At 43.1% G+C, this 72,089-nt stretch overlaps 2 protein-coding genes across 2 annotated transcripts in view; both read left to right on the top strand.

Annotated features, from left to right (window-relative positions):
• GEM (GTP binding protein overexpressed in skeletal muscle) overlaps positions 1–3,090 on the top strand; it is a 7,023-nt gene extending 3,933 nt beyond the window's left edge. The window contains exons 3-4 of the mRNA XM_010577107.1: positions 57–261; positions 1,879–3,090. Of these exons, the coding sequence (XP_010575409.1) occupies positions 57–261; positions 1,879–2,156 (483 nt within the window). The 3' untranslated portion in view covers positions 2,157–3,090. The remainder of the gene's footprint in view (positions 1–56; positions 262–1,878) is intronic.
• Positions 3,091–26,077: 22,987 nt separating this feature from the next.
• On the top strand, positions 26,078–54,633 carry CDH17 (cadherin 17, LI cadherin (liver-intestine)). The gene is made up of 18 exons (XM_010577147.1): positions 26,078–26,175; positions 28,709–28,778; positions 31,565–31,663; positions 32,318–32,455; positions 33,895–34,033; positions 35,237–35,395; positions 36,063–36,262; positions 37,987–38,118; positions 38,983–39,133; positions 39,863–40,078; positions 41,362–41,438; positions 42,897–43,088; positions 44,335–44,579; positions 46,440–46,570; positions 47,751–47,987; positions 49,952–50,068; positions 50,175–50,291; positions 54,524–54,633. The coding sequence occupies exons 2-18, from the start codon at positions 28,734–28,736 to the stop codon at positions 54,631–54,633; spliced, it is 2,505 nt and encodes an 834-aa protein (XP_010575449.1). The 5' UTR covers positions 26,078–26,175; positions 28,709–28,733.
• Positions 54,634–72,089: the final 17,456 nt, after the last annotated feature.

Raw genomic sequence — 72,089 nt, forward strand, 5'->3', positions numbered from 1 at the left:
TTTCTAAGTAAAATCTGCTCTGGGCATAACAATGTCTGACTGTTTAATTTGCACAGCGTGAGGGAGAATGGATTCGAGACCACTGCATGCAAGTGGGAGATGCATACTTGATTGTCTACTCCATCACAGACCGAGCAAGCTTTGAGAAGGCCTCCGAACTCAGAATACAGCTCCGCAGGGCACGCCAGAAAGAAGACATCCCTATTATTTTGGTTGGCAATAAAAGTGACCTTGTCAGGTGCCGCGAAGTTTCAGTGGCAGGTAAGGAAAATGATGAGGATAAAAACCATGTAAACATTAGGAGTCATCTGCATTGAATGAAATGCAGAACTCTGGCTGAGGGAGTAGGCTGTAACCAGGACTGGGCAATAAAAGAGCAGTTAAACAACAGAGGATTGGAACAGAGGGCAGAGGACTGGGAGGGGTCTGCCAGGTCCTTAAGCCTCCCTTGGTAATACTGTTACATGTCAGATAATCCCTTTCCTAAATTTAAGTGCCATCATAAAAGCAGCTTGAATTTCTTCCCTGCCAGCTCCTAGTGTAAGACCAGTGCAGTGTGTGATTTCTCTGGTAGCTGGAAACCCTTTGGATTTCCAATACATGTTTATGTATAATGAGTTTAGCCCCCTTTATTCTGCTGCCAAAGATTATCTCTTTTTTATAACCAGCTCTCTGTCCTCCCTGATGAATTAAAATTCCCTCTCACCCTTCGTTTTGCTAGTCTGGGCAGGGACCATGCAGCCTTTCAGGAGAGGTCTCCTTGCTGCCTTGCTTTGGGATGCTGAAACAGCCCTCCCTCTGCTGCACACAAATGAATAACCACTAAGCCCATAAATAGGAATGAAGAGACTGCTGGGAAAGCTGCTGCTGGTTCTCAAGGTCTGCAGTCAGTACAATCTCTTCTTGGAGAGACTTCACTGAAGCTTAGGTGACACAACATAACCCACAGCAATGCATTCATCTTGGCCCATCAGAAACATGGGTTCCTCTGCTCAGCATTTTCTTCTCTCTGCAGCTGTTCCTCTTCTATTTCCCAATTGATCTAGACTTTTTTTCACTGGGGATGTGCACAGTTCCTCTGGCTTCTGTCACAGTTGCCCCAAGTGAGGTGTTTGCACTGAGGTACCTCATCAGGAGACCAGGAATGCCTATTTGCCATCTCATTCCTCTCTGCCCCACTTGAAAAATCTTTTGAAAGATGGCAGGTGCATTCAGGTCACTTTAGTCATCCTGGTGATGAGTTCACACCAAGCCAGAAGACAGAATAAATTGGCTTGTGTGTGAAAGACAGCTGTGAGGTTTAGCTTAGGCTCACGTAATTAAGGATAAGAACTATGACTGCAGCTATACCTCTGAAGCCATAGGCATAGTTCTGCCTTTATTTAAGAGTTTTGTACATGTGCACACTGAAGTTGCTACTGTCCCAAGACCCTGGTTTACACCCATGACCCATGGAGGACGACTCGGCCCTGCCTCTTACGCTGTTCTATGTGCATGGAGGGTGCTGTCATCACCCTTTAATGCAACTTGAGAGAGTCAGCACGTAAGATGACCAGTGGTTTTGAGTCATGGCTGACCTCTCAGCCTTCAGTGTCTTGGCATGAGTCGATCAGCCCCAGCTCCCTTCATAGCTGACAGCGGGGACTGGGCTTTTCCAAGAGGGGATTTACCCTTCCTTGCTGGGCAGGGAGTGTGACACAGAGCGGATGAATCATGGGCTAGCAGGGAGCATCAAGTGATTAAAGGCTTATCCGTACCTATATTAGGCTTGAGGAATTCCCCCGGTGGCACTGGCTCCCTGCACGTGGCAGCCTGCCTCCGCTTTGCCTTCCCCCTGCTCGCGACACCTCGTGACATCTCCACCTTACAATTTTGCAGAGGGACGAGCCTGCGCCGTCGTGTTTGACTGCAAGTTCATCGAGACCTCGGCAGCCGTGCAGCACAACGTGAAAGAGCTGTTTGAAGGCATCGTGCGGCAAGTCCGGCTCCGGAGGGACAGCAAGGAAAAGAATGAGAAGCGGCTGGCGTACCAGAAACGGAGAGAGAGCATCCCAAAGAAAGCCAGGCGGTTTTGGGGCAAAATAGTTGCCAAGAACAACAAGAACATGGCCTTCAAACTCAAGTCCAAGTCTTGCCATGACCTATCAGTACTTTAAGAACGCTGGACTCTGCCAGAGCTTGTGGCATTTTGTGGACATTATCTAACTATGTCGTGGGACAATCAATCAATCTATATTAGATTGGGCTATCAAAGTGACTTAGGTTCACAGTTGTGATTGTGATGATACGTGCTGGCATGAGAACAGCACAGTGCATGGAAATATCTCTCTTTTTTTGTTGGTAGTTTTAGAAGAGAAGTATAGACCAGAATGACCCAAAGTTATTCTGGGAAGTGTTCTGGAATATACCTGTTGTTTCTCCTCTCACCTTTGGATAATAGTGTAAGAACCTCGAACCGCCATGACTTGGGAAGTGAATACTACAATCTTTACTCTTTATCCTTGTTATTATTATTTCTTTTTTAAAACTGTGTAAAGAATTGATGAATTGACTGGGGATTGGTCCTTTGCCAGTTGGCTGGTCAGGCTTGAGCACCCACAGCTGAAAAATCTGCATTTTTGTAGAATAGCCACCAAGACACTTTTTTTTTTTATTTCAAGGATTGGTTTTAATGAGTTTACACATCTCTTACTTTGAAAATATTTAAAGGAAAAATCCTATAATCAAACAAATTTTCCTCTCATTTTCATATTATGGGACTGTTTAAAAATCATAGTAAAATTAAAATTAAAGTGCAAGTTGTATCAAAGTGCATCACGTGCAGGATGCCAAACCTTTATAAATCACCTAAGCTTTTTTAAGAAACCACATGGACTTCTTGTATCCAGCCTTGGCCTTTCTCTATGCCAGAGCTACGCTGTATTTATTGTTGTGCAAAATTACAAGCATTTCTATGTTGAGGGGAAATGTATTTATTACCAAGTTTCTTAAAAGAATAATATTAATTTTATTACTGTTTTCTATCTAATATCTTTTTTCAGATATGCAAGTTTTTACTTACATGCCTTGTAATAAAAGAAATAAAATATATGACTGCTTTTGAGCCTCAGTGGGAAATCCCTAAGAATTTTTTCAAGTTGAGAAAATATTTTGAATGCTGGGCAAGACTGCTATATGGCAAGTATAGTGAGGATTCCTTACATCTCTGGACACAGGCTACTTTTAGCAACCTAGGATCACAAAGCAAGAATTACCCACAGCCCCAAAGCTATGAGTGCATGGTATCCCTCGTGCAAATGTGGTTGTGGTGATAGAGATAAAAATAAATCATTCTTAAAAAAGGTATTTGGCCCTAAGCCTGAAAACACTTTAGAAATGTAGATGAATACGCTTACCCCAATTCTGGAGATGAGAAGAAGTGAAATGCTACATTCAGGGACAGAAAGTAGGTAGCTGGCATGGTGTGCCCTAATCCTTAATTACTGTTGGGCATAATTGTGTTATTTTCCTCCTGACTATGCTGGTTTTTGTAGGCACACCGCAGCATTCAAGGTAGAGGTACAGTCATTACATTTTGCCTGCAGATGGCTCAAAAAAGCCAAGTCTCCAGCCTGGCAGCTCATCTTCCTTGACTATGAAGACAACAAAATGCAACACTAAGGTGAGAATTGGGTTCCCCATCTTGGGCTGCTCAGCTTTCGTGCACCACCAAATGCTCTGGGAAGGACTGAGCTTGCTGAGTGTTTGCCCAAAACTGCCTCTGCTGAGGGGATGACTTGAACGGTTCTCTAGGGGTAAAATATCATGTTGCAGGATGACCCTCCACTTGTGCAGTATTCAGATTTCCCTGGAAGGGAATTCCTGATCTAGAATAAACTGTTGGCAAGAACAGAAAACATTTTGAATAGAGCACAGACAAGATCCCTGTTGCTGGATTTTGAATGAATGCTTTTAAGTTGTCAGCATGCAACTTAATGTCGACCCAGAGCAGTCTAGAGAATGATACTCACTCTGACAACAGTTTTCAGAACTTTTAAACTCTCAGAACCTTTTCCCCATTCAAGAATGGAAACAAAATCTCACAAATTAAACACATTTTAAAGATTATTTTTAAGACCTGAAAGTATAGCTGAACACAACCAGCACATTTCCTTAGTCTGTTCTATATCTGTCAAGCCATGGACCCAACAAATCTAAACCAAGCAGGTTTTGAACAAATGTAAAACATCCATGTTGATCATACAGCCTTTAGGGGTAAAAGCCATCCATGTTCACAGCATCACTGAATGCATAGACAGTATCATAAAAATTTGGAGTTACCAAGTAAGTTTTCATGCCCTCACTCATCTCCTTCTAATCCTTCCCAGGAAAACAAAATTTCCTTCTAAAACATATTTTTTAAAGAAAAAACCCAGTGTGGTAGGCCCATTCCCAGAGCTGTCAGAAGCTGCCACAAAGAGTCATGTGGTGGTCATGCACAGCATACTGTATCACCACGTTTTTCCAGTGGACATGGGGAACAGACATCACTGCAAGTCTGTCTTCTGGGGCTGCTGCTGGACCATGGCTGGTCCCTCTGAATAGCACAGCACTGCCTTTGGACCAAAATAATTTAAAGAGCTGCTTCCATCTTCCATGTCCCAGTCAACCTCCTGCTGGCCCTCTTGGTCCACCCTGCAGGCTCCTGCCTTGCCCTTGAGTTTTCAAGGGAGAGCATGGAGGAAGCTGTGGGGTGAAGAACCGTCATCATCATTATCATCCCCTCCATGGAGCTGTTGCTTCAGTTTGCTCAGACACCGTCAGGGCGTGTTACTGTCCAACCTCTGGATGTGGAGTGAGACAGTTGGTGCTGAGCATTCACACTCTGCACGTTTCAGGGCTTTTCTTGCTTTGGACCTGGTCTAGCCTGGTCCTGTGGACTGATTACCCACCTGGGACTACAATGCTTGAGTTGCACTCCTGAAGGGCACTGTGAATTTCCCCTGAAAGGGACCCCGGTCTCTGCTGTGATTTGCATGGCTCCAGAGAGCTGGGCACAGAGGAAGGGCCAGGGCTTTCTTCTGCAGCTTATGAGATGAATCTGAGTCATGGTTTTAGCTGATCATCACTACATTGTCAAATACAGAAATGCTTACTATATATAACAGCTAGTGTACCTGGAATGACTAATTAATACTAATTTAATCTGGAATGCTGACATTTCAAACCCTTAATATCCACAGTCGCTCGTTCATCTCAGACACGAGCGTCCAAAACTGTGGAATGGATCAATCAGTGATTCTAATCACTGCCCTGGCTATTTATTAAGTCAGGGCTGCAATGACAGATCCTAATGCGATAATTACAATGCCGGTCCCAGAGATCTGGCAGTAGCTCTGGAATACGTGAGTCATAGCAGTGAGCACACCCAGGCCAAAATGGCAAAATCACGGAGTCCAAATAAAAAAAAAAAAACAAAAAAAAAAAAAAAAAAAAAAAAAAAGGTCTAGAGTCTAAGAACACACAAAATGCCAATTATAGTGTAACAGCTGTTATAAAAAGCTCTTTTTAGGAAGAGAGATCAGATCAGCAGGAGGAATTAGGGGGCGTGTTCAGCTTTAATTAATTTAATCATGACAGATTCACTGCAAGAAAAAAGGTTTACTTATGCTTTGGGACAAAAGTACACTAAGGAATTATTCATTATTATGGCACTATGTGGATTTGCAGGGTGCTACACACTTTTGGATTTGGGAGAAGCCTTGATAAAATTTAGTCAAGTAAAAGAAAGACATTTTCAGTAAAATCAATGGATGCACTGTGGATTTAACCCTCACATATACAAGCCTTTCAACATCAACCCCTTGGAAAGCTTTAAAGACCATGGACCACAGTTCTCTCTCTTGGGCTATTTGGAGTTCAGATATAAATGGAAGAAAGGGCTCCTCACAGCAGCAGTCTTGGTGAGGATAATGTGATCTACATGGGGCTGCAGCACGGGAAGGCAGCAGGTTATTTCTGTGCAGTATTGTCTCTATGATCAGCTACAGCTCTTCTTTCTCTCTGGAAAGGCTTTTTAGAGAAAGCTGTGGCACCCAGAGAAGAGATAAGTGCTAGTGAGTACTAATGGTGTTTTACTGGTGAGATCCCTGGACTAATAAATCCTTGAATCTCCAAAAGTGAGCCCTGCAACTCATTCCTTGCCATGCCTCTGAAGACTGTAGAGTTGAACATATTGCATAAATCATTCCTGTGTCTGACACAAGCGCAGGAGTTTAAAGCAGGGGAGAGCTGTGGGGCCAGCCCTCCTCTGACTCTCTTTTCTGGACCCACTAGAGACCGTTGTTCAGGTAGGAAGGCAAATGCTGTGGGCTGTGGTGGTGTTCAGCATACTGCTGGCTTCCAGATGCACAAAATAGTATTTAATGAGAACTGTCCACCTTGCCTGCAGTCCCTGTCAGTTCTGGTTCAGTGGTGTAGCACAGGACTGACACAGCAAGACAAAATGTGGTTTCTTTCGTGCGTGTCCACTCATAGGACCCATGCAACGCTAAGTGTGTGGTAGCACCCAAGGCACACGTGGCATCCTGTGTTAAAATTATGCTAAATGTCACATTGCTGGTCATACTTTTAAATGTGGCAGACTCTGTGGGAGATTTATACAGTGACCTCCAGGTCTCTAAATGTAGCCCTGTCCAGTTAAAAAAGGGAACGCCATGTTATGCTCTTCACTGTGCTCCAGAAAGGCTGTGGAGAAGCCTTGCTCCTGCCATTGCTTCCAGAAGCAACCATGGGCCAGTGACCTGCAAGTATAGGGGCCCAGCATTGGGTAGGGACAGCTGCAGGAAACAGGGTGAATTCCAGCATCTGCCACGACCAGAGAATGTATGTTGTTAGCGTGCAGCCTGAGAACCTCCCCAGCTTGCCCCCTCCTTACCCCAGAAATCTCCTACAGACGTCGTGGTGAGCCCAACCTGCTCTCTCAGTGACAACCTCACACAGGGGCCTGCAATATTTCTGCATTTATCCTCTGTGATCACATAGGTAAGATCATCGAAGTAGTGGCTTTTTGCCTAGAGACAATGAAATTCAGTGTACTAATGTGGTTCAACCCCAGCCAGCAACTAAGCACCACACAGCTGCTTGCTCGTTCCTCCTCGCCCCCCCTGCCCCGGTGGGATGGGGAGGAGAATCGAAAACAAGTAAAACTTGTGGGTTGAGAAAAGAACACTTTAATAATTGAAATAAAAATTAAAATATAATAATAATAGTAATGAAAAGGAAGATAACAAAAAGTGAGTGAAATATAACCCATGAAAAACAAGTGATGCACAATGCAATTGCTCACTACCTGCTCACCAATGCTCAGCCAGTCCCTGAGCAGTGATCTGCTCTTCCCAGCCAACTCCCCCCCCAGTTTATATACTGGGCATGACGTCACATGGTGTGCAATACCCCTTTGGCCAGTTTGGGTCAGCTGCCCTGGCTGTGTCCCCTCCCAGCTCTTGTGCCCCTCCAGCCTTCTTGCTGGCTGGCCATGAGAAGCTGAAAAAGACTTGACTTGGTATAAACACTACTTAGCAACAACTGAAAACATCAGTGTGTTATCAACATTATTCTCATACTAAATTCCAAACACAGCACTATACCAGCTACTAGGAAGAAAATTAACTCTATCCCAGCCAAAACCTGGACAACTAACTACTTGTGATTTTAGCAATTTTGCTGCAACAGGCTCCCTGCTGTCAGACAGCGAGGACAACGCATCCACGTGAGAGCACACAGTCCTGTGTGGCTCGCTTTACAGCATCAGCACTGTCTCATCTCCTGGTTAATAATTTGCTAAGAAAATGATTAGTGTAACACACTTCCTCTAAGTTTTGAAAGGTATGCCTGAGTAATTTTAAAATCCAATTATTTTCTAAGAGGCAGTCGTTTCTAAGCAGATACTCTGTGTGTGTGTACTCAAAAGCCTCCAGGCAGACACAGGTTGCCAAGAGCCGAACTCTGACTGCTCTTTGGGCCAATAGGAGAAAGGGAGGTGGGAATTTTCTATGAGAAAATTCAGACTATCACATGGATACACTGCATGATGTCTGACTTCAACTGCTGCATCCGTACATACTGCACACAGGGACTAGCGTTTCTTCCCCACTTGCACTGCTCTCTTGGAGTCTACAGCGAGCCCCAGGATGCCACATCCCCCACTGGACCTGACACTGCCCACCTGAGGCAGGGGGAGCAGCGGGGGAGTTGGGAGGAGCACTGGGCAGGCACTGGGCAGGCAGCACTCCCACGCAAGGGTGAGGGGCAGCACAGCGATCGCCCCTCTGGAGGAAGGACCTCCAGCTCTGCTGGGTTTTGCACCCATTCTCCTCTGACTCTGCCTGGGTTTCACTGAATTGCTTAACGGTTTAACTTCCACTGAGCTCAGAACGGACCTCAATAACTTTTACATGGCCAGGGTGCTATTTTGGTGTCTACCTGTGGCTTTCACTAGCTTGTGTGTATTTCTCCAATTCACAGCTTTGCTCTGAAGTTGCTCAGGATGTATTTTCTCTCTAAATACTGTTGAATCACTGAGTGATGCCTAGTAGGATGTTCTCAAGCTTTGCCACCATAATGTCATTTTAGTTGCTTTAGTTTTATTTTCAGTGTTCTGTGCTTTAAGATCTTTCTCCTCCCCTTGATGCAACCTTGTGGCAGGAATGGCTGCATTTGCTTCTCCTCATCTTGCTCCATTCAGAAGTAAGCTATGGCGGCTGGGATGCTCCCTTAGCACCCATGGCAGGATTTGTGCCAGCAGTTGTACTTGGGAGCCACCCAGCCCCACCAGGATATGTGTAAAATCCTTTGTCAGATGGGCTTCCACTGGAGAAGCTCCCCTGGCATCTGTGCTGTGTCTGGGATCTTGTGCCCAGCTGATGAAGCCCAGAGAACGGAGCTGCCTAGTGCAGCTGTATTGCCTAAATCAATCAATAAATGTGAAAGCACCTTGACAGGAGCATGCCAGGCTCCTGCCCATGTCCCAGATACCCCTTAGGCTGTTGAGAGAGAATGTGTGGAAAGAGCTTGTGGTAAATAAGCCTGTGGGTTAGAGAGGTGATGGAATAAATATGTCCCCTTCATGTCCCAGATAAATGCTGTACCCATACAGAAACCCATTCTCTGATTTTTTTGGCAAAGCAAATTGATATTCATAGAATCATAGATTCATTTAGGTTGGAAAAGACCTTCAAGGTCATCGAGTCTGACCATCATCCATGCCCACTAAACCATGTTATGGAGTACCCCATCTACGCGCTTTTTGAATACCTCTAGGGATGGTGACTCAACCACTTCCCTGGGCAGCCTGTTCCAATGCCTGACAACCCTCTCAGTAAAGAAATTTTTCCTAATATCTAACCTAAATCTTCCTTGCCGCAACCTGAGGCCATTTGCTCTCGTCCTATCTCCAGCCACCTGACAGAAGAGACCAGCACCCACCTCACTACAACCCCCCTTCAGGTAGTTGTAGAGAGCGATAAGGTCTCCCCTCAGCCTCCTTTTCTCCAGGCTAAACAGCCCCAGTTCCCTCAGCCGCTCCTCATAAGACTTGTGCTCCAGGCCCCCCACCAACTTGGTTGCCCTTCTCCGGACACACTCGAGCACCTCAATGTCTTTCCTGTAGTGAGGGGCCCAAAACTGAACACAGCACTCAAGGTGTGGCCTCACCAGTGCCCAGTACAGGGGAAGATCACTTCCCTGCTCCTGCTGGCCACACTATTTCTGATACAGGCCAGGATGCCGTTGGCCACCTTGGCCACCTGGGCACACTACTGGCTCATATTCAGCCGGCTGTCAACCAGCACCCCCAGGTCTTTACTGGACAGCTTTCTAGCCACTCTTCCCCAAGCCTGTAGCGCTGCATGGGGTTGCCGTGACCCAAGTGCAGGACCCGGCACTTGGCCTTGTTGAACCTCATACAACTGGCCTTGGCCCATCGATCCAACCTGTCCAGATCCCTCTGTAGAACCTCCCTACCCTCAAGCAGATGGACCCTCCCTCCCAACTTGGTGTCATCTGCAAACTTGCTGAGGGTGCACTCGATCCCCTCGTCCAGATCATTGATAAAGATATTAAACAGAACGGGGCCCAATACTGAGCCCTGGGGAACACCACTTGTGACCTGCCGCCAACTGGATTTCACCCCATTCACCACAACCCTCTGGGCTTGTCCATCCAGCCAGTTTTTCACCCAGTGAAGAGTACACTTGTCCAAGCCATGAGACACCAGCTTCTCAAGGAGTATGGCATGAGAGACAGTGTCAAATGACAGTGTCATTCCTCAGTTTATGGACTTCAGACTGCCCTTGGAGAATTATCAAAAAGGAATCTAAGGACCAAGTGAGCAGAAATGCCCTGCTGTTTTGGACAGGCGGTGCTTCCAGCTCTCTGCTCTGTCTGAGAGGGGGAGGCAAAGAAGCAATAGGAGATGCTGTTTAAGGGTATCACCTACGGGATGTTATGAACAGCAGTTTTTCACTCACTTTCTGCACTAACTTTGTGAAACTGAAATTGTCAGTCATTTCTGCCTCAGCCTTCTCCTCTCCACACTGAAAAGTCCCAAACCTTTTAGCGTTTCCCCTAAGGCAGCTGCTCCAACCACTTAACTGTGTTTGTTGCCTTTCTCTGTTGCTTCTCTAATGCTCTCCTACCTGAGAGGCAGATGCTGCAGCACATACTGCTCAAGATGCTAGGTTTTAGAGTGATAAAACATCATTTTCTTTCCTGCTTTCTTACCCTTCTTGATTATGTCCCACGTTTGCTGGCATATTTGGCTGCCATTACACTCTGTTTTCAGGCCACAGTCAATGGTGACTGGTCACCTGCCATCTTTTTACCCACTCACTTGGTTTTATGCGATCCTTCATCACCAAAAATAGTTTTAATGTAAACTATGCTTCATTTAAATGCATCAAATATCTCTTTCACACATTACTCTGAAAATGACCAGTTTGTAATGCACAGCTCTCCTCCTAATTAGGGATTTAAATATGTCTGGCCACAGGATACAAATCCTATATTCTGAGGAATACAAAACTTGTCTTCATAAGGATTATCAGATCGAGGCCTTCCTGCAGATAAAAATCTTATATGGAAACCTGCAAAGAGGTGACAAGTTGGTAAAGGGCACCTCTGTCACACCTGCCAGTGTTTGGGATTGCATCACACAATGAGCAGGAAGAAGGACGCTTGCAGCTAGTCCTTGCAGATGTTTGCTCAAGCAAGGAGTCCAGCTGATGTTACTCACACTTCGAGGATGAGACAGTGTCCTTTTTATTGAATCAAGAAAGGACTAAGTGCCAGAAGAGGATCTGTTGCTTTGCTTGTGAGTAATAAGTTATATCATTCTCCCACATGAAAAGGAAATACGTCATGGTTTCATCTGGTCCATCTGATACTTTCTTTAAGGTGTACTCTTATCTCCAATGGGTAGGGCCTGAAAATTTTCTGCACTTTGGCACACACTGAAACAAGATATTGTATTGAGACTAAATACAGACTTTTCTCTAAACTGCTCAGAGCTGGAAGCATGTTGGATGGAGGAAAATAAAATTTCTGTGCAAGTACAGTTTTCCATTTAGGTTATGCAGGCAATCCCTTCCATAACTTGCAGACCAGATTACCAAAAGCCATTAAAAATGGCTACAGTCCATGAAAAAGCATGTAGATCCACTAACTGACTTCACATTTGCTCTGAAAAAGTAACTTCATGCATAGAATTTGGTTGGAAAGAGGCCTCTCTGAGCTTACAGCAACCCTAGGGTTAAGGATGACATCTTAATTTTATTCCTGATCCCTTCCTTGACTTCAGATCTGATTGTAGCCAGGCTACTCAACAAACAAGTATCTCAGCTTGCCCTCTGCATGCTGAAAGCAGTACTGCCTCCTCTTCTACCACGTGTGGTTGAAAGATATTTTGAATGTCTGTGCAGGACTCAATGCTGCCTGCTGCGTTTTGGGAGGCGCATTCCTTGGGAAGCAGTAGGTGACCTCCAGCCCTGCCAGCCCCCATGCACAGTACAGTGCATGTGCTTCCCAGGGACCTGAGGATGATAAGAAACATGGGATCTTCCACAAGGAGGTTGAAGACTTCTGGGCCTGCCAGTTGGGAGAGGTGCAGGCAAACCTTGCCCATGGTCCAGCCCCACATCCAAAGGCAACTACTTTAATATTTCCTACCTGCAGTATTTCATCAGCATGGTCATCGAACACTTCTATTTAAATAGAAGAGAGAAATGACCAGAGCGCTTTAAAGCCACAAAAGAACTGTTGCTGGTTTTAAATACTTGGCTCTGGAAGGCAGGATTTGCTACGAGTACCATATGTACTGTGCAGAACATCTACATCCCTGCTGGATGGCACCTGCTAAAGTATAAGCTACCAGTGACTGTTTTGGTTTCCAGAGTGAAAACTTGGAGGGGAAAAATGCTTGTTCCTGGTCCTGCTGTGGGAGTCACAAGGTCTTGGTTACAACAGTTGGGAGGGATGTATGGTAGAGGAAACCCTTCTGCAGAACTGTAGCCTCAGACACTGTGCAGGCTCTGTCACTGTGCATTTACTACAATGATTCTGGCTATCCTTGGCAAAGTCTTTGCCAAAGTTTACTGAAATACAAGTAAACCAACAAATTCTTCCCCCTCTAATTAAAAAAGGAGTTTAGCATGATGGCAAGCAATGTATGTATAATATATAGTTATATAGTGTTGAGATTTTGACCTTGAACCACAAGATTAAAAACTGGATGTGTCTTCAGAAGCCACACTATTGTCGGCATGCGATATGTATTTAAAGCAGTTACAGAAATATTAACCACATTTACAGAAATAGAAGACCGTAGTCAGCTATTGAAGCATATGCTAAAGTCTATCATAAATAACAGTCTAGCTAAAGAAAATGAAACTACATTAAGTCTAAATAAGAATAAACGACAGTGTTTCTAATGTGACTCTCCACAGATCTGCAAGGATTTTAGCATAGCACAAGCATCCCTGCACAGCACCTCTGAAACGCCCCTGGAAGACCACGTACCACTATCCCCCTGCTCTGCCTGCTGAGGTCCTGCCACCCCGAGCTGCGTAGTAGCATTAATGCTGCTCACTTCACGTGATTTCTCTCTCCCTTGTGATCTTTGCCGTTTTGCAACAGGACTTTGCATCAAAAGTGATCAGCTAAAAACCTGCAGTCAGAGGTGCTGCCCAGCTGCCTGGCTACCACGTAGCTGGTCTGATGATAGCCCTTTGGCTCCAACAGCTCAGCTGGACCTGACCCCTGCCAGTCCACGGCTGCTTAGCGAACAGGGCATATATACATAACGACTATAGACTCCTTGTCAAACTGGCAAGCGAGCAAGGACCTTGAGGGACATACGAGAAGTATTGCTCCGTCTGGAAAGAAAAATAAAGGAGTGAGCCAGCAATCTGTTGGCTTTGAATTCTCCCAAGCCAATGTAATTAAGGCCCTTGAGAATGTTGCATTTTCCTTTTTTTTCTTTTGTTTTTGCCTTTTCTTGCCTTCCTCTTGTAAGTCTTCCCTTTTGAAGTACATGTAAATATGGGTTAGATGTGGCTTGGAACCATAACACAGCCAGCCAGAAAATTTCCTTTCTGCCTATAAGGATAGTAAGGCAGGCATTAGATAAACTATTATTCGAATCAGTAGCAACGCACAGGGCCAGCACCCAACTCAAAATTGGTGAGACAGCAGCAGCAGCAGCAGATGAAGGGGAGAGCAGGATTGCTCTGTGCCAGGTGCCCCCTTATCTCAGCCGTGCTGGCTCCTGCGGGCGAGAGCCACCACTGTGGCTGGTCCCACACGTTCGTCCTGGAAGCCCTCCTGGGGGCACACGGGATGATTACGGCTCTTGTCCTCAGAACTAAATTATCTTTCTCATAGAATAATGTATCTGTCATGCATCCAGAAACTTTATTCCTCCTCACAAATAGATTTACTCTCCCAACAAAAACCCTGCTGCATGGCTTGCGGCACCAGCCAAGAGAACTTCTCCAGCAATCGACTGAACTCCCGCTTTCAACAATCAGTAGAAACCAATGTAAAAGCAAGTCTTGACTGCAGTCGTAATCTGCATCTTGTGTAGATCTTCACGCGATACTCACTGTTGTCTAAATACAGAAGCAAAAGTCAGCTACAGAAATCCCCAATGGCATGAAAATATATTTCTGGGAGACCTCAGATAACATCTTTGCTAAGTCGTGTTTTTTTTAGATCGGGTAAAAATTATTAACAAAAATTTAAAACAGTACTACAGATACATGGAAAAGTGCTAAAGATACAAAGTAAAGTGTTTGTATTAGCCATATAAGAGATAAAGAACTAATGTTTACAAATAAATTAAGAACACATGCATTTATATGTTATATGAATAAAATCTTTATTATTTATAATAGGTAACAATGGCATGCTATTTAAATAGAACTTATTTAACATTTATGTAACATTGCCTTCTATGTGACCTTCACAGCATTTCTACTATTTCAAATACTTATGCCTACTCAACAAACTGCTTTCCTTTCTGCAAATAAGCTAGAAAATATCTACATAAAAATATACACACATAACTTCCATAGTAGTTAGATATTAAAAGCAAAGAAAAACAAACCTAGAACTATCAAAACTGACATTCATTCTTAAAATGTAGCAGAAAGCCTGCAAATGTGGCATATTTAAAACTGGATTCCATAAGCAGCCAAAAATAAAGGACAAAAAATAAGGAAAATAAATTTGCTTCTGTTGTGCTCACCAAGTTTAATTTAGTAAAAACTTGCAGTGACATGAAGTTACCAACTCTAAGAGTAATTAGCACTTTGTAGGAATTAACTGTAAAAATGCTATTGTAGTCAAACTATATACACACAAGTCCAGTTTTTATTTTTACTTGAAATGCTATACCGTTGTCAAAACCAGTTACTTCTTTCATGCCTGCTTTAAAAAAATAACCAGAATATCAAATGCAATAATAATATGCTTCTGTTCCCTTATTTCTTTTTTAGTTAAGCTGTTACTGGAAGCAAAGGGGCTCTTAATGGGAATTAATAAAATAACCCAATTTGCATTTTTTTAAGAAAACATAATTAAATTCTTAGTAAAAAAAGACATTTAAAATAAAAATATCATTTAAGAGAGAATTAATAAAAGTGTCAATACGTCTAACAAAAGTGGTCTTTCTACCAAAGTAAATCATCAAATCATCAAATCAAAAAGGAGGAAATCATTCCTCCTTTGCTGCCTGCTCCACTGGAAATCACTGACTTTGCAGCAGAGTAGAGGGAAGATGTCCAAATGTCTTGGTCAGTGTGGTGCAAAGTGCTGCAAGGTGCTGCAAATGAAGTTGGGGTACTCACCAGCAACCACCTGTGAGTGCCTGTGTGGTATGCGGGCTGGTGAATGGCTGCCCCCCTAAACCTCTGCTGTAAGAGCAAAAGCGATGGACATATCTCCTGACCAGCTTTTCTCAGTTTCTATATATGAGAAGTAAAAAAAAAGTATTAGACACTTTCGCACAAGTAATGCAGCACAATAACGAAAAGATGCAAATAGATTAAAGCTAAGATAAATTCAGCAAAAACCTATCAAAGGCAGAAATCTAAAGACTGAGCTAAAAATAAAAATGTTTGCAAAATAAATAGGTGTCGTGATTTAACCCCAGCCAGCAACTAAGCACGATGCAGCCACTCATTCACCCCCCCCCCGCCCCCCGCCAGTGGGACAGGGGAAAGAATGGGGGAGAAAGAAGTAAAACTCATGGGTTGAGATAAGAACAGTTTAATAGTACAGAAAAAAAGAAAATAATGATGATAATAAAATTACAATAATTACAATAATAATAATAATAATAATGAAAGAATTGGAATATACAAAACAAGTGGTGCAAACAGGGGGCTAAACATGTAGTTAAACAGGTTTTGGACAGCAAAGAACAAAAAAACCCTCTCCAGTTTTCTTAAAAAAAACAACTAGCTACCCCAAAGAGCAACACCCTGTCCTCATCCCATCTCTCCTCTCCATGATCTTGTCACAGTAGAGTGCACAAACATCAAAGGAACTGGACATGTATTGCTTCTCTTTCTACATTAGCTGCTCATTGTGCTGTTCAACTTCCCAGCAAGTCATTCATAAAAATTTATTAAAACACTACTGTTTCACGAACAAAACTCAAACTCCTTAGACTGCTAACCACCTCTTTATACTTTAGGTTACTTAAAGATAGGAGCCAAATATCTCTGTGGTTCCAAACAGCATACTAATTCATTTGAAAAATACATAGAAAGTTCAGACAAAGTTATATTTTTGTTTTCTGAGCACATTGTGTTGAAACAATCTTATTTTTTATTTGATAGCTTCTACAATTCTATGAATATGTGAGAAGTTTCCTTTTGTTCAAAAAAAGTCTAATGATAACTATAAAGAAACAGTCACACAGCAAAAGGTGAATAAAAAGACATTCATTCATGTTGTTATTCTTATTAAGACCTTTTTAAGCCTATCATGGTATTTTGAGGCCTGAATTAGGGTTTTTGAATTCCTGGAATTGGCAGCAGCACTACTTTTGTGGAAAGGAGATAATTTTTCTTACAGACGTCTTGCAGAATTGGATTAATCCAAGTCTGCAAAATACTTGGAACTCCTATAATGCATTATCTAAATGTAAACGTATCATTAACCAGTAATTGATGTAATTTATTCCATATCCCATGAACTGCTGGGTCCACTCAGCACTTACAGAAGACCCATTAAAACCAAGAAGTTGAGGCAAACTGTTCTTCAGCAAGCTGGTTTTTGTTTTATAGATGTGCTACTAGAGCATGCTGTTTTCCCTCTGCACTGGCAGGAGAATCTGCCCGGCAGCAGTGAGTTTGCTGGGCTCTGGGGCGCTTCTTTGCTCAGCCCTGCTCTGCTGCACCTGGGCTGCGGATACAGTCTGGGAAGTAGCTACGGAAAGGAAAGGCAATCCTGGGAGCAGACTAGAGGTCTGACCTCTGCGGTATTGGACTATCAGTGTATGTACGTACTCCATGTTCACTTCTGTACTTCCAAAGAGTGCAGTGCAACCATGTTAGCTCTTTCCCTGCCTCATTTGTGACTTATATGGAAATGCCTCCCTGAACATACACCTCTGTCTGCTTGACATTAAGAGAAACTTAATGCCCTCCCTCATCTCCCACCTTAAAGTCTCAAACTTGCATCTGTCTCATTACCTTTCAAGTTAAAAGGGCAGTCAGTAGGATAAAGTCACCAGTTCAGAGCTACCTCTGCCTTTTTGCATCTCAAGGTCAGTGCAGCCAAAGGAAGAACCAGTGCTTTTAGCATTGCAGTGCTCTGACCCAAGCCCAGCCGATCGCAGCGCCTCGCTGGAGTCTGGGGTGAAAGGGAACGGCTTTGCGCTTGCTGTTTCTTAGTGAAACCTTTAACCTTGTGTTTGGCCTCCTCAGGAGGAAGTCTGTCCTGTGTTCCTGTTGTCTTTGACCTGAAATTAACCCCTGAATGCACAGCATTTAGTTTCAGCTTTGCTGGTCCTGGATCCCAGTTATTGGTGTTGCGAATGAGATTTTGTTACACGGCTTTAGTTTAGCAGCAATTTAGGATTTATTAATTTTTTTGAGATAGAGCACAAGATTAGGTTGTATAACTGTAACGGTACTTAATTATGAGCCAATTTAACACAGTGATTCAATGGAATGTTACAATCAAATTTGAGACTTAGTTAAAAATTCGAAAATGGGAAGGATAACCCAAAACTTACAGCAGGGTTGCACACAGGTAGAGGTTAAATCAAATCACACAGGCAGATAAAAGAGTTCTGAACCACACAGACAGCCAAAATAGTTCCAAACCAAATCACAGAGACGGGAAAAATAGTTCCGAACAAAACTGCAACTGCACATGAACAGATACAACCCCCCACCAGGTTAACCTATGATTAAAATTTCCCTCTCGTGAGTTTCATGAATTACTCACTTTTATGTGCCAGGATTCATCAACGGACGGTCAGTAAACCTCACGAAATCAGGTCTTTAAGTCCTTGCGAAATTGTCGACAGACAATCTTTCAATCCTCGTGAAATCTACCCTGAGAGGTGTCCCAGCTCAGGGGGAGATACTGGGTCACACAGCCCACTGCAGTCCCCAACAGCTCAAAGGTCTCTGCTTGGATCACTATTTGTAGGGTCTCGAGATGATTGCATTTGGTCATTATTTTACATTCTGGCCACAACGGGTGCTGAGTCATTCTGATACACAGTTCAGGCAGCAGATGGCCCAGGTGTGGCCAAAGAGTGCCTAATGCCTCAAAGTCTCTGCAACTCTAATCAAGATAACAGCACAATGGGAGGTTTTCCCAAAGCATGCATCACTTATCCTGAAATCTCGGAGTGGCCCGGGGGACTGCACCACCACAGTTGGTACCAGCAGCCCAGGCCAGCACCACTGCACCTCTGCTCATGGGCACTGCAATGCTAAAAGCACTGGTTCTTCCTTTGGCTGCACTGACCTTGAGATGCAAAAAGGCAGAGGTAGCTCTGAACTGGTGACTTTATCCTACTGACTGCCCTTTTAACTTGAAAGGTAATGAGACAGATGCAAGTTTGAGACTTTAAGGTGGGAGATGAGGGAGGGCATTAAGTTTCTCTTAATGTCAAGCAGACAGAGGTGTATGTTCAGGGAGGCATTTCCATATAAGTCACAAATGAGGCAGGGAAAGAGCTAACATGGTTGCACTGCACTCTTTGGAAGTACAGAAGTGAACATGGAGTACGTACATACACTGATAGTCCAATACCACAGCTATTTAGTCACAGAAGTAGTCCCTTGAGGTCCTAGCTTGTGTATGGTGTGCCAATGAAAGCTAGTTATTCTCTGCTGGCAGAAGTTAAAATTATGTGGTATTTCTGGCATTTTCTATTCTAAGCACAGGAATTAGTACTTTAAATAATGTTCATTGTAGGTGGCTACAATGCAAAATGGGCACAGTCCTCTCTTGCAGGCCATAGGCCTTATGCTCTAACGGTTTATCCATGTGACTAGGTCTTGATCACCAAAGCAGGTAGTTGAAATAAATGAGATTATTTATGTTTGGCTTGGCCTCTAATGCCTGTAAAATTACCTTCAATAGATAAAGGTCAGTCTCAGCATTGATTCAGGTTTATGATGTGAGTCATGTAATTTGACTCTGAAATGAAAATAGCCAGTTCCCTAGAAGGCTCAAGTCCACTTCTAGCACTTCTCTGGGAGTTCATAATACTTTCAGTGGAAGGCATGCCTGCAACCAGACCTCATGGTCCTGCTGAGATGAGAGGTAATAGAACTGATTTGTGACAATTTTTCCAGCAGGAATTACATTTATGGCCATCTGGCAGTTCCTCTGAAAAGAATGTGTGCTAAAATGAACCCTGAATTTGATATTTAGACATAAAGTACCTTCACCGCTAGTCAAAATCAATGCAAATAGTCAGTCCCTTGCTATTTATTCCTACTTTTGTCCAAGGCTTTAAGGAAGCCAATTCAGTGTTGGAAATGCAGATATTATTTAGGGAAACATACTCTGGGAACTCAACCATAAGTAAGAATTCCTGATGAGCTGAAGTTTGCTGCTCTTCTTGCTGTTACAGTTGCTGGTACAAATATTTGTGAGAGGTACTGTGCTCAAGGGAGCCACCCGGTATCTTATCAGGCTGTAAAAGTTCCACCCTGTGATGTAAAGCAGCGTCAGTCTGAATACTGTCTACGTGGGGAAGAGAAGAGCTAAAACCAAGGGGAAAATAAGACAGGACTGTCTGATCCCTGCTTCGGGAAAGAGTGTGATTCCTTTTAACCTATCCCAGCAGAACAAGCTCATTATAAACTATAAAGATGAAGTAGTTTTGTCTTCACTGGTCAAGCTTTCCATTTCTTAGGTTTATATTAGCATGGCAATAATAAATGCCTCCATTTAGAGGACTCATCAAACTTGAGGGTGTTGGACTGATGCCCTGTTGCTGGTTTTACACAGCCAGGGCAAAGGGGGAGGGGCAGGAAAGACAGAGAGACAGAAACTCATTTTATATTCAAAGCTGGGCAGGTGGGACAGAGAGAGTCAAACAGCATCAGCTTCCAGTTGCCTGTGCTGATTTTTGAAAGAAGTTTTCATTCAAAGGCCAGTTTTCCAGGTTCCCAGCTGAGCAATGGGACTTGGGACTGCCCAGGCACTGCAGATTTGTGTGTATGGTCCACTGAATTTTGGTTTGGATTTACTTTTAAGTCAGTCACCATATACATGTTGCATATATGCATATGCACCATATGCATATTGCGCCATATGCGTATTGAATGTAGTAATAGTAGTTTTTAGTAAGGAGGTTGAGAACCAGATATAAGAAAAAGCTTAAACACTGCTGGGCTTTTTTCTCAGGCAGTTGGGCTAAAATCCAGCTCCGGAATTCCAAGACCTTATTCCTGATCCAGCTAATAGGGACAGGGAAACACCTCAGGAGGGCAAACCCAGGAAGAGAGGGGGCGAAGCAGTGAGCTGCACAGTGCTGTGGACCAGGGAAGGCTAAGCACAGGGCTGGACGTGAGCACCCACCCCGGCTCTGGGGCTTGGATGCCCGCAGGAAAGTATTTGTCCCTGCGCCTGGGACCCAGAGCCCCAGATCTCCCCCAGGGTCCTTGGGGATCCCTGGCCTTGATTCCTGATGAGTGGAGAAGGGAAATGAAGGGCACCTGAGTCCTGCTTCAGTTTGAAGGGGGAATCTTGCATCTGGGCTTTTCTCCCAGGCTTATTTCTGATTTTTATCCAGTGACTGCTGTATGTAACAGTCCAGGCAGCAGAATCTACGATCACAGTGATAAACAAAGCCCTAGAGACTAGTTTGTTTTATCATGTCTATTTCAGTGTCCTACAGGTGGGCATGTATATCCAGATGATAGAGTGTTCAAAGACCGTCTGCTTCATGGGTCCTAAGGCCATCTGCATTTGCATACATGTGTGAATAAACAAAAAATTGTGTCAGCCTGACAGCTTGATGGTTGTTTCATGTCGTAATACTATCATGCTTTCTAAACAGACTATAGGTAAGAAAAGACTTGGGTTTCCTATTTTGTTTTGAGACAGTGTTATGTATTTTGAGCTGTGCAAATTGTGGAGATGTCTTTATATGTACTGAGTAATGAATGAAAGAGGTAAAAAAATTGCTGCTTCTGTATTTATAAGGAAAAAAATATGATTTTGAAATGTGCGGTTCATAACTTCTAATGCGTATGCCACCCTAAAACGTCATGAGAATTAGCTAGAGGACAGCAGCATGCTGAAAGAAAGTGAATTTCCCTGTGCTTCAGTACAGAGCTCAAGTTTTAATCTCCTTTGGAGGTCTTGCAATAAGTAGTGTAAACACAAGTAATCTCTAGAATATGCATTGTTTATTCCAGAAGGGCCATTTGGTTCCATTATGTCATTGCTTGCAAGAAGAAAAAGGGAAACTAAAATCTATCTTCTTGACCTGGGCAAGTTTAATAGCCCAGAAGTTTAACAGCAGTAGCTCAGCGCCTAACAGGGACCAGCACCTGACAACAGCAAACTGGGTAACTTCTCAACAGGCCTCTTCTGTCAGTGATGAAGAAGGCATGGTCTGTCTGTGTGTGGTGGGAGAGGTCAGACATCTGTGTCTGGGGAGATGGGGACCATGGCTGAGAGCACTACCTGTGCGGGGCAACTCCCGCAGTGATGGGGCTGACCAAGGCCTTCAAGGAGATGCTCTGGGGACAATAGTGGGGACCTGCTGCTTCATCAGATCCAGGCGTGCTGCTCATTCAGCTTCCTCCTGCTTTGAGGGTGGCCACACGTACCTATGAATGAAACCAGCTTGGGATATCTCTGCCCAAGTCCTGGTGGGCATTTATTGAACTGTGAGGGAGCATCAGTGTCAATGCAAGCCAAGGATGAGGTACCACGTGGGTGAAGGGCTGCTGGAGGAGGTGGCTAGTCTGAGACACAACGGTGGCTGGGAGAATTGCATCAATATCATGGACATGGAGTCCTCCAAGGACAGCCAAACGAAGATGCTGGAGACATCAAGCAGCAACAGCGGTGAAGGAGCATGCCCCTCAGTGGTGTGGAAATGGCCTATGAGCTTTCTTGAGGAAGGATAGAGCCCATGTCTTCCAGCAGATGGGCAATTCACAATGATGGCTCCAAGGAAGAAAGCAAGCAGAAAGTGTCTCTGCCTTTGAGACAGTGTGGGACAACCTTTTTAGGTACTTCACCTGAGCTCCTGGTGGTCTGTTATCTGCTTCCCCAGACAGGATAAATGATCCAACTGAGAATTATGGTTAGCAGGTCAAAACTGAATATCAAGTTCTGGTAACAGGAAAGATTCAGGTAGGATTTTCATCATCCAAGGCACAGACATACATGGGCCAGTCAGAAAGCCATATCTCCTGGGTAGGAGAACAATGTTGCACAAGTGGTGTGGCTTCGTTCACCCTGGCCATCAAGCATTAGTACCGTGAACTTTTGGATACATCTGCTTACGCTTCTTTGCAGGGAACTTGCTAAAGTCAGTGCCATGCTTTGTTCCTATCCCAACACACACCTACATAGTTCACCCTCTCCCTTATACCCTTTAGCATGGTGCCTCTTGTTTTGGATGATTGGTCACAAAAATATGTTCATCTCATCTTCTTGGTTTGTGCTTTTTGTCTAAGTTCCCTCTCCCCAAAACCACATCTTGCACCTTTGTATAAACATAAATTATCTCAACGTGAACAGGGATATAAACAGTAGAAATGGCAAGGTCATCAAAATAGAGTGAGAGATGTAAAAGGAAGGCCTGATGAATATCTTAAATGCAAGTAATGTGGGGCCCTGCAGCACTTGTTCTCAAGTTCTCAAGATTATGAGAACCACAGAGACTTGGCTGAATAATTTGAGACTGCACTGTTTGTATAAAAGGGTAAAGTGATTCAGAAAGAACTGTCAGGAAAAAAGTGAAATGTTGATGTGGATGTATAGATTTATTTTGAAGTGCAGAGTGCAGGAGATGGGGGTGATGTAAGCTTCTGATAATTATACCATGATGAGAATCCCCAGTCCTTGTGAAGGGAAAGAGGGAAAAGGAAAAAAACTTACAATGGACTTGAAAAAAGCAGATTTCTATAAAATAATGTCATTGATAAGAAGAATTTCATAGGAAAGAAACCAAAGAAAAGCATTAGCAGGAGTGACCAGGTCTCTGTATAAATGGAATGAATGGCATAATATGTCTCAGTGCAGAAGTAGTATTAGGAATGGTAGTAAGAATAAACTATTTTGTTAAATCAGAGTTCTTCAGTTTCCCCAAACTCACAAGAAAGCACAAACACAGTCATAAGTAGGTTATACCACTAAAAGGTGAGTATACAGCATAGGCAAATACAGACAATATCAGAATTATGGCAGTGCAACTACTAGTGCAATGAGGATAACATGAAAATATTTTATAAGTGCATTGGTCAGTGTTGCATTGTTTGGGAGATACTGTTTGTAGAAGCCTGTCCTCAGCAGCATTGGGAAGTCTCACCTGGGAGAATGTGGGGGCATAGCTCATCAGGAAAGGTGGAGAGTGACTGAGCAGGGTCCAAAGGACAACAATGTGAACGAGCATATGTCTGAAAGTACCACAATGGATTACCTGTGGAGACTAGGAGTGGCCATTATTTGCACTTTTTACAATCAGGGAGGTTGCATGTGTAGCTGATTCTGCCTCAGGAGAAGTAAAGGAACTAGATGACTAGAAACTTGAGTTTCTTTTAAGCAGTATTTTTCTATGCTGCTTTTTCCTCCACTGGTGTTAGCTCATTTTGACATATATTGATGATGTTGTGAAATTACCATGCCCTAAGAGATCCATAAAATACATATTTTCTAAACAAACAGAAAGGGAAAGAAGCAGAGGTCAGGCAGGTCCCATTAGTTTTGGAAGTGGAAGAGGTACGTGGAGAGCCATCAGGTGAATCGAAACAAGGAGTAAAAGTAAAAAGACAAAAAGAAAAAATGAAAAAGGAGCAAGGAAGGACTGACAAAGCTGATAAATGGGAAGAGTGAAAAGGATGTGACTAATGATATGAGAAGAGTTGTTTCTGGAAAAACTGACTCATTGAACAATGATTCACACAATAAACACCTGGATGTTTCCCTTCTTTTCACCAGATTTACCCAGAGAACAGCTGGCTCAAGGAACCAGTCTCACTGCTGAGTTTCTTGTTGTGATTTTATCTGTGGCACCATGTTATGACTGTTGTAAAGCCTTAAGAGCTTCTGGACTTTGTAATGTATTTGACATGGGAGATTTTTTTTTTCCTGTGTAGTTACAACCTGTAAGCAGTTGCTCTATGGCTGGGAAACTATTTCATCCAGAGAAAGATACTGGCAGTTAGCAGGCTCACCTCTTCCAGTGACTTTAAAAAATATAAGCATTCAATTAAGCATATTAGGTACCTTAAATTTGTATTTCAAGTACCACACTGCACTTTTGAATAATTGGACTTCCAAGCAGAGACAATAGCATTTGAAAGACAAATGCGTAACTTCTTTAAGTGGCTCTGACTTCTGATATCACGACTTGAGTGATTCTGCACTTGTCATGTATAGGTGAGCTAAAAATGACATTAGGAATTTGTTTATGTGTATTTGTTATTGCAGCATGAATTCTTGTTTTGAAATTTATACTTTATGCTGAAAGTAATCTGCATGTAAGTCACTTAAAGTCAACATATTTCCAAGAAACTTCAATTCCCTCCCCCTTATTATATACTTTGAAATCATGAACAATGGGTTCTAATGCTTTAAGGGAAACTGTTGGTTTTGAGCTGTGCTCTAAAGATAACTCACTGCTAGCAGACAACTTTGAGAAAGTCTGAATCATTCTGAGTGCATGAGCAAATGGAGAACAGTTGTGTTTGAAAGCATGCTGAAAGCACAGTCTAGAGTTTTTTTTCCTGGAGAAACAAACACTGATTTCGAGGGAAAAGTGTGATCTGAAGCACAAACAGAAAGCTCACCTTTCCCAGATCTCTACACCTTCCAGCTGTAATTGATTCTAAATGCTTCTTTCTTTGGATGCATAATTCAGAAAATATTTAATGTGCTGCACAGATAATTTAACAGTGTTCAAGAGCAAGCTAACATAGTGAGGAAATTGAAAGCAGAAGTTAGAACCTGAATGAAAAGTAACATTTCATGAGAGAATAAAATAAGCCTGTTCAAGACTTTGAAATAAGCATGATACTAAAAAGTGAGTTAGCAGAAAGTATAACATTTTAAAGACGATAATTTTTTAAAAACTTCTGTTTTTTCCAAATACATTTTATTTATTATTTATTTTACCATCACCCTTTACAGTCCAGTTGATTTCAGTTCCCCTTACTACAGGTGCTATAATGCAGAGGCTAGCAAGGACTGGTTCCCTTGAAGGGCTGAAAACCTAAACAGACATGAAAGATGACACATGCAGGAAAGGAATGATTACATCCATTATGAGATTAGTATCTGGAAACCGGCAAATAGAGTGATTTGCCCAAAGTTACCAGAAGTAAATTTGTTGCAGAGCTCAGACAGAATTTGAACTTTCTGAGTCGATGACTGACAAATTATTCTTATAACCCAGCTAGGTCCTTCCCATGCACAGGTCTGCTGTGAAAACAAGCCACCTTTATTCCAAATTCTTGTCTTCTGAATGTGAATTATCCCTGCAACTAGGCAAGTAGCAAGCGTGATCTCCACGAGGCCCATGCCTTCTCCTTTCCACCTCCTTTCCTAGAGAAAGGATAACTTTCCTCCTGCGGCTCTAACCCATGCCCTGCATGTTCATTTCTTACAGCCCCACTGAAAAAACTGAATTCAGAAAGAAAATCCCAAAGGACATAAAAATATTGAGGGTGTAAATTATCTCAGAGCTACATTGCTTCCTTACATGGCTGCCGTTTCATACCACACCTAGTCATTAAGAATCAATAATTCTCCATGCTGTTAATGTTTGAGCTGCTGAACCTCCAGGGCGAGTCTGAGGAACTATAATATGAACTGTGTGGAGAAGCACGGACGGACACTGTCAACCTGTGCAAAGACGATTCCCACAGCTGAAAGAAAGAAGGATTTTTAGAACAAAATAAGCTTTTCATGTTACAGGTAAGGGATGATCTAACTGTCATTTCACAGAAAGATTTTAAAAGCTGAAGCAAGGGTTTTGCTGAAGGCTTTTCAGGCAGCGTTAGGAACTCAGCTGTCCTTGTAAAATGGATGACTGCTGTGCTAAGGCTTAGTCTGGTTTGTATTTGATTTGGATCAATTTCCTCTGTTTTCTCTTTACTGAATTTGAACATCTGAAATCAATCATTTAAAGAAAATAAAATACTTTTTTTTTCATGGAACCAGATACTTGTGATTGTTACTGATCTTTAACCTCTGGGAACATTCTTTGTTCTCTGAATGTTTATTATTGAAAGTCGCTGGGATATTTGTATGATGGTTATCCTAGAGATTTCTGCTCGGGCAGGGGAACCATAAAGGATTATTAGGGATATAGCTCTGAGACGAAGCTAAGAAATGAAGGGGAAAATATAGCTCCAGTCCTCAGCCAGATCTCAGGCTGCTTTTAGTTAAGCTGATCCTATTCTAATCCTGAAGTTGTCTGTTATTGAAAACTTTTGTATGAGTTTATATATGCTGAAAGTCTATTCTGAGTGACAGTGGAGTATGTATTTTGGGGCTTTGGTCCTTGGCAGTGTGATGCCTCATGAGATTTGGTAGCAGCTTCCAGCCAAAAATGAATGGTCAAGGGCTGATCAAGCTACTCATCCTGGTCTTGTAACCAGCACCGCAAATGACACGACATTAGGGAATGATGTTTATATTCAAAGAGAAGGGAAAAGGAAAGGCTGTTATCATACAAGCCCGTAACCTACAAAATGGCTGTATTTCCACTGCTGCGTTTCGTAGTTGGATCTGGACAGAGAAACCTGGCCAAGACACAGCGCAGTCGCAGAGCCACACAAAAGAGTGCATTTTCCAGCATTTTCCGTCCCCTATCCTAGGGCTGGATGTGTCCCTTCCTTAAACTTTCTCCTCACCCACCCGGAGGGGTAGCTGCTGGGCACACACTGCAGCCTTACCCTCGGGGAGGGCATGCCTTTGGGTCCTCTGTCCCACCTGCCACCCCAAATTAATAAAGAATTAATTTTTTGAAGTTCCCACCCTGCTATTAAGAATGGCTGAAACTGGCTGACGTATTCAGAAGAGAGCAGGAGAAGGGGAGTGGAGAGGCTGTTAGACAGATGGAGGAACTGAACAAATTTCTGGCGACTATTTAACTGAAATATCAGCAATGGTCTTGGTTCAAAGTGTCTTCCCAGGAGGTTCAAAGTAGCTTCTCTACCCCTCTGTCCTGCCTGTGCCAAGCCCCAGCTCCTCTGGCTGCAGGCAGGGCAGTGCGGGACCTGCTCAGCCAGGCAGCTGCAGGGGGTTCACCTTCAGCCCTCGTTTCCTGACAAATCTGACGAATTTCCTGATCTCTTCTGGTTTCAAAGGAGTGTCATTTTATTTTCTTCCAGTACCCCTGCAGCTAGCTCCAGCCCAAGGAAAGACCCCAGTAATTTCAAAGAGTGTAATTGCACACACAATAAAACCCTGCTCAGAATGGGATTTGCAAGATAAAGTCCTGTGGCACATCCTGAAATGAGTGCTGGAGAGAACAGCAGCGTGGGCAGCAGTTTCTATATTTACAGGTCCCCTTTTTTGGTCAGCCATTGAGGAAAGAAAAAGCAGGGCGGGGGGGGAGGAAGGTATGATGGGAAGTCCAAGCAGGAAGGCATCTGGAGGAAGCTGTGCCTCAACACTGTCTTCTTCTCCTCCTTGGGATCCTCCATGGGACAGAGCTGTGGTGGCTGAAGGATCCCTGTAGGTCTGAGCCCCATAACATGGAGCACCACTGAAGACAGCAGCACTGTACGCCAGCTTCACCTCTCTACAGAACTGGCCTCATCCTTTTTGTTAAAATCTAGAAGTGGTGAGAAAGCAGGATTTCATTTTTGAGGAACCCATCTAATTTCCAGGAGGATGTAACACAAGTAACAGCAGTGCGTGCTCAGCATTTTTTTGAAATTCAAGGCAGGCAGTGCTCCTTGGACTCGGAAATTTCATTTCCGGTCGCCATGTTGTTTTAAGGGGTGCAGACACTTCTGGCTTCCTCTGCCTCTGCAAGCTGCACTGAACACTTGTTTTTTGTAAACAGAAGACAGAGGCTTCAGGATGGTCCCTGCAAGACCTTCATCTTGTGGTTATGGTGTTTCCTGCGAACAGGTTGTTGCCTTCAGTAAAGCAGAAATGAAAATGGGGCTTGGGTGACATAGAGTCATTGCAACAGTGAGGTGGCATGGCTTGAAGTCTTGTGCCAGTTTTGACCTCTGACAGCTGTTTGAGGCTCTCACAACATGTGACACCTCCTGCACCACTGGGGACAGACCTGATGGGCACAACCTTCCCGCCCAGCCCGGGGACACCAGCAGTCTTGCCTCCCATGAGCAGAGCTGTGCCTGGTCCTTCAGAGCTCACCCCTTGGCTGCTGTCTCCCTACAGCTTCGGGAAAGCTGAGCTGTAGCCTTTATTCGCACATAGATTGGGCCAACTCTATGGGGTTAAAGTGACTATCACCTCTTCTTTGCAGAAGCTGAAGCAAAGCATATTCCAGTATGTGTAAGCTGTGTGGACTTCAATTTCTGCTTGTCATCCACTCGGTGAGTTACAGCTTTTGCTTTGTTTATCTGGAAGCAAATGGCAAAGGTTGCCTGCAAGCCTCTGAGCTCTAACCCATGGGGCGTCCCAGTCTGCAGGTCCGTGTGTGTGCTGGCAGCATGTGCCAGCAGAGCGGCTCTGACTCTGGGTGTGGGAGTGCGGCCCCGACACGTGTGTGACCCCATGGCCAAAACTTAAGAAGGCATGTCAATCATTACAAAAAAAACTTTAAAAAGCCTAAAAGACACCAATTTACCTATTTTGCCTCTTGTACTTCCTCCTTAGATATTACTTTTTCCAGTAAGTGGACTTCATGCTAGAAAAGATTTAAAAATACTGCAGCAAATCACCAAACAGTGAAGACATCTGTATCATGTGTTCTGTATTATAATCCACACATGTGCTGACATAGTGAATGCATTCTAAGACATACAATGGCACATAGTTTAAACCATGCATATTAATTATTTATCCTCATTATTCCATCTATATGAATCCCTTTTCGGAGAATTTTCTGGAACTGAAAGGTATTAATTATGCTATTTATGGACCTCAACTATTAAATTCAATAGATTTACTGAAGTTTGTAAATGCTACAGTGGTGCCTTCTACTTTACAATTGAGATTAACAGAAAAGGTAAAAAAAGAGTCAAATTTAAGTCCATTAAAAAAAGACTAAGAATACAGAGAGCCTGAGGGGTGGGACTGACGTGCAGTAGTGAGCACCTCCTTTTAATTTCCCATTTCAAAATCTGCTGCCCGTGGCAGTGCCGACCCCCCATGAAGCCACTCCACAGACCTTATAGCCATCTTCAAAAGGGACGCCAGCCGGATAAGGGCCAAGGAGAAAACCCTATTTCCCCTTCAGGCCCCTGAGTAATGATTCATGCTGTAGACATACGTTTGGAAATATTTATGGTCCACATGAAGTAATTTTAATTGACAGGAAGAGATATCTCTTACTTGCTTCACAGCCTGCACTTTGAACCCGTTGGGTTTCATAGCACCAGCCTTTGTTCCTCCATGGCAAGGAACATGACCAAGCAAATTCCCTCCACAAAATGGCCCTGGGAAAAACCTCCAGGAGCCGGGTTGTTCCCACCTGTGCAACACAGGAACAGCCATAGCAGGTTAGATCCAGGGTCCTGCTATCCTGGCCCTGGCAGAGGCCAGCAGTCAGCATTTAGCAAAAATAGTAAAGGGTACCTGTAAAGTACTCTTTCCTGGTATGCGTACCCATTACATGGCATTTTGATATTTTTCTACTGTCACTAGTGTTCACTAGTATCCCTCCCCCTCCTTCCCCAGTTCTCACAATATTCTAGTTTTCCTGTTCGCAAAAAGAGTCACAAACCCTTGTAGGCAAGGAGGGCAGCATATCTGGCTATTATTAAGCAGAATCTGGCGTTATTCAAACACCACTTGTGACACACACACACAGAGCAGCGCTTTAGGGTAAATTGCACTGAACTTAGCCATGTTTTTGTCATAGGCAGAATTAAGTTTTCCCTTGGTAATATGTCGACTGTGCTTTTCTGTGAGAGGCCAAATAGCTGTCCCAGCAGCAATAGGACCAAATCCAGGGGAAAAGTCATGCAGCAGAGAACATGGACTCCCAGAGTCTGACTCCATGGGGTGATGGACAGGGTGGCAATGGCACTCCAAAACTGTAAAGCAAAATACAGTCATTTTTACTCCAGAAGAAAGGGAGTTTTACCTGTGCAGCCAAATGATGGAGCCCTAATTCTGGCAGGCAGCTCCCCAGCTTTGGCAAGACCTTGGTGACAGGCAAAAAAGAGTAGGCATTCAGGGGAGTTTAGTCTTGCCTTTGGAGAAACAGGTAGATTATCTGACCCGTAGGCTGAATTGCCTTGTGTGCAAGGGCTGCTCTGGGAGGCAGATTTTTGCTTTGCTTTTTTTATTTGAAAGCAAGAACAATGCTGAAACATTAGGGCAGGAGTGTGTCTGGAGGTCTTCGGGCCCTAGGGAGGGGGTGGTTATAAAACTTGTATAAAACTCGTTACAAATTTGCCAGAAAAAACACCATGCAAAGGCATTGCCTGCCATTAGGAAGAAAACAGAGGCCAAGACAGATTTGCATGGCATTTTTGCCATGAGGTAGAAGGCAAAGATCAGCAGGACATGTTTGCTCTGGCTGTGGTTTGCACTCACATGCAACTGATGTGAAGGCACAGGGCTCGAATAGCTTTTGCCCAGATGGCTGTGGTGCTGAAGGTGGTGGGGTAGGGGACCTGGGGAGGTCCACCTTTTTCCCTTGCAAAAAAGGTTTGGATTTACTGAGAAAATTACTAGGGGTGCAGCTCCATTTCCTCCCCATCCCCAGGTGTGGCATTGGGTCTCCCAACACACTTGTGGCCACAGGACTGTGTGGCTCCTGGATGGGATGTGGCTGGTCCTGCTGGGGACACAGAGGTGATCCAGAAATGCTTTTAAGAATGTCCTCCTGCTCTCAGTCTACATTCGGCTCTTCAGTGCCTCTGTTTGCTCTTGAAGGTAGATCAAATCTCATTTAAGTGTGTAGTGGCTAGAAAAGGGCAGGGCCCAAATGTTTGTTTTCAAATTAATTAATAGATAACACTACTTTTAAAAATGGATTTGCACTAAAGAACCTGGAGATGTTCAGTGCAAACCAGCAAGAGTCTCCTCCATTATACTACAGCAAAATAACTTGCAAGAGGCTCAGTGATGGAGAGCTGCTGTTCATGTGTGGTGACAGCAGACATCCCTCAGCTGCTTTCCTCCATTCTTTTCTCTCTCTCTCTCTCAGGCTCTATGCCAGAATTTGGGGGACTTGCATGTAACTGGGCCTCTGAAGGACATGAATTTCTCTGTTCCAGAAGGAGGGGGAGTGCGCATCATTTACCAGGTAATAAGTGTCTCTTGGTATCCACTCCAGTCAAAAACCCCATGGTTTGCACACACTGACCTCACGGGCAGTGTTGTCTTCTGTGCTGGTGGGAAGAACAGTCCCCTGAGAGAATCAAAATTAACTTTGACTTCCTCTATCTGGGAACTGAAGAGTCTACATGCAAAAAGCAGGAGACAACCCCTTCTCTCAAACACATTTTAAGAGGATATCCTAAGACAGAGATTAATAAAATCAACATTCCTAAAGAATGGGTTTCCATGTAACTTGTGTCATCATTTTTCTTCAGCTCTGAGGTTTTCTTCCCAAAGCCATAACCACAGAAGGACAGATCCAGCTCCCAGGCAAATGGAGGATGTGTGTCATTTTTTTCCATTCCCGTGCTCAGACAAAGCCCTGTCCTAAGCAGACGTTTGCTTTGGAAAGAAACCACAGCTGGGATTTCCTGCAGCCTTCAGGAAATAATGTGAAAACTCCTCTGTTGAGGATCAGAAAAGAGCAGATTTGTTTGAGCAGACTCTTGGAATATCATTCCCCCAGCCAAGCGCACTGTTGGCAATAGATTTTAAAAGACACAAAGGCATGAAATTATTTCAATTATGGTGAAAATGCTGAAAAAAGGATGATTTTGCCTCTGATTTTTCCTCATTCTAGTTCACATCTGAGCCACCTGCTGTGAGTTTCAGAGCGACTGGTGAAAAAGACGGAATAATTGACATTGTGCCAAAGACAGGTGTCCTGTACCTCAGTGGGTCTCTGGACTGGGAGACCAAAGCAGTGCACAGGCTGCAGGTAAAAACTCAGTGAAAAACAGGAAGGGAGGGTTATTCATATTCACTTTTTTTTTGGTAAACCTGAAATTAATGGAAAACTGTTGAAATTTCAAATTCTTTCTTTTGTCTATGTATACAGACAGCTTTTTTATTTTTAATATTGAGCTTTGCTGAAGAACGCATGGTTTTATAGTTCTGAAAGACTTTGCACAGGAAAATGCTCCTTAGCACAGGAAGGTTATGTTGAGAAAACAAAAGTTACCCTGATGCCAACACCAATCCTTTAATCCTCCTAATATGAGGAGGACACTTGACTGGAAGTGAAATCTGGCCCCATGAATGTGATTCACTTGTTATCCCTGAAGACTGATAGGATGAATTCCATGGCTGGAAGGGGAAAATAAAATACTGTAATCTATTTAGGAAGATCATAATCTATTTAGCGACAAATGGTGTGAGCAAATGACATTTGGACACAGAGGCACATTTCTAACCTCTGTTAGATAACAGCAGAAAGCTGTTCGGCAGATGTCGGAGGCTATTAGAGGAAAGAGCATTGTGTGCTTGTCCTGCTATTATACTCTTTTCATAAGGATCTCATCATAAACACTGTTGGGAGTTGGACAGTGGGTAGGCGATCTTTTGGTCTCAGTATAGCCTTGTGCTCTTATTCTGTGTCAAAAATGGTATTGTCTTTTTCTGAGACACTAGCAACGGAAAAGGAGATGTCATATTCTCAGGTCTAAAACACCCTTGGACTAGAATTAGACAGGACAGTGTTCTAGCCCCAGAAGTTATTAACCCTAAACATGGGAATCCTTTACAGACAAGAAGGGATGACAGAACTGAAAAATGATACTTGGTTAGGCATAAATAATCATGATTTGATCATGATTTTGTTATGTGCAAACAAAATAAAGTCTGACAGACATGATATGTACTTGGTGCTTTAAAGTCAAAGAAGGCTGAAAATTAATTGTTTGGAACAAAAATGTAATCAGAACTAAGAATTAGGTTTTCTTTACAAACCCTTAGACCAGCCTATTTTTCTGGTTGATATTTACAGTAGCACACTTGAGTCCGCTATATCATGTTGGGTTTTCTCCTTGTTCTTTAGAAAGTATCTATTTCTATTTAAAGAAAAGCATGAAGTCTAAGCTGTGCATGAATACAAGTAGTCTGCTGAGATTGGAAGTGAGAAATTGCCCTCTGAAAAGTGTCACCAGAGGCAGGAGTAGGTTATTTTGTTTTGTTGGCATTATGTACCGTGGTGAATTATTGTCAGTGAGCTACCCTTGTAAATTTGTCCTTGTAGATGGAGCCACCCAGTGATGGCTCTCATCAGATTTGCGTCACAGTAAGAATGACTTGGCATTTGACATCCTGATGTTCATTCATGTCTTTTAATTTATCTACATGAAAATATTTCTTTGCTGTTCCTTCGTTTTCCAAATCAAGGTGGAAAGTCTGGATGAAAAGGGAAACGTAGTGAAAGGTCCATATGCTGTTACAATATACGTGGAGGATATCAATGACAACCCACCACAATTTGACCAGATAAAGTACACTGGAGTAGTGAGGCAGAACTCCCGTCCAGGTAATTGTCTTAATAATTAAATATTATAGTTAATAGGAAACTAGGTAGATTAGTTAAACAGGAAGTGGATGCTATACTTCAACAAGCTGAAAAAAGATAAGTTTTCTTTCCCACAGGATTGTACAAAATAAGGATGCGAGCATGAAAATATAATGAAAGGGCAAAGAGGTGACCACATGTGGTGTACAAGAATGAGTGTAATCAGAAATATTTCATAGCACTTGTTGCTTTGCAAGTATCACTTAACAGGCAAATATTGCTGCCCTCTCCGTTGCACTGAACCGCCCCCACCACCCCCATTCTAGAAGGACTTTAAAGGTTGCCATAGACTATACAGAAAGAGAATGCTAAGAATATGTAAGTCTTTGCACATCGGTGAAATAAAATGCCAGTGTAGATGGGGGGTATGTGTTTACTGTGACTGATGCTTCTCAGAACGTGGGCTGAACCTTAGTATTTAGGAGAGAGTCTTAGATTATGGATTGCAGTGATCCAGTCCAGAAATCAGGAAAGTATCAAAGAGCGGTTCAAGACACACATCTTGGAAATGGAACAAAGGACTCAGCCAGCTGTTATCATTGTGACTATGGACTCAATAAGAAACTTTTGCTAAACAATATGCATATAAAGCTCCATGGGTTCAGAAAACCATTCTGCAATATTTTACTGTATTCTTCAACTGCATCCAAGTCAAAAAGATTTTGAATGTTGCATTGGTGATCAAAAGGCAAAAATTCACTTATGTTACCATGCATTTCCATATTTTTTTTCACTGTATGATTGTTCCTTTAATTATAACAGTGTCACATCTGTAGGGCATTTTTCTCAAGGTGCTTTGGGTTGAACTGATTTGTATAAGGACTGCAAAGTGGCCTTAAAGAGAGATACTAGTGAGCTACATTCTGGGTGCAGGCACTCTTGGGTGCTAGATAGGTCTCTGATTTAGCTCTGTCACCTTCTTCATCAGCTGGTCTTCACATCTATTGTGGTCTTACCAAGCAGAGCTGGTGGAGGGGGGACCTGTGGGATGGTACACAGGCAACATAACCTCCACACACAAGCATGGCTTACCATGAGAGGTGCATTATGAAACAGTGGCAGCTCCTCTTAAGCTGCCTTCTTGGCTTGAGAGCTCTCCTGGAATGGACTATGTATTGAGGTTTCAGTCTCCTCTTACCACTGTTTCTTCTCTAATCCAAACAGGCAAGCCCTTCATGCACATCCACGCCACTGACCGCGATGACCCTACAACTCCCCATGCACAGCTGACGTACAGCATTCTCCATCATTTTCCCAACCCTTATACAGAAATGCTTTTCCAGATCAATAACATAACTGGAGCAATCTCACCAAGTGTGACGGGTATGTAAAAAGATTCTTGTTTGTCAAAAAGCAAGCATGTGTTCCTGGGTGTACATAGGAATGAACCAACAACACAGCTCTGATATTAAATTCTGAATAAATGTAGTGAGTGGGACATACTCCACTGAGGCCCTGGTTTTGGGGAACTTTCTTTGTGTTCCACCAAATTCAAGGGAAGTTAGCAGAAATGAAGATTGGGATCTAAAAGTACATTAAGAGTAGAAGGTAGATCCTCTGTCCCTCAGGACTACGCAGAGTCATATCTTGAGATTAATTGTCTTCCTTGAAATTTAGAAACCCAAAAGCAGTAACATGAAAAATGCAGAGAAAACTCAGCTGGCCATGTGACCCCAACTAAACTGCAATAATTTAAAAACCCCATCTCTTCTGCTGGGCTGAACAAATGCCTAACTGGGTTGAGGGCTGTTCAGTGATGCATCTGCACAACACGAGACCACAGCACAGAGGTCTCGTACGATTACGTCCACATGATGCTATGCTGCATTGTTCAGAGCAGCCAGAGGAAACAGCTTGCTGAGATTTGCCACAGAGGTCCGTCTAAGGAAGGAGCAGATGAAGAAGCATAGGGCATGTAGGAGGCAATGGGCAGATGAACCATCTCCACAGCTTCTGCTTCACTTCACTTGGCTCTTTGCTCTGTCTCTAGGCTCTTATTACTTAGATCCTCAAAAGCAGGACACCTTCACACTCGTTGTCACCGTGAAGGACATGGCAGGGATGTCAACGAATGCTTTCACCAGCAGTGCTGATGTGATCATTACTGTGAAGGAGAGCCTGTGGAAAGCTCCTCCCACCATCCGCATCCAAGAAAACTCAACCCAGATCTACCCTGTCAACATCAGCCAGGTAGGGCCTTTGGCCGTGCTTCCTGCACCTCTCCTTGGTGCCACAGAGTTGTTTTCTCCCAGCTAACTGTGAAGGTGTCTCCACTGCATTCAACACTAGGCTCTTCAGAAGGACTTTGGCACCTCCCAGTTATTTTTTATATGGTATCCTTTGGAAATGATCTTTAGTGCAGGTCTCATTAACTTAATGTTAGTATGAAAGTTAATGGTTTGAAGATGATGGAGACACAGTCAATACAAACATTAGAGTGACTGGACTTTGCCCTTCAGTTTGGAGAGGCTGTTAGCACCACCTGTGTGTGAGAATATCCCATAGATAGAGGAAACATTTGGAGAATTTTGTTACAGCATAGTGACTGGAAGATAAAAGGTGCTTTACAAGGCTATTTGGCACAATATGAAAGATAAAGCTCTTCAGACAGCCCAAGGGAGCTCACAGACAGACATGTGGCAGTTGGGTGCCTCTGCGGAGGTGCCACTCTTCTCTCTGATGGGTTTGAGCACTTCCGGACTTGCTCTAACACCACAGGCCCTCCAGGCTTTGGGCAAACCAAGAGCTGACCTGTTATTTTGAGGTTAGCTTCTTCTATCCTCAGAAGAGCCTGGCAGGGGACTAGCTCCACTGCAACCCTGCTGTGGGCAGTGCCCCGCACTCAGGGACATCTGCTGTGACCAGTTTTGTGTGACACAGCACACCTGCTGTATCAAAAGTACCTAGGAAGGACTGAAATGCCCTCCTTCAGAATCCTGCATTCCCACAGTATTCCTTTTTTCACAGTGCAAATGCAAAATATTTTGCCAATAACTGCAGACTGATAGCGATACATACATCAGTAAATATTAACTAACAAGCCAGCAGCCTTTCAGAAATGTTTGACTTTGAAAAATGCCTTGGCACTGACAGCCCCAATGCTGTCATCCCTCGGACATGGCAGGATTCCTCGGATCCTGTTTGCAAGAGTAACTGACTCAGTGCTGTTCCCACTGGCCTCAGTGACAGCCCGAGGAAGTCCAGAGTGAAAACAGGTGGAAGAAAAAGTAAAATGCAACAGTGCTCCCATTCAGGTGTCACTTGTATATAAATTTCACATGGCAGCCAATGACATGTTGATTCTGCCTAGGGGAAAATGAAATGCAGTTGCTGCTATATAGTATAAAACATAAAGAGTAACACTGACTCCTTCATTAATTTGGCGGTCTGTTAACTGCATTAAATCTGAAGCAGCCCACTAAAGATCCTTCATGACAGGCTTTGATGCATGTAAAGAGCATGCACACACATATGTGCAGATAGGTACTGGGTATTTGTTTTGTTGTTCCACATTTCTGAATTAAATAAACCAAAACAACAGCAGGAATAGACAATGTCAGGAGATGGAATAAATTAGTGTCAAGGCATTCAAATACATATAATGATTTCTTCTCATGTATCACCATTTAGCTCCACATCCCAAAACCCTTCCATAAAAAGATAAGTGTCAGAACCCATCTGGGCAGCTGGAGAAGCTGAGGTAAAATGGCTTCACCACAACACCTCAGAGAGCAGAGGTGGATTATCAGTCTGGTTTTCTGCAGCTTGTCCCAAAAGCCTGCCAAACTGTTAATTTTCTGGTTTATGAAGCTAACAGGAATGCAATCTTTTCTGTTTGTGGTCCAGAAATGATCCCTGTTAAATCTCAGTCTACACTTCTGACTTCCTATCCTGACTTATTTTTGTGTTTTTAGGTGCATTCAAATGAGCCAGATGTAATTTATGACCTTTTTGAAAAAGAAAAGCTGCCCAGGCTCCCATTTTCCATCGATCAGAATGGGGTTATTTATGTGACTGACCCATTGGACAGGGAAGAAAAGGATACTGTAAGTAAACACATAAAACCTCACCAATGGGAGAGACCATAGCAGGAAGCTGATTATTGGTGTGGGAGTAAATATGAGAAAGCTCACTAGAAAGGCCAGATGGGAAAAAAAAGAAAGAAAAGCTTTGTTTCTTGTAATTTCTGTTTGGGAATGACTTGATAGATATGAAAACACTTTCATCTACTACACTGTAAATAGCCTTCAGTTTGGTACCCTACAACATTTCTACATAGGTCTGGCAGTAGCAATCACTGCCCACAGCGTATGTATAATGTACAACATGGACTAACCATCACAAGATTGTAGGTGCATGGGCAAGAGTTAGTGGCATTTGTGGAGGGCAAGAGATTTGGATGTTTCAGATCTACTCCAGATCCCAGGGACCTCAGGGATCTCTCCACAGCAAAAGCAGAGTTTATCTTGCAGTTGTAACTGTCAAATTACCCTGAAGTTCCCCATCTTGGGGTCTTTTAGACAGAAAACCCTCTGTCCCCTTCTGGTCTTGGAGGAAATTTGGGCACAGAATAGGCCAGAGATAAGATATGCTGGAGGAATCCTATCTCTGTATGTGACAGATGAATTTGCAAAGTGACAAAAGTGAGATATTCCTGCTTTTCTTGAATTTTTGCAAGAGCAAGTTCACAGTGTAGTGAAGTATTCAGGACTTTTAAGTTCTTTCAAGAACTCAGACCTTAGACACTAAGGGGTGATGGAAGAGTTTTGAATTAAACAGAGTGAAAATACTCAACAAACATAAGAGAGGATATTTTATTTGCATGGAATGCTCCCATAGTTACACATCTAAATGTAAAATATTGTCACAGTGGACATTCAACACATATACTCTCGATATTCTTATTGCAGTATTCTTTCTTTGCGGTCACAAAAGATAACAAGGGAGAACTGGTGGACAAGCCTCTGCACATTCATGTTATTGTGGAAGACATTAATGACAATCCCCCTGTGTGCCAGCATGCCCTCACTGTAATTGAAGTTCAAGAAAATGAAGATGAAGGTAAGAAAACAGCTTCTACTCATTTATACATATCATTCTAGTCCTGTTACTGTTTCCAGCTGCGTGCAAATAAAGCTAGAAATTCTGATCCCAAACAGTAAAATGTAGCTCTCCTAGATAAATGTTTTCCTGTGCAGATAGCCCTGTTGTTTTCACTTCAATAATTCATGTGGAAAGGATTTCAATAACCTGAGAAGGACAGACCCAAGACCCCTACTTAAAAATTGCTGTTCCATTTAAAATATAAAATTGCATTTTCCTGCAACCACAGTTTTGGACAACTGCTTAGAACGTACAAAACCAGCCCTTTTATTACTAATACAAGAAACGCTGCTCTAAAAGTGGCATGAGCCTGTTTTCCCCCATCCAGATGCTCCTCCAGCATAATGCCTTTGACTTCAATGGACCATTACTGAAATTTCACATCAAGTCTTCACATCAGTTATTTGGTTTCAAGGCTGAAGTGTCTGCTGCTATAGTCACTTTTTCTGATAAAAACACGTAGCCCAGTCCTTTTGAACTGCCCCAAGCCCAAAACAGCTGGTTGGGATGCTAAAGTAAAAACTCCCAGAAGTCAAATGATTGTGTCCATTGCAGTGTTTTCCACGCAGTTGTATTTTTATTGCCCCTCTACTATTTGCATTGGTATCACTGTTGTCAGGGCATACCTCTGTGGAGGAATAGGACCACTGCATTACCTGACTGACTCTGGTCTCTCCTCTGCCACAGGAAGTAACATTGGCACCCTGTTAGCTACAGACATGGATGAGGAGGGCACCCTTAACTCTCGCCTGCAGTTCAAAATTAGAAGTCAAGTTCCTGCTGTTCCTGCAAGTAATCTGTTCTTTATTCAGCAAGAAACTGGGATTTTGCAGCTAACTAGCCGTTCATTAAACAGGCGCATTGCATCCAACTATTCCTTGAAGGTGCTGGTGACAGATGGAGGTATGTATTGCCTGCTGTTATACATCAGAATAATTTTGTCCACGCTGGCATCCCCTGTGCTCAGAGTCCAGGGGATGAGAGGAGACCTGGAGGATTCACTGGACAGGCAGCAGCACTGAGAGCTGGCTTGCTCTGGCATGGTACTGCCTTGTTCTCGAGATGCAGGGAGGTTAATCATGATTCATAATGCAAGTATGGAAGGAAACCAGCTCTAGGGCAGAGTGTGGATAAATTGGGAAGCTTGTTAACAAGTGCTCCAGTAAGAGATTTCCTTCCACAGGGGAAAAAAAAAAGAAGAGATCATGAGTGTGGTTTTCCCCCAAAATCTTTCAAAGGGACTCACTGAAAAAAAGTAAGAAATTAAAGACAGCTGCTCAGAGTCCAGATAATGTATTTTAAAAGATTAAGAGCTGAAATTAATCTTCAAAAAGAATCTTGTCCATTGTGTAAGTTCCCAGGAGTCCTCTGTGGTTCACTGAATGGAAAGGAAATCAAACTCCATACTAAAGCTTAAAGCTTTGTGCTAGAGTGCTTATAGTCAGGCAAAACTTGTGGATGGAGAAACTGGCATGTAAAGAAAGCAGTGTGATATGTCTGTAAATGAAATAACATCACTTAGGTAGATGACTTGCAGATAACATCACTTGCAGAGGGAGAAGCTGGTGATTTGTTCTGGATGCTTATTTGAATTCCATCCAAATAGGTTTGTTTAGAATATTCCTTAACTTTCAGCTCTTGAAGCACATCCACAAAACACTAAAATCCATCTACATATGAATAGCACACTACTAGACAGAGTATGCTTTTAAAATCACTAACCCCCATTGCTATGGGTACCCCTGCTCAGGTAGCACTTAGGTTTACATAGATCTGGAGTTTAAGTCTGGCTGTAATGAAAATGAGGGTGTTGCTTGATGGCCCACCAAGAGGACAAGGTAACATAACAACCTGGGCTTACTTTTTGACATGCAGAAGAGATATTGAGAAAGCTAACACAATTCATAGTTATCATTGTCCTGGTAAAGGTATGTGGTTAAAAAAGTGAGGGAAATGAAACAGGATGGGACAACGTTGAAGAAATTGGGAAGGTGAATAGTAAGATGGAGAGTGAGGTTGACACCGACTAAGAGATATTGGAGATCAAGTGCTTCTTACAACAGCAGGACTTTGCTTGGATTGAGCGGTTTGGCAGCGCTCACTTTTGCTCAGAGTGAACCCTTTTGGAGGAAAGTTATTTTCGGCAGAAGGGTTGCCGTGACATTGTTTGTTCTCTTTCCATGCAGTATTTCAAACAATCTGTGACGTGCAAATATATGTCATTGACATCAATGATCGGATTCCCATCTTTGAAAAATCAGATGTGAGTATTTTTAATGCCATTTTTGATGTCCCAATAACTTTTGACAAAAGTTTGAGCATATGTTCAATGTCTATAGTATGTTAATGGGAAACTAACCTTTTACAGAACAAGTAACAGAGCAATCCACTAGTGAAAATAAATACAAGGTATTGCTGCAAAGCCTGCCTATAAGCTCTATCTAGACAGTGAATAGTGGAACTGACTCATAGTTAATTCTGAAATACAAGGTAGTTTGCTCAGTGGAAAACTATGTGTAAAGAAATAAATGATTCTACTAAAGCAGTTTATTCCAGAAATGTAAGTTCTGGAGGGAAAGGGGGAAGAAAAGGCTTTAAAATTAATTAAAATAGCTAAATGGAAAAAAGCTAACATCTCCCGAGTTCCCTTCCAAACACAATATTAACATATGCAGAAAAGCCAGAAGGTGAATGGAAACCAAAGGCTCTATTTGCTTTAACCAGAAACAGTGGTCCAGTGATCCATGCCCAAACGCATACCTGCTGGCCCTTGATTCCAGAATGGGTGTCAGGCTCTTGCCTGTTCCTCTGGTGGAGCTGCTGGCATCTGGCAGAGAGACCTGCAGACCTTCTGTGATTTCTGCCTGCTGGCCCAAGCCTCCCTGCAGACACTGCAGTGGCCGGAGTGTCTACATTCAGGTGTCTAACCTCCCACCATACTTGTAGGCAACGCAGGCCATGGGCTCAGGAGAGCTGTCTGGCCCATCAGGTGTAGGTGTCCTTTTGGGGAAGCTGTGTTGGTTTTTGGACTTTGCTGACTGCATTGCCCAGCTCTCTGTTGATGACAGAGGGAGCTTAGACACATGCAGACTAAGTGCCTACATAGCAGGCTGTTGAGTTTCTCACCTCAAGGTCTCAGTCCAGGACCTGGTCTCAAGAAGACACTGCTGGATCAGGGCACACACCAAACAGAGTAAATGGAGCTGGGCTGCTAATGTGGCAACAGCCTGTGCTGCATGGAGCAATTAAATATTTAACAGTCAGTGGCTAGGGTGCTCACTGGGTACAGAGGAGATGTACTGCTCTGAGCATTGCATGAACGTGGAGTGGTTTCAACGGAGGAGGTAAAGGTTTGGGACTGTTGCTATGCTAGTAGCTTACCCACTGACAGAGATCCCATCACCTTTGATAAATGTATGCTAAAAAGGGGGATATAGCAACTTTGCATATGCTCTAGTGCCCATATTGCAAGTCTGGGTTCCCCTGGGCTGTGAGGTAGCTCACCTGTACTGCTGCAGGGCACTTCACTGATGCTTTTGTACATCTCTCTAACCTGGTTGTGTCTCTGCTGTGCAGTGCACCCACTGCATCCCTCCCTCACACAGGTGCTGTGGGTTGAAATACATCTGTCCTTGTGGGTCGCAAGCTTGTTGTAGCGCTCAAGTTTTTTTCTGCAGATGGTGCTCAGTGTGTCATGTTTCAATGATCTCTCTCTCCTCAGTATCACAACGTGACTGTTGCAGAAAGTGTCCCGGTAGGAACAGTAATATTAGAAATTCAAGCTACCGATGGAGACGAGCCTGCCACAGGGAGCTCCTACATCATTTACCAAGTGAAGGAAGGAGATCCAAACAACACGTTCATCATAGAGACAGATTCTAAAACAAACCGAGGATTCGTCAAGATTAACAAGGTGAATAGATGGATTTGTTCTTCTCCTTTATATGTGTGTATATATATATATATGTCATAAACAGTAACTGCCCTGGTGATGATTTGCAGAGGTGGGGGTTGGCTGGTGGTGGGGTGAGGACACCCTAAGCATGGTGCAGACTGCATGAGACCCCACTCTTGGGCTCAGGCGCTGTGCCTGTGTGATGCTCAGGCACACTTACACTCCTGCCTTTGCTGTGCCCTACCCACCCATTGCCATCAGCAGCTCCCTCTGCTGGCTCTGCTGTTGGCCCCTTCTCCAGCAGAGAAGGCTCTGGCCAGTGAAGTAGGTCTTTATGCACCATAAAGAAAAAAAAAGGCATTATTTGAGTGATTTTGCAGCAGTGTTCCTGGAAAAGAGAAAGCCAGCTAAATGCTTCCATGGGCTGTAGTCGTGGTGGTGGGCTGTCACGGGGCAGATCCTCCTCCCTGCTGGTGCCCTGGGCCATCAATGGCTTTTGCAATGGGACGTGCAAGCGAGACCAGCATGTCTTGATGTCAGGATGGAGAGGCAATTTGTTCCTGCTGAGGCAAACATTAACCGTGACAAAGCCAAGGTCAGCGCATACTGCAGTGGGTGATACATCTCATATGTTGAATGCTGGAGACAGGAATATAAGGAACACTTTCTGCTGCATCCATGAATTTCAATAGCAAAAGTACTCTCCCTTTGAAATTAGCCTTCTCGAAGGCGCTTGAACTATGGGTCCAGAAAACCTATCACTCATTTTCCAAGGGGTGACATGTTGTTTGCATCCAGTTCACCTGTCGCCGGCTGGGCCAAGGGCAGGCAGATGCAGCATTTCATGGACCATTTTCAGGCTCAACGTCAGTGTCATTTTTTCCCAAGGAGGCAATTGTGAGAAACTCTGTGGTGTAACAACCCTCACACAACTTTTGTCACCTGGAGGTCACCTGAGGCCTTCTCGTACAGAGCTATAAATCCTATTGCTGTAAACAGGATATAGTTATTAAACCTAGTCAGGCAGGTGGCAACATTATTAGAAAATGCAGTTGCCAAGGAGGCCTCCAAATTGGCATATGGTTTCATTTAAATTGACTGTTCCTAGTGTCATTTTGCTCCTGACAGCTCTCCCTTAGTTAATCTGTATCTGGAATGCAATCTCTTCCTTGAGAAGAGGGGGGGGGCTTTGTGGTTTCCCATGGGAGCTCCCCATGGCAGCGGGGCCATTGCTTAAAGCACTTTTTTTTTCTAATTTATCCAGGCTCTTGACTTTGAAGCAACTTCAGTGTACAACCTGGTGATCAGTGCCACAAACCCCGAACCGTTGGTGCCAGGCGTGCAGTACAACTCAAGCTCCCTTACCTCGTTTAAAGTCTTTGTAACAAATGTGGACGAGCCTCCTGTTTTCCACAAGACAGTTTACAAAGCAGAAGTGTCTGAAGACATTCCTGTCAATTCCCTGGTCATGACGGTAGAGGCCTATGATCCTGAGGGGGATACTGTACGGTAAAAAAGAGTGACCATGGTTTATTTATTGAATTTAGGATTTTAAAAGTTGTTCTAGAAGAGGTACAAGGAAACCACACCCAATATTTGGCATGCAGGAAAAGTCTTTTTTACCAAAGTCTTATCTCCTAGTAGAAGGTGGGGTGGTGGGGTAGTGGCTGGTGACCCACCTGCAGCAGACTGCTGGGCATTGTTTTTCTAACCAGCTTTCTCTCTATGCTGTGTCCAGCATCAGCCATTGGGGCCCTTGAACCAGGAAACTAAAAGGAAAGAAGGCCAGTATATGTCTCCAGGAAAAAGGCTGAGCTGGTCTGAGAATAACAGGGTTTCCAGATCCATAATTCCTTTAACAGATGAATGAAGCATATAGTGTGTACCCCTAGGAACCAGTCGGACAGTAGCTGCTTGTCACGCTGCACAGGAAACTGCACAGGGCTTTTTCTTCACCAAAACACACTACCTGTACTGAAACTCAAGTCTATAATAGACAATTAATTTATTTTCTTTTCCAACTGCCAAAGACGATATGCCTGCTTCCACTGCAGATGCAACGTTCTGTGCAAGACAACTCCCGTGCTTGTGAGTGGGATGCAAAACCTCAAACTGTCTCATTCAGTGGCCCAACGCCATGTTGTATGACCAAGTCACCTTGAGTCTCTGCCAGCTCAAGGATCTATGTAAAGTGCTGCGTTGCATGGTGTCAATGTACCTTACACAGTAGAGTCAGATAGAAGAATTATTTGTGGCTCTTGCTGCAGGATTCCCAGCTGGGATGCTGAGCAGATCAACCCAAAACAAACAATCCTTTAAATTTAACTAAAATTCAGCAAAACACTGAGTAGTTAATGGGCTTGCAGAATATGACTGTTAGGCCTCCTGTGGATTTTTATTCCCAGAGGTTTCTCATCTGGCTTTCTACTTTCCCCTAACTTTTGAGAACTTAGCATGTTTGGCCTTCTGTCAAACTGGTTTGAAAGTGAGCCACATAGTCCAGAACCTCTGGGGGATGCTGACAGAGACAGATGACAGGAATTCATATATACATAAACCACATTTCTCCTAAAAAATAGGTTAAAGGACATAAAATAAAAAGTATAAAAAGTAAAAGATGTACAAGCATGTCAGCATGCTGTTTTTAATGCAAGGGGTACAGAAAGAACAAAAACGTTGAATGAGAAGGTCAGGTCACATCTACTCAAGCAAATGCCTGTGCTTTAAGTGGGTCATATGTTCGTGGTTAAATTTGTATAAGTAAATACCCAGAGACCTTGGGTTTTTTTTAAACAATAATATAAAGACCATTATGTAGTGATGTTTAAAGTACTCTCTGTTCCAAGGCTGCCCTGATGGTAATTACAAGCTGCTCCAGACTGGCAGCAGATAACCACTGTAGTCCATCTCGGGATCCCAGCCCCTTGCTGATCCAAAAAAGGGTGCCTGGCTGCACTTCTCCTTCTGCCCCCCAGCCTTTGGCTTGCGCCCCATCAAAACCGAGACATGGGAGATGCAATGGCGAGAGAGGGACATGGGATTGGGACAGAGTGCACTTTTGGACCAAAAGCTCATGAACACCCCAGGTTTCCCAATTAGGAAGAAGGTAGAGTTGCAGTACACAGGCTGGAGTAGTGGTGGCATTCCCATGGTTCTGCTTGCACTCTTATTGTCAAAGATTTTGGCCTCCCTTCCTCTGTCTGTCTCTCCTGGATGGCTGTAGTATTGGTACTCTCCCAAGAACCCTCTCTTTGAGTACAATTGCAATCAAGACGCTTGCCTAAAATAAAAAAATAAGTATTTGCTTTGTCAGCATTTTCTCCTGATTTGGAATAGTATATGTGATTTTTTTCCTATTTCTTTCCAAAGATACTCCTTAGAAGGTGACGTGAGGAAATGGCTGAGGATTAATTCAGCCACTGGGCAGGTATACACTGCTTCCACTTTGGATCGAGAACAACAAGGAACATACACAGTTGAGGTTGTTGCATCAGAGCTAAGTAAGTGACGAAACAACTACATATACACACAGAGGACTCCCCTGCCCTTACTGTTTTATGAGGAATTATCATACTTCCCATGACTAAACCCATGAAAAGTACAGGAACATGTGGTGTAACCTTAGAAGTATGTATTTCTTAAGAATGTAACTTTCTTTAAAGAAATCTTAATGTTGTAGATAATGAGGATTAAAATAGCTTTCATGAAGTTAGCTATCATACGTTGTTATATTTGCTTGAGCCACGTGGCATATAGAGAAGGTTAGAATTTCTTCATTTCAGCATCAACATTTTTCTGCCACTTTTTTCCTCTATAGCTATAAAGATTTTAGTCTTTATTGTAGGTATGTTTAGGCTTCCTGAAAACATACCTGGAGAGTAACTTGCAACCTTGTATAGAATTTCATTTTATTATGAATAAAACTAATACACTAGTTAGTCTGAAATATACTAGGGCTCCTAGTTCCAGCCATTAGAATCTTTCAAATAGTCCATTTGGGTAGATTTCATTACATGATTTACATTTAATAAGAGTTAAAAACTCTGGACTATATCTGATTGAATGAGGTACAAATCTAGATTTCCCTTATTAAACACAGATAAACAATAATGCTGGCCATTGTTTTGGGGGTATGGGTAAAGATGCAGTTCCCGTATGTCAGAAAAAAGGAGTGCTTCCTTGAGCACCGAGATGGAGTGGGGCTGTTCCGGCAGGAACAGGCTGGAGAAATGACAGGGCTCTGAAAGCTCTTCTTGGGCCCCTTGCCTTGGCCCCAAGGCAGAATATTGACTCTCATTTCCTATATATAGAGGAGAGATGGGAAACTTAAGGAGTTTCATGCTTAAAAGAGTGCTCCAAAGAGCACTGGTCACCTTGGATGTGACCGCTTACTAGATACGATGGATGTGACTGCTTACTAGATATGATGGTCTATCTACCTCCTTTCACTTGCTAGTGTTCTGTAGTTAGCAAGAGTTGGGGTAAATAACACTTTTCAAAAAGTGGTGGTAGCTACCATAAATCCCTCAGGACCTCCTGAGACCTTGCCTCTGCAACCTGCAGACAGAATACCTCCTGCTGCCTGCCTGATGGTGTACCTATACAATAGCTGCAAGTGCAACAACCCAGCGTGTAAGTCCAAGATGTGCGTGTAACTTTGCATTCTGTTAAACTCTACAGAAAATGCAGCTCAGAAATCCAAAAGAACCTTGATACTACACTTACGTGATGTGAATGACAACCCTCCACTGTTAGCTATGGATCATCCTCCTTTCTTCTGCCACCCGCTCCGTGGAGGAGAGGGAGCTTTCATTCAAGCTGCTGATGCTGATGAACAGTCGCTTTATCCAACATTTACTTTTTCTCTCGCCGATGATATGAATACAAGAAATAATTGGGAAATCTCAAAAATCAATGGTAAGTTAATAAAGCTATTCTTATAATGATATGGGACTCTCTAAGTACTGTGGGAAATATAAAGAAATATTGAATTCCTTTCCATTCCTACTATTGCATATCCAGTATTCCATGTAGAAAAAAATAATAGGTTGTTGAGAAATTACATGCATTTTGGCATGTATTTATTTGAACACCTAAGTAAGTCATTGATTATTTTTTCAAGAGGTGACATCTAGTATGTTGCAAGCTAAAATTCACTAGTACTTATGAGAGAAGAAACATGTAAGAATAAAATGTACTGTGTGCTTAATGTATACAAATCACTTCTGCTTAAGAAATAGAGCAGTTTGCAAACTGTCTATTTTGACATTTCATATGCAAAGGGAAGTCTTGCCTCACAAACCAACTGGAGTTCTTTGAAAGGGGTCAGTAAGCACATGGATAAGTGCTTGGGCAATAGAGCCTCTCTGAACTCCTGAAAAACGTTTGATGAAATGTCCCACTAAAGAAAGTGGCTTGCCACAATGTGAAAGGGACAAGTTTTGAAAGGATAAATAGTAATTTAAAATTCAGGAGTTGGAGTAATGGTCAGCTCTTGCAGCGAAGGGAGTTCATGTGTGGTTTTCCAAAGAGTTTTTAGCTGGAACCTGTGTAGGTCAATAAGTATGGGTGTGCAATGAAGAGGCAAAGTTTATTCGTTATACAAAGTTATTTGAGTAGGAACCAAGTGCGAAGAATTGCAGAACATCCTTGCAAGACTGAGTTGGTTGAACAATAAAATGGCAGATGTAGATGAATCCCAGACTCCCAAATTCACATTTGAAATCATGGGTGCTGAGCTGGCCATTACGAGCCAGGAGTGAGACCTGTAAGCAGTTCCATGAAAATGTGAGATCAAATTACCAGTAGTGTTCAGAAAAGCAGATCAAATATTGGGAATTACTAGGAAAAGACCAGAGAAGAAATCAGAGAGCCTCATTATGCCCCTGTATAAATCCATGGTTTGTTCAAATCTTGAACCCCGGTGTCTCCGTCTCCAAAAAGATGCAGTAGAACTGGAAACAGGCTCAGACAGGGCGACAAGGACAGAGTTATGGAGTAGCCTGATATAAGAAAGAGTATGGAAGCAGCAAAGTAAGGTACTACTTTTTATCTTGGAAGAGAGTAGGGAAAAAAAATACAACAGAAGTCTATAAAATCATGAATGCTATGGTCAGGGTAGCCAGAGGTTCATCGTTTGCCCTCTCTTCCAGTACACAAACCTGGGAGCCTCAAATGAAGCTTATGAGAGCTATTTCCAGTGCAGATAGAAGGAGGAGGTAGTTAACTGTAGAACTTGTTGCCACAGGGTGTTCTGTATGTAGGAAGTTTCTACAAGTTCAAAGCAAGAAATTGCATCTCACTCGAGAAGTCCCTGAGCTGAAAATGGTTGAAGGCTGGGAGAGCATTAGGAGAAAATAAAATACATGCTTGCTTTTTTATTGTAGTCTCCATTTATTCTAGAGACAAAATACCAACATCGATAGACCTTTGGTCTGATCCCAACAGCTGTTATAGTCTTGCGTTTCCAGGTTTTAAAGAGTCTTAGATGTGACAGTGCAAGTGCACTAGCAAGATGGTCTGTCCTAGTATGTTATCTTGGGAACAATTTAAGTTGCTTATGGCTTCTATGAGTATGTGGCGTTATTCTTGGTTTAGATGTGATGCTATCAATGTAGCACTACCCAAGGTCAGATTTGGCCTGCTGTAGAAATTAGGAAGGAAATTCTCTGACTATATTATGCTGAAGGCCAGACTAAGCATTTAGACAGTCCCTTTTGACTTAATGTTTGCAAACCAATGAGACCTGGAAACACATGGGGGGAAACAGGAACTACCATCATATGCAAAGCAGCCTTAAAAAAGTGCATTTACCACTAGTATGAATGGTGAACTAAATTTCTTTCTTGTGCTGACATGAGTGTCCCATTTCCTACTTACAGCTACTCATGCTTACCTTTCTCCAAAACATGCTAACTTCGAAGAGAAGGTGTATAATGTTCCAGTAATAATTAATGACAATGGAAAACCACCTTTGGAAAGAAAAGTAAATCTTGAAGGTATGCTATGCTCAGAACTATTCATTTCAAGACAACAGTTACATTTATGAGTAATCAAACTGGACTACTAAACTTCTCATTAACCTCATGGCATTTCTTTTTGCAGTAAACATCTGCAAGTGTTCAAGTGAAAATTCGTGTTTTATTGAAGTACAGCGTGAGCACTCCTGGCCAAGCACTGGCCAGGCAATTGGGATTCTTATTGGGGTCCTGCTGATCATTGGTAGGTCACTTTTTCTTGGTTGATATGAAGCCAGGTCTCCGGGATATGATGGTGCTGCTGCATTTCTGACACTTATTCACTTGCTGGGTGAAGCGATGTCATGAATGTTGCAGAATGTGCAAAAGAGGAAAGATCTCATGACTGTGTATCGTGATTGCTGCAAACTTGTAAGGTTTTGTTCATAGGAATAGTTTTCTTTGGCCTGTGCTTCTGCATCAATGTACAATGGTACAGCAAGCAGCTGTGACAGAAGTAAATGCTGCACTTGTAGCATATTGTCAGTTCATTGCTACCTACTACCTTTTGCCTCTCAGGGAAGCAACTGGAGCCTTGTCTTGGGCTTCCAGATTACAGTGAAAACAGTGAAGTATCCAGGGATGTCATGCTTACAATGTTTGTACCCATAGCTTACAATTATGATTTTATTCACCTATTTCAGCTTTGTAGGTTTCCATTTTTCATATGGACAATTGCTCTGAGCTGTGGAAAACTGACATTTACAGGAACAAAGTACAGTTATATTGTTAAGTGGTAGTGAACAGTATTATATTCTTATAGGCATTAGCTGATGCAACTTCAACAAGTAGCTTAAAACTTTTTCCAAAACAAGACAAAATCTTTCTTGGGAATAGAATAGAATAGAATAGCATAGAATAGAATAGAATATTTCAGTTGGAACAGACCTACAATGATAATCTAGTTCAACTGCCTGACCACTTCAGGGCTGGCCAGAAGTTCAAGCATGTTATTAAAGGCACTGCCCAAATGCCTCTTAAACACTGACGAGGTTGGGGCATCAACCACCTCTCTAGGAAGCCTGTTCCAGTGTTTGACCACGTCTGAACCTCCCCTGGCGCAGCTTTGACCCATTCCCACATGTCCTATCAGTGGGTACCAGGGAGAAAAGATCAGCTCCTCCCTCACCACATCCCCTCCTCAGGAAGCTGTGGAGAGCAATGAGGTCACCCCTCAGCCTCCTTTTCTCCAAACTAGACAAACCCAAAGTCCTTAGCTGCACCTCACAGGACATGCTTTCCAGCCCTTTCACAGCTTTGTTGCCCTCCTCTGGACACATTCAAGGACCTTCACATCCTTCTTAAATTGTGGGGCCCAGAAGTGCACACACTACTCGAGGTGAGGCCGCACCAATGCTGTGTCCAGTGGGATAATCACCTCTTTTGACGGGCTGGTTATGCTGTGTTTGATGCACCCCAGGATGCGGTTTGCCCTCTTGGCTGCCAGAGCACACTGCTGACTCAAACTGAACCTGCTGTCGACCAGCACCCCCAGGTCCCTCTCTGCAGGCTGCTCTTCAGCCATTCCTCTCCCAGTTTATACTTGTGCTTGGTGTTACTCTGTCCTGGGTGCAGAATCTGGCATTTCGACTTGTTAAATTTCATCCCATTAATCATTGTCCAATGCTCCAATCTATCTAGATCCTTCTGCAAGGCCTCTTGTCCCTCAAGAGAGTCAGCAGCACCCCCCAGTTTGGTATCATCAGCAAACTTGCTAATGGTGCATTCAACTCCTACATCCAGATCATGGATAAATATATTGAACAGAACTGGCCCTGCAATTGAGCCCTGAGGAACACTACTGGTGACAGGTCACCAGCCAGATGTAGTCCCATTCACTACAACCCTTTGAGCTCTGCCCATCAGCCAGTTCTTCACCCAGCACACAGTGAACCTGCTCATCCCACAGCTGGACAACTTGTCCAGAAAGATGCTGTGAGGGACAGTATCAAAAGCCTTATTAAAATCCAGAAAAACTACATCTACCACCTTCCCTTCATCCACAAGGTGGGTGACCTTATTATAGAAGGACATCAAATTAGTTAAACAGGACTTTCCCTTTGTGAACCCATGTTGATGGTGCCAGATGATCGCATTGCTCTTTAAATGCCTTTCAATAGTACCCAGTATGATTTTTTCCACAATTTTTCCAGGAACTGAGGTTAGACTAACAGGTCTGTAGTTCCCCAGGTCTTCCCTCGCACCCTTTTTGTAGACTGGAATAACATTGGCCAGCTTCCAGTCAGCAGGGACCTCCCCAGACTCCCAAGACCTTTGGTAGATGGTCAAGAGGGGTCCTACCATAATATCCTCTAGCTCCTTCAGTATTCTCTTTATCAATGTTAAGTGCAAAAGTAGTGAGGATGACTGTTGATGGGATCTAGTCTCCTAGGAAATGAAGAGCAAGAAGAATTCAGTGCTCAGTTCTGTTTGATTTTTGAATGTTATGGTCACAAGAGCCAGACTGGGAAACTGTGACTCAGCTGTAGAGAGGAGAGGGAGTGTGAAAGACCCATGGAGAAAATCAAAGCGGAATTAAATACGTTACAGACCACATATTCAAAAGAGTCACATTGAATTTGAGGATAAAAGGGAAAAAACCCAAGAACTTATGTAAGTTACCATTACTTCAATTCTAAAAGAAGAGAGAACGAGTCCCCAAGAACAACTTCAGTACCTAAAAAGACAAAATCAAAGCTCTGTGTTGAGTTTCTTTTGTAATACACAAACCCCTAAAGCAAGAGAAAGTGCTGATGCATATGTGACACATATGTGTTTGTCTTTTGAAGATAAAAAGAGGAAAAAAAAATTTTCAAAGGACTTAAAATGGAAGAAGCCATACTCAGACCATGCGATTGACAGAGAAACCTCTCAAACTGCATGATCACCTGTGTTTAAGCTTCTCACAGCACTTATTTCTGCACAATGCTTTAGTCTGATCCCTCACTTAGTATAGCGCTGCATTTAAGTGAAAATTTTATTGGATAAGTGACTAAAAATGTTTTCACTACAAGAGAGCTGGTCAGCTTCAGAGAGCACAGTAAAAGTTGCTACTGCTTTTTGACTTTTAAAAAACACAGTGTTTGTAGCTCAGACAGGATTTTAAAAAGAGTTACTGAAATGAATATGCAGGTTTTTTCAATAGCAAGGTTTTTTTCACTGTAAAGGCAAAATCAGATGGTAGCCTCTCAGATGGTTTTAATGAGATGAGCAAGGAAAAAACAATGAGAAGTATCTAAAGATTTTATGAAACCTGGGGAGATTACAAACATTAAGTTTGGCCTTGAAGCTCAGACTGTCTGACACCAGAATGAATTCCAACATGAGCTAGGGACTCTCTCAGACCTCAGCACCTTTCATTCCAAGAGCAAGGATCCTCTGTAGTCTTACTTTCTTTAAAAGAAACACAGAGCATATACACTGGAAAACAAAATACAACAAAACAAAAAATACACCCCAAACCCTCAGCCAAGCCATTCTGATGGGACAAATTCTTTCATTAAGACAAACTGTCTCTCTCCTGGAAGGTATTTCTCCCACTGAGAAGAGGGTGGAAGAATAACTATTGGGTGGCAGATAGTAGGCATGTTCCTTGATTAACTACTCAGATACCACAAACATGAATGTAAAATAAGAGCAACTAGAGAACAGATACTCAGAGCAATGAATAGAGCAAAGGGAGTAGCTGAGCACTCCTATGTACTCTAGTAAAGCAACAAAGAGATGTTGGAAGTGATAGATAACCTAGCACTGATAAAGAGGAAATAAATTTACGTACAAGCCCATCATGATTTAAAAAGATCAAACATGTATATACACACATAGTATGCATATTTGATGTGTATATATACATATATATGTATATATGCATATGAAGACACCTAGACACCTTCGGTTAGATATGACAAGTGATGATAAAGGGTATAAGCACTTCTAATCCAGGCCAGAAGAAAATCTCAGTCATTCTTGGGCATAGGACCACAAATCTCTGGGGTCCATTAGCTATTCCTAACAGATACCAAGGAGTTCCTGAAGAACAATTTTGCTGTCAGGAGTCTCATCTTTGCTGTGACAGAATTGCCATTCCATCAGGAAAAAAAGAACAGGGATTATGATTCAAGACAAACATGACAAATCACTGCTCAAAGAGAGGCAGTTTAAAAAAGACACTTTGCCATCTGGTCAGATTCTAGAGGAGAAGTTCTCCTTTGGGGGAAGTCTCCTGAGCCCTGAGGCATCTGATCCTGCCCACCAGTACCCTGGGTCCCTGAACATGCTGTTGGTCCAACACTGCGTGGTCATTCCCTAAAGCCGTTTGCTTCTGTTCAAGAGGTAAAGCAGTATGGATGTTACAGTGTGGGTGTCAGATCCTTTGCCAAAATACCTTTTCAGAAAGTCTTCTCTTCCCTTTAATGATGAGTGCTCTCTGTTTTTCAGGTTTCATTATAGGGAGTGTGTTTTTTCACATGAGATACAAACAGAAAAATGAAAAGAAGAGCCATGAGAAAGATGTAAAGGATAAGTCTGAACTCAACAGACTGGCTTAATGACTGTTTCATCAAGAGACAAATATGACCTTTGGGTTGGGAAGGAGTGAGCTTTGTAGCTCCCAAAGCCCAGAAGTGTACTATCACAAATTGAGGATACGAACATGCAAAAGCAGGCTCCCAGGGTTTTGTCTTCACTTTTGTAGGCAATACTATTCAGACTGAAACAAAAAACATACGTACACTTCAGCAGCAGCCATTAATAAGAATATCAGCTTTGACTGAGGTGTTAACTCATGACAACACCAAATGCTGAGCTCCTGCAAGGATCAATACATGGGACCAGCCTTCATTGTTTGGCAGCTGAAGTGAATATGGACTTTCCAGAGGACTACATTTTATCTAACTACACATCTTTGGCTCTTTCCATCTCAATAAGTTACTGAATAGCAGAACTGGGAATAAAGTCCTGTGCTACATTTGAAGATGTCCCATGAAGTTTCAGGAATCCCTCTGGATCTCAGCAAAGGAACTCCCAAATTTCCTGCAATCTGTAATTTGCCCTGCGTCATGCCTACTTACATTATGCTGGTGAATTTGTGCTGGCAATATTCACTAGCAATGTGACATTTCAGTTTTTCATTTCTGATATCCACAGAGTATAACCACTTTGTGAAGCACCATGGCCTTTCATCACAGTTTCTAAGTTAAAAGACACATGCTGAGTCACGTGGAATTGGGTAACGTGCTGTTTTATTGTACTTGCCCACTAGACATTAGATAAGAATAAAAATATTCTTTAAAGGCTTTGGTGTCCGCTGCTTTTATAAAAAAAAAAAGAGAGAAAGTGCATGAGAGCAAGCCATTGCTGCTTGGTTATCTATTGTATTTAACTCTCACTTTTGCATAATACAGATTAAAAATGGCTCTCAGGCCAGAGTGGCACGTGTCCAGCTGATTCAAGATGCAATGAGTGCTGGAGGCACTTGTATCTTGGTCTCAGTAAAATGTATTTGAGCCCAGGATGACACTCAGAGAAGGAAAACCTTTCTCCTGACAGCATGCCTATAGAAGGGCATTTTTGGTGACAGTTTGAGGGAGGCTTTTCTTTTAAGCTATAAATAAAAGCTGACGAATATTCTGTTAAACTGAAAAGACAATATACTTTTGAAAACACTGAAGAAAAAGTCATATGGAAAAGAGTATGTTTGTTTGCACAGGATTTTTTTAATAGCTTTTGCATGCAGCACAGAACTAGAAAGAGAAGAGCACTTTTTTGGTAGCATTACATTATAATAGGTTTTCCTAGAATGCTGCCAGCAAAAACTTTGCTTTTGGGCTTCAGCAACACAACCCAATTGTTGTATCTCTTACCCCAGCTTCCCCAGCTGTTGGAGCTCTGTTATTTGCTGTGGGGCTCACTGCTGGAATGTATTTATTTTATGATGGGAATGCAATCCATTATATTTGGAAAGTATGACATTCAGTTACGTCAGTGCGTCCAGGGATCAGGATTAGTATATTGTTTTACAAATAAAGAAGCCAAAGTTCAAGGGTTGTTGTACTTGTGTATACCAATACAGCTTTATCTGAAGATGGGGAAAATGTACAGAAGTTCCACTTTGCTTTATCTCCCTGGCCTGTCTTTCTGTTTGCTAGTTTTGCCCAAATGCACTTCCTATTTTCAACAATTTCTTTTCTGAAGAAGGGTCAACAAATTTCTTGTCTTATTTACCTACATTCATGGCTGGTTTGATAGCAGGACCTTATCCCTTTCCTCAGCCTACAGAGGCATTGCCACAATTTTTTGTGTCTCACAGGGTAACTCACTGTGCCCTCTGCCCAGCTGCCCTTAGGCCAGTGGATAGCAGAGCTTCTAGAACAAACAAAAAAGTCCCCCCTCCTCACGGTCTGGACCACATCTTCCGTCTTGAAGACTTTCAGTCTTGGTGTATTGGGGGTCAACCCTCCTGCAGGTATTACTCTACCAAATGTGGTTCATGTGTGGCAGGAGAGGTCTGAACGAAACTGCCTCGGGGTCCTCCCTCTCCAGTAGCTGCCCTGAGCAAGCATCTGTAGGGGCTGAGCAGGTTTTCCCTTGCTGCTGCAATGACCCCCTGACAGCCCACGCTCCTGCCTGCAGCAGAGCATAGCCAGGGCCTGCAGCACCCTGACCACCTTCCCACCCCAATCGCCCAAAGTCCCCTGCACTCAAGGGACGTGTCATGTTCATGCTCGCATGGGCATTACCTAAGCAATGCAGCTGTTACCTAACCTGCGGCTGGGGCACCATGCTCTTCTTAGTGCTTCTTGTACTGTGCATTAGTCCTACCCTCAAAAAAAAAAAAAAAAAAAAAAAAAAAAAAAATTTCCAACACTGCCACAAATATTCTCATTTTCATCACCCTCCTCCTGCCTGCCTGCCTGCCAGGACTTCACCCCCAGCCCTCCGGGGGTTTATTTAACCCAGTCCTGCTCTGGCTCCTCCATAGGTTCAGTCTCTTTTGGGAGCCAGACAAAAGCTCTCACCCAGCCTTAACCCTCCCCCGCAGCACACTGCTGCCCCCGGCCTCCTTTCCAGAGGACAAATTCAGTTTTCTTTGGGTCTCTGGAGAGGAAGAGAAGAAATACTTATTATTGTTCCTTCCCACCATGCTTCCCACCAGCCCCAGCTGGTTCCCAGGTCCCTGCAGGAGCGGTAGATACTAGGACATTTTGCCCTTGTACATTACATTTTGCTCTGAATTCAAGTTTTAAAGGACGAGCACTTCTTTTTGAGCTCCTCAAATTCCTGTCAATGTCTGTTAGTCACTGCATCCTCCGAAGTAGTTTCACTAACACTTCTTGGTAATAACTAACAATGCATAAACTGCACTTTACATGTAAAAGTGTAAAGATATAGACAGCACGGAAAACCGAGTTTAGTATAAACCTCCAAAAAATAGTTCTCTGAAGTTGGCCACATTATTTTTTTTAAACAACTTTGAAATATTGACTTATATTTGTTTATTATGCTTGAATAATAGGTATGGGATACCAGCATGATTTGCATATATACATGATTCACTACAAAGAAACTAATAAGGTCTGCAAGCATTAAAATTGAATTAGTGCTTTAAATGCATGATACTTAAAAGAAAATAGTAGGGAAGCTAAAGCTCTCCTATTTTATATCCACAAATTTTTAGAACAACTTTATACATTGACAGCAGATGGACAAATTTTGAAAACAGTGTTGATGGCTTTGGACTCGAGTTACAACCTTTCTGCCAAGAACAATATCACACAAGAAGTCCAGTGATGAAATCTGCTGAGAATATGTCCTCTGGAGTGGTTCTTTTCCACGGCTCCTCCTCCAAGCATGCAACATCTCATTACAAGGTTCACAGATAGCAAAAGATGTTTCAGTGCTTTCTAATTCTTTTTTACAAGATTAGAGACTTATCAGGGTTTTCATTATCTCCAGGATCAATGGCATACATTAATTAAACTGTCATTATGCCTATTTTTCAACCCTTTTGTAAATATAAACTTGAAAAGTATGAACAAGATTTTTATCTGGGTTTATAGAATGAATGCCACAGAACGGCAGCTCTTGGGGGAAAAAAAAAGTGTCCTTAATCCACGTTTTGAAGGATAGCTCATCAGCTCTGCTCACACGCTCAAACGCACAAGGCTGTAACCACCACGCATAGCTACTGCTGTGCCTATTAATGGGGATAAAGATAAGGCAGCCGGCGGTGGCAGGGCGGTGGGTGGGGAGGGCTGCGGACCAGCAGCGTGGCTGGGACTGCTGTGTCGCCCGGCTGGCTGGAGCCACCGGCGCTCGCGGAGGGACCGTCTCCTTCCAGACCTGGGGAATGCAGGGAGAAATGTGTCTTCACCTGTGAAACGGCTCTGCGGTGAGCTGTGCTCTTGGGGTAGGGAAGCACCATGTGGAGGGGCACACAGGGCACTTAGGCGGGATTAGGAAACTGACTGGTTTTGGCTGAAAGAGGATGGATGCTTTCGCAGTGCCTCTGTGTAGCAGCTAATCCTAGATGCACCTCACTAGGAGTTTGAGAAGACTTTACTTTAAAATAATAAACACATTTATTCCTAGTGTTATTTCCCGCATAATTGCCATAACAGGGAGCTGAAATCAACTAATTGCTTCTGCAAACTAGAGCAAGGAACCACATAATCCATAGAATTACCACTCCTTCTAGACATGAGAGATCTTGTGCCCAGACTCTAAATGTCATTCCAACGGCATTCACCCCCTCAGAGAAGTCCTCCTTCCCTGTTGGCTGTCTTTGGGCCTTGAACAGAGGACCCAGAAATTTGCAGCTTGAATTGCAAGACAAAGTCCTAGAGCTACAGGTCTCTGCCACAGCAGGGGAACGACCTGTGTGGACTAAGCTCAGAAAAGGGAGGCACCACAGCCTGTGACCAAAGGGTTACAGTGATGTACATGACCATCCTTTAGTGCAGTAAAATACCATGGAAATGTTCAGAAAGATGGACAACATCATCGTGTCAAGGATCCTAAGCCAGGAAAAATACTTCCAGTTTTTTGATTGCGTATTCCACGAGCAAAACAGAAGATTAAAGGCAAACCAGCAGCAGATCTCTGAACTCATTGCTGAACAGCATGTTCCTCCACTGATAGCAAAAGATTGTACAGCTTAGGGAGACGAACTGCTCGAGCCTGTTCTGTTTACAGCTTGGGGGCCAGAGATAGGGGATGAGTACAGTTGCAAAAGGATATTATGCCACAGATGAGCTCAAGGGAAAGAAGTGTCATGTGTTTGCAGCTGAGAAGATGACAACTATTATTGCCATGAGCTGCAAGCGTACTTGCATCCAGTTTATCTGGTTATGATATCAGTATCATAAGTGGACTCATCTCGCCATTACTGAATCATTCCGTAAGGCATACGTTAATGCTGAATATGGTCAAGAAATGTGTTTCCACAACCTCCTCTTCCAGTGCACTGCTCCTCAAGACTAACATTTAACTTGCAAGTCCTCTAAGGAAGTGCAGGTCTAGAACATCATTCCTAATTCTCAGAACTGAACAGCAAGAACAGAAGCTGGAAGCTAGCAACCAGGGGTGCTCTCTGGTGCAATAATCCCATCACTAGGTGAAAAGCTGGTGTTGGCATCCAGTTCCTAACAGTCAGCATAGGCATACCTTCTGTCGTTTCTCCACCTGCCAGAAATAGCCTCTTTGAAGATTTCACACCCTGAGGTCTTCATTGCAGAACTAAATTCCTACATTTGAAGTATTTCTTTTGCTTGGCAAAGCCGAAGTGACACAACAGCTGACCCCACAAGACTTTTCCTCAGGTGAGACTCAAGGAAGGTTTATTGCATCTGTCTGTGCAGTGCAGCAAGCTCACCCGTGCTGCTTGTCCCTTCCCAGCAGTGACTTGTCTGTCCTCACTCAGCACTGAAAGGCCACCATGGGAAGGCAGTGGAGGACTAGCAGTACTAGAGTGGAGCCAATAAAGGTTTACTGATTGATTTACATGACTCAAGAAATCTTTCAAAGCCAACTTGTCCCAGCCAGCTCAGCAGACTAAGAAGAGGTAGGGACTGGCATAGCTGGTTGCTTTCACACATTCAGTCTAGATGGTGAAGGGTTACCAGAAGAGGTGATGGTGGGAGAACATCAGAGGGCAGAAGGAACAAGAAGGCAGCACCAAGCAAGACATGCCAAAAAATGGGAGCAGAAGCGTACTCTGAGCCCTAATTGAAGACCTGCAGGAGCAGCAATGCCTGAAGGCTGTGCACCTCCTCTGAACCACCACTGCCTTTCCTACCTGGAAGGAGATCGGTAAGCTTCATGATGCAAATAGATCCTTCTGGGTCTGGTGGCCGCAGAAGGGTTAGAGGCAGCAAGTGCCAGTGGCTTCAGAAGCTGGGGGATTTCCAGCTGCCACCTCTCTTGAACTCCTTTTGCCAGTGGCTGCTGCTGCCAGACCTGACTGAGAAGGCGCCTGTTTTTCTTTCATTTTTGGCCAACATCTGAAATGCTACAGGTTTTTTTCTTGCCCTTTGGATAACTCTGTTGATGTTAAAATCTACTCTTATGAAACTTTTTCCATTTCCCCAGGAAATATGTTGTGTTAATATATTCTTATCCTTTCCTTATTGATTTTATCTGCAATGCCTTTTGCCAAGTGTAATTTTTAGAGCCTTAGGTTTATTGTCTTTGGTCCCAGTTGTTAAGCATTTTGCTGGGCTCCTTTTTTTTCCATGATGCACAGTGCACTTCTTTCAAGTGAGGCACAGCTAAGAGGGGTTTGTTATTTCTGTGTAAGTAAGTCAGGCTGTTAGTGTGGGCTAGCAGACAGGGTGAATGAATAAGAGATAAGGCATCTTCCTACATGCTCATACCAGGGAAGCTGAGGCCAAAAGAAAGCTGAATGACACCTAATTAGTTAAGATAAGAAGGAAATGAGAAAGGGACACATGGGAAGCCCTAGGCAGTGACTGTGTTTGCTCATGTTTCTGGCTATGTTGGTTCAAGCATTAGTAAACCATTTTGTACTAACGAGTCGTTTAGTTATAAATGTCTTGTATTTTAGGAGCATCCTGGATGTTGGGCTTGCAGGTCTGTCACCTGCTAATGTCTCTTACCTTTTCAGAGCTCTGCCATGGTGCAGGAGAGGGTGACCCTGGGGAGAGTGGGACTCTGAATGCCCCCGAGTCAGGGCGTGTTACAGCATCCCCTCCCCGTGTCTCTTCTGCATTGGTCACTTGTTTGCTTTGCAGACATCAGCCCACATGCTTGTCTCATTTTTTTAAGGCCTAGCTTCTGAAAGCTGTAAGCTGTAGTTACAAAAGCAGACGTCTTCTCTGCCGGGTGCATGCCTCATCTGCAAAAGTCAGACCTGCTGAGAAACACCTTTTAATTCAGCTCGTGGAATTTCATCACCTGCGTGGGGCTGTGGGCATCCCCTGGAGAGCCCTCGCTGGGCTGCCGGCTTGCTTGTGCCGGCGCTGCCGCAACTCTGCCAGCTCAGGCAGACCCTGCCTCCTGCTCTCCTGCAGGGCTGAACCCGCCAAGTGGCTTTGTTCGCACTGTTCACGTGGATGACGTCCCCAGCTCTGCCAACAAAGACAACTCTGTGCGGACTAAGTGAACGCCTGACATCATAAGCAGCAATGAGCAAAAGTGGTAGTGAGGTGGCCCAAGGTGGGGTGGCCGCCCTAGCAGAGCACCCTGGAGCAGCAAGGAGCCCTGCCTGGGAAAACACTGATGCTGGGGAGGGAGGGAGCTTGGCCAGACACCAAGTGACTCAGTGGGTGCCGTGTAAAGGATGTTCAGTTTGCAGGGATGTGGAAAGAGCTGTTTTCCCAGGGGCTCCGGGAGGCATTATCAAAGCAGAGCTGTGACGATAGCCACTTTCCCAGAATATTTGGAGTGAAAGACATTTAAATATTATTGATACTAGCAATCTCCAGAGCCTGTTTGATTTGCAAGGGCCTATCACCCAGCCTCAGCCTGCCTTTGATGTGCATTCCTGCATACACACAAAGCACATTCATTTCCTTTTGCAGTGTTTTCATTTGCTGCTAGGAAGCCTCTCGGCCCCTCAGACAGGCCTGTGGCTATTCAAACAGTGTCAGTAGTTTTCATATCACTGAGAGTCTTAAACAAACTCTGCTAGTTTTCTGCTGCACTGCATACCAGCATTTTACCATGGTCCGGAGAGTTTTAAATTCCCACACTAAGACCTATAGCTTCTCTTCAGAAATTACCCACCATCACCACTGCAACTGCCCAAAATATTTGACTGGAAATTAAGTTCTTGCCAACACTCACTGTGGAGTCCCACTTTCTAACACTATAGTATAAAACATGGCTTCCCTCTCCAAAAGAGGTATCGAAGGGTGCCACCAGAGCACACGACAGGAGGAATAAAATGAGGTACAACTCAAATATATTCTGAAGATGCTCTTAAGCTGCGCAGATTTGCATGTGGCAATGTTAGCTAGAGGTAGACTTAACAAAGAAGTGTTGCCATAAAACACTTCCACAGGAAACATCCCTGTAAAAACTAACATATATGGGAGACTAAGCAGCTCTCTGTCATCATGCTGTTCCCTATGCCGCTTCTACTTGTGCCATTTTTTGTCATTGTGTGGTGCTCACAGTAGAATGACTATAATCAACCTGCCAGTGGCATTCCTGTCTCTCAGGGTGCACCATTATGCCTTCAGAAGGTGGTGACATGAAAAGACAGACAGACATGTTGCAACTGATGTGTGCTACCAAGGATGTAGGGCAGACCAGCTGAAACTGGAGGAAAGCAGAAGTAGACAGTAGGATTTGCATCAAAACAGGCTGGGACCAAAGCCAAGGTGGAAATGTGGACAAGGCAGACACATGGTTGAAGGCCAGGTCATGATTCAAAACATCAATGAGCCTTGAGCATGGTGCATCCAACAGGAATGCGGGGGTGCAGTCTGGAGTCACAAAAATGCCAGGAAACCTAAAAAACAAGGGGGGTAGGGAAGAGAGTGACTGGAGCAGGGTAAACAGGCTGATCAGGAGCAGTCACCAATGCCTACGAGTGCTAAGCCTATGGCCGAGTCTACTTCTGAGGAGCACTTGGGTATCCTGCCTGCCCTACAGGTGCTGGGCCAGGAGGGCGCAGGTCTCCCACAGATCCTGGGTCATATCTGCAAGGCCAGGCAGATGGCAATGACATAACCCTTCCCAGCTTGTGCATATGGGAGCTTGTGGCATTGCCCTCCGGGGTTGAAGGTGTGTTTAACTATAAAGCTGTCATGAGCATGGATAATGACTTACGTGGGAGGAAAATGAGGAGGATGTGAGTGAACAGAAAGGGGTTAAGCATTGAAACATGACAGTCTTTCCTGGAGTTTTGTAGTGTTGGGCAAGAAAACAGAGGGTGCATCAGTGCTTCAGCTGAAAACAGGTTCAGATAACAGTGGTGAGTACGTCTGTGGTTTGAGGACTTCCAACACTTAGCTGTCAGTTGAAAAATTAAGGACTTTCAAGGAGAAGCAGTGCAGATGTTCTTGCCAAACTTTCTCAGCATGGTGGTTGATCAGTTTTGCTGCATTGGGGATTCAAGTGGAGCCAGTAAGTGCAGAGTGGAAGCAGGGAGGAAACCCCGAGCTGACAAAGCAGCACCCTGGAAAGTGAAGGCACGGAGGGCATCGTCCTGAGCAAGCATGGTCAAGGGTTAGGTGTACACCACATCACTTTGATGAAGTTTGAGAAGGCAGTGGTGTTACCTACCACTGATTTCCATTGCAGGGGACTAACTGACAGAGCAATGTAGAAGGATTTGAACATGACATTTAGAAGACTAAGGATTTACAACCAGGTATAACAAAAGAGTGTGGGCCTCAGCCTAAATTACCCTGACCAACACTGCAGGGAACCAGATACTATAAAGGGTGCTGGGCAGTGGGGGACCCTTGCATGGAGCCATCCTTCTCCAAGGATGGTGGTCACCAGATACAGTCTTGTGAGCAAGGCAGCTCAGAGATGATTTCTGAAGGCAGGTTCACTGATGTCTGGAAGGATCAAAGTGCTGTGGGCCTCTGTGGATTGGTGTGATCTTAGGTACTACCTGAGTTGATAGATATTCAGATCTCAGGTTCATATGTCTGGCCACCAGAAATTGTCCATGTTCCAGGATTTCCAACTCAATTTGTACCTCCAGGATGAAGTCTCACCTTTTTATGGCAGAGCAGCCTTCAAGTCTTAACTGAAATCCAAGGTGGCTGGTTTTGTCTCTTAAAGTAGGGCAGATCCATACTAGGATTTTTACTGGAACTATCTTACTAGGATAATTCCAGCAGAACAACCTCTATAAATTGCACATTTTTTCACTGTTGTAACTGGGAGGTCTCAGAATAGTATAACTTGCATTTGCCCTTTAGTGGGCGTCTGCCTTGTTGTTTTGATTACTTGGCTGATAAGTGAGTTACAGAAATCTAAACACTGAGGAAACAAGGACTGTGCCGCCTGTTGCTTTGATAGCACAGCCTTAGTTGCAGAGTTAGAGGCAGCTGCCCCCACAAAGAGAAGCTCTGCTGGGTTTCAGTGTGTACATGTAAGGATGAGGTGATCATCTGCTCCAAAGCAAAATGGACTTCCCTGGAACATTTAATCTCCATTTTGGAGAGCACAGCTAGAGGGGCCACTCACCTGAAAAGTCTTTGATGGACCTGTAACATACACCAACAAAGAAGCATGCATTTTTTTAATTGGTTGGAGCAGCAGCCAAGCTCCCGGTATCAAAACAACGATCCAGAAGAGGAATGTCTATGATCTCTTGGAAGACATTACGCAGAAACACCATGACTGTCACTTTGTTTGGATTAGATAGACAGACTACCTTGACAAAGCTGTCCCAGGGCAAAGGAAATGTAAAGATTACTCTATTTTTCCAAGAAAAGAGGTGATTATTGTATCAAGTCACTATACATCAATCTAATGCTAAAATATTATGGATAAAATTCTGGAACATCACTGGAGCATTTAAAGATATTTGGGTATTTCAAGATACTAAAACATCTGTATCAGATGTAGAATATGCTCTTCCATTCACTGCTCTGATAGATGCAGGTGTGTTCCCTGAAAGCCAACTTAAAATTTAAGATCAGTGCTTCCTGCTAACTCTGCATACTTCATTTCTGAAGTCTGGGGGATATAAATCTCCGGATTTGACTTGATTCAGAATCCTGTTGTCTACATAAATGACAAAAGCCTGGACTTGCCCTTAGTATGAACTTTGCCTTTCACTAGCAAGTTCCAGAGTACCCCTGGATACAGCAGCAGAGTGTTATAGGCTTGTTCATAGAGAGCGGAAAAAATATGCCTTTAGTGTTGTTAACTCACTAGAACCACATGATGCTGTGTATGGCAATGCATAAGCTAGTCCAAGATTTGGCACAATATGCACCCCCACCCTGCAAAATAATGTTTTGTGTGTGTGTTTCCAACTTTCTAAACCCAGGGTCAGGAGCATCCTAGCCCAGGTACTGTGTCAGGTGTCTTGACTATGGCAACGGTATGGCAGTAAACAATAACAGCAGCAGCTGTATCAGGAGAGGGTGAAAGGATGAAACTCCTCACATTTCGGGCTCCATCACTGCCTGCAGGACATGTTGAGGACACTGAGGGCAGCTCTAGGATCATGGCACTTAATTGCAGTACACAGGGAGTAGAAAGGATTTTCCTTGGCTGACTAGGACAGGCATAGCAGAAACAAGGGGAAACCAATGAATAAAAGGCTATAAAAGGGGATCTTAGAGTTCCCTGCAACAACTGTGAAGAAAAATGTTGAGGATGAGGAAATTCAATGATGACAATTTAAATTCATTCTTTAGGCGGCAGTGGAGATATCTCCAGGAATGGATGTGATGACAAAGATGACAGAAGTTGCAAGAGGGGTTACCTGTCAGCAGGTATTTATGCATGAAGCCCCACCTGATGTGGTTGATGGAACAGAGTGCCCATGGGCAAGTGGTAACACTGAAGATGGACAGGACACACAAAAAGGCAGATGCTGGTGTGAGAAGGGGATCAGGAGAAGCGTGTTATCAAGAAAAGAAAACAAACAGTGAGGAAGAAAGAGTAAAAGAAAAAGTTTATACAGCAGTACAAAGAGGAAATAAAGCAGTAAAGAGGATGTGGTTGAACTGAAGAATGGAAGAGCAACTACCTCCGCCAAAAAAAGAGTAAGATAGAAAAGATACTATATCTCAAGAAATTTTGCTGAGAACTGGTAGCAGACCATCAGTGTATGTCTTAGTCATCAAACTGAAGCAGAACCTAAATGTTTAGGATCTCAGATGGATGCAATCATGTGAACATACTCTAACTTTCCAAGTTTAGTTTGAAGAAAAAACTCTACTGGAGCTTAGATGTTCCTAGATGTACTAGTCAGAAGATGCTTTCAAAAAAACTACTGAACAAACAGAAGCAATGCTATTTTAGACGACTTCAGTAAGTGGAAGGAAATTATAGAACAGCTGATTATAAAATATGACTTTAGCAATTATATTAAAAGTTTATATTTTCTGGAAAGACTGCCAAAGATAGGTCTATAAACAAAAATTGCAAGTCCTAAAACACGAGCTTTGGTAAAATAAAGAGAAATGGTGAAGCTGGATGAACTGAAAAACTCAGAGAACTGAATGAAGAGTAATCCTGGTACTTCTTTAAGTCAAAGATGCCAAAACTACTTGTAGGGAGAGACAAACTTACAGAGACGCACTCCAGACTTAATTGGCTGAGTATCCTCTCAAAGAAGATGTTAGGAATAGTCCTTCAAGAAAAACAAATCCTTATGAGCATATAAAGCTATGGTCCTTAAAGAATACAAACAAATCCTTATGAGCAAATAAAACTAAGTTTTGTACATCAGGATGTGAGAGATAAAGTAAGAATAAGCCAAAAATCAGAATAGATTTAGATGCTGCAATGGAAATTAAAACCAAAACATTTTTTTCAGCAGTATATTAAAGAAAAAAAACAACAGGGAAAGAAGAAGTGGAGCCACAATGGAGCACAAAGGACTAAACAGCTGAAACATTAAATTCATACTTAGTCTTACTTTACAATAAGAAAAATGAAATAAAGCATGGAAACAAGCAAGGCAACTAAAGGAAATTATTGCCTTTGAGGTGTAAACAAAACTTCAGGTACTCTAATAATAGGCTTCCATCTCCTAAATTCTAGAATAATTAGTTACATGCAACCACAGTTTTGGTAGCCACAGTTTTGGTAGCAAGTTAAAAACAGTGCAATTATGAGTAGAGAATAGAAAATATGATGCCTCTGTTTCAGGGAGGAAAAAATAGTGTTCTGTCTGGGCCAGGACCAGTACTCTGACTTCAGGAGTAGGCATGGCTTCAAAGAACAAACATAACTGAAAAGAAAGAATAATTAAAGACATGAAAGTAATTGCTTAATAGGATAAAAGGCACATGGGTTTACAAAGTTTAATTATCCCAGATTGACAGAAGAATGAATTTCCCCTGAAAAATAAATATAACAGATCTAATCCCACTGAGTGTGAGCTGATATTTTGATACAGTGTCGAATGGGAAATGATCAATATAATGGAGGAAGGTAGAGGATAGAAGTGGGATTAAAAGTCATACCAGGATTTAACAAAGAGAAGGCAAAACCAGACCATGTTAAAAAGGAAACTACTGGGCTGAAGTACATTGTTAGATTTTGTCAAAGATCAGTTGGTTTCATCTAATTAAATATTTTCCTTTGGGACTTCAGCAAAAAATGTAATTTTTTCAATGACATTTGCTAGAGACACAAGTAGTCTGTAATGGTCAACACAATGCAGAACCGGAGTATCACAAAGGAATAAAAGGTGACCTTGAGAAATAAGTAATAGAAATGGGTTGAAAGTTAATAATATGAAGGGCACTATCACTTGGGGATCAAAATAATTTCTGCTGTATCTGAAACAACAGATGGGAGCAGCTGGGGGAGAAGCCTACTATACTAGTGTGGTGTTGGTTGAGCATGAACCACTGCCGCGACACAGCCATGAGAAAAAGAAATATGTGCCTAGTGTGTATCAGAGGAAATAACTTTCACTGCAGACAGCAAATTATGAATATTGGTCTCCAAGACACTGTGAGATCTCATCTGAAACACTGCAGACATTCCTGGTCATCGTCTCTCAAGAAGGATTAATTGAAATGGGAGCAGATGCAATGATCAGATTGATGGACATTACCTTGCAGGAGGGACCAGAGCCTGCTTAACAGGGAAGAGAAAAGGAATACAAAAGGTTTCTAGAAATACATCAGGAAAGAGTAAACACCAGGGGAAGAAAAATAGCTATATAGGGGAAAGTGGCATAAGATGGAAATATAAACTATTTACAAACAGTGTAGATGATAGAATTTGGTTTTTATCACTCAGAAGAGCAAGACTGTGGCACATCCTCCCAGTAGAAGTGGTGGAACAAGAAATTCACCTGGAATCAACATGCAGCAGGATGCCTGCATAGAAGGACTGCGCCCAACAGGGTTGCCTGAGAAGCAGGAGACTGCACTTGGTGGTCCCATGTGCTCCCGGAGGAGGAGGAGGCAGGCCCCTGTTTCTGGTGGTATGACCACCCGTGGTTCCTGCATCTGAGCTGTCAGCCTGGTTTAACTAGAGCTCTGCAGTTCTCCCTAGTCCTTGATTTAAGTGTTATGTGCATCGAAATATAAAAGTGCTCATCTTCTGCAGCCAGCAGTAGCTCTGACTCCTGTTCTGCTTTAGCAGTACAATTCATTCCTCCCATTTGAATGAGAAGCTCTCCATATCAATCCGGCTGTTAAACTTTATGCGTTATTATATATATTGTGTCATGATACTGTCTCACTGCTGGACATGCACCGCTGAAACCATTTCACAGTGGATGAACGCATACTGTGCTCCCTTTTTGGGATTGCCAGTTCTCTTGACTGCCAGTAACATGAATTCCCTTATAGACTATACAGTACCCACTTCTTGCGGTGGAAGGCTAGCTCTATTTAAGTTACACAAAAATCATATTTCCACAGGCTAGGCATTATAAAATAAAGCTATAAGCTGTGCATAGTTTTGCAATTATTTTCCTTGTAACAGTAAATGTTTTCAGTAGTGCAGTGAAGGAAGTTTAACAAAAACAGCCTTCAGTTTGTGTCTAAATGAAACAAAGCATAAAGCGGATTAACTGCTACCATCATTTTATCATAGACATGTGATTAGGAGAACTGCTTTGTTTAAAAGTTACAAAATCTTTTTGAAGTCTAAGCTTGGATGAAGCTAATCTGCACAGGAAGCAATCATTCTTCTTTCTTTGTATGTCACTGTTGTTCTTCCATTTCAGCGCTCTTAGAGTTTGTGCCTTTTTAAGCAAATACACTGCTGGGCTGCAGGGAGCTAGGTGGCTGTATATCCCCCATCTTGCACAGTGATGGATGCGTCCAAAAGCCTTGCGTTTGCTCTAGTGCCCAGTCCAGAGATGTTCATGTTTCATGGTCACTACAAGTGTGTGAATAACTTCACACTGGGCCTAGGGTTTAGGAAGAAAAGAAGAAGAAATCAATGTTTGTGGCAGAGAATATAGGACATGAGAGGAAGCAGGTGAATTGCAACTAGCAGGGAAAGCTTGGGTAGCAACTAAAGGAAAAGTAGCTGAAGAAGCAGAGAAGTGAAAAGAAACAGAGAAAGCAGACCAAAAAAGGTATGTGAATACAGGAGGAGCAGGTGTAGTTATTCAAGTAGAAAAGCACTCACCCACAGGAGCTGGATGGGAAGGGAAACAAGAAGGCACAACATTACAGAAATTTTCAGAAACGGTTTGAAATTTTCTTCTGGCCAGTTGTCGTGGTTTAACCCCAGCCAGCAACTAAGCACCACGCAGCTGCTCACTCACTCCCCCCCATCCAGTGGGATGGGGGAGAAAATCGGGAAAAGAAGTAAAACTCCTGGGTTGAGATAAGAACGATTTAATAGAACAGAAAAGAAGAGACTAATAATGATAATGATAACACTAATAAAATGACAACAGTAGTAATAAAAGGACTGGAATGTACAAATGATGCGCAGGGCAATTGCTCACCACCCGCCGACCAACACCCAGCCAGTCCCCGAGCGGCGATTCCCTGCCCCCCACTTCCCAGTTCCTAAACTAGATGGGACGTCCCATGGTATGGAATACACTGTTGGCCAGTTTGGGTCAGGTGCCCTGGCTGGGCATGAGAAGCTGAAAAATCCTTGACTATAGTCTAAGCACTACTGAGCAACAACTGAAAACATCAGTGTTATCAACATTCTTCACATACTGAACTCAAAACATAGCACTGTACCAGCTACTAGGAAGTTAGTTAACTACATCCCAGCTGAAACCAGGACACTGTGCAAAGCAGGTGCTAAACTTAAAGAACACTTAGGTGCATTCAGGATCATAGAATCATACTTATAGAATCATTTCGGTTAGAAAAGACATTTAAGATCATCAAGTACAACTGTTAACCTAACACTGCCAAGTCCACCACTAAACCACGTCCCTAAGCACCACATCTACATGTCTTTTAAATACCTCCAGGGATGGTGACACCATCACTTCCCTGGGCAGCCTGTTCCAATGCCTGACAACCCTTTCAGTGAAGAAATTTTTCCTAATGCCCAATCTAACCCCCCCCTGCCGCAACTTGAGGCCATTTGTTCTCGTCCTATCACTAGTTACTTGATAGAAGAGGCCAGTACCCACCTGGCTACAACCCCCTTTCAGGTAGTTGTAGAGAGCGATAAGGTCTCCCCTCAGCCTCCTTTTCTCCAGGCTAAACAACCCCAGCTCCCTCAGCTCCTCCTCATAAGACTTGTGCTCCAGGCCCCTCACCAGTTTAGTTGCCCTTCTCTGGACACACTCCAGCACCTCCATGTCTTTCCTGTAGTGAGGGGCCCCAAACTGAACACAGTACTCGAGGTGCGGCCTCACCAGTGCCCAGTACAGGGGAACAACCACCTCCCTGCTCCTGCTGGCCACGCTATTTCTGATACAGGCCAGGATGCCGTTGGCCTTCTTGGCCACCTGGGCACACTGCTGGATAATAGGTTAAAATTAAGCACAAATGTAATTTATTTTATGATTCCCATCTTGAAACAGAAGTCAGATTCAGAACAGGGAAAGGGTATTACACCTTGAACACCCAGATGACCACCTGGTTTGCAGTGGAGTTTGTAACAGCAAACGTCTTCAAAGTGGAAGCTCATTTACTCTCTCCTCCATCTTTTCCCTTTCCATGAGCTCAGAAGGAAAAGGCAGTGTTGGGAGAAGGTACCCAGAGCTGTCTGGTGTCCAGGGGCTAAGCAGGCACTTCTGATGTGCTGAGGATGTGATTCCTGCTGGTGCCTTTACTGTATTTTGTGATTTCCTCCTTCCTTCCAGTCTTTGTGTTTTGGTACTGGTCCTAGAGCAGTGTGGGAACCAGAATATCTGTTTGGGGAAATTTCTTTCTTCTTCTTATTAGAACAGCACCGTGAAATTTTCACAAAGCAAATGATACTGGTGAAAACCCACCATTTCCTGTCCATAAGAATATTTCATGTTGACTTTTGCATTTCCAATAAGAAAAAAACCAAATATTTTGAAAAAGATTATCCTGAAGTAAAAGAAAAACACTGCATTTTCAAAACTGACTGTGAAATTTTAAAATAATAATAAAAAAAACCCAGACTGAAATATTCCATCCTCCTTAAAGGCTTCTGGAGGTTTTCCTTTTCCAAAATAAAATGCTCTTGACATACCCATGTTTCCATGGAAAGTTTCAGTTTTGACATGAATGGCATTGTTTGACCAATAAAACAGTCTTCCACTGGAAAAAATTTGCCTAGTTCTTGTGTGGCCATCTACACCCTTTTCTTTCTCCTCAATATCTTTTTCCACTCTTGATCAGTTAGTCCCCTGCTGAAAAAGCTCTGCCCACTAGAAAAAGGAGCAGAGACAATACGTTTGCTGCTGTTCTGCTCATTG

The sequence above is a fragment of the Haliaeetus leucocephalus genome, unplaced genomic scaffold (genome assembly GCF_000737465.1).
Source record: "Haliaeetus leucocephalus isolate CR32 unplaced genomic scaffold, Haliaeetus_leucocephalus-4.0 Scaffold555, whole genome shotgun sequence".
NCBI classification, from domain to species: Eukaryota; Metazoa; Chordata; class Aves; order Accipitriformes; family Accipitridae; genus Haliaeetus; species Haliaeetus leucocephalus.

Coding starts and splice junctions, on each gene's coding strand:
- CDH17 (XM_010577147.1), top strand. CDS start 28,734: ATGTGTAAGCTGTGTGGACTTCAATTTCTGCTTGTCATCCACTCG. Junction 28,779..31,564: donor TTCTGCTTGTCATCCACTCG/GTGAGTTACAGC, acceptor TCTCTCTCTCAG/GCTCTATGCCAGAATTTGGG. Junction 34,034..35,236: donor GAGGCAGAACTCCCGTCCAG/GTAATTGTCTTA, acceptor TAATCCAAACAG/GCAAGCCCTTCATGCACATC.